This window comes from Solea solea, chromosome 20 (assembly GCF_958295425.1).
Source record: "Solea solea chromosome 20, fSolSol10.1, whole genome shotgun sequence".
NCBI classification, from domain to species: domain Eukaryota; kingdom Metazoa; phylum Chordata; class Actinopteri; order Pleuronectiformes; family Soleidae; genus Solea; species Solea solea.
The window spans coordinates 14523913-14583306 of NC_081153.1; the positions used below are offsets into that span (position 1 = coordinate 14523913).

The 59394-nt window shown below is 42.1% G+C and overlaps 2 protein-coding genes across 6 annotated transcripts; one reads left to right on the plus strand and one right to left on the minus strand.

Annotated features, from left to right (window-relative positions):
- The first annotated feature begins 632 nt into the window (after window positions 1–632).
- On the plus strand, window positions 633–41611 carry LOC131447727 (potassium voltage-gated channel subfamily KQT member 4). Of its 5 annotated transcripts, XM_058619714.1 has the most exons (15): window positions 633–1738; window positions 26535–26625; window positions 27977–28103; window positions 28397–28572; window positions 29013–29138; window positions 29717–29827; window positions 29924–30019; window positions 30118–30206; window positions 31831–31851; window positions 32428–32484; window positions 33923–34152; window positions 34240–34336; window positions 39841–39972; window positions 40274–40412; window positions 40667–41611. In XM_058619714.1, exons 1-15 carry the CDS (start codon window positions 1437–1439, stop codon window positions 40874–40876), a joined length of 2004 nt encoding a protein of 667 aa, XP_058475697.1. In that variant the 5' UTR covers window positions 633–1436; the 3' UTR covers window positions 40877–41611. The 5 variants fall into 5 exon arrangements, with proteins under 5 accessions (XP_058475697.1, XP_058475696.1, XP_058475699.1 ...); XM_058619713.1 differs by lacking the exons at window positions 31831–31851; window positions 32428–32484 and adding an exon at window positions 31304–31429; XM_058619716.1 differs by lacking the exon at window positions 32428–32484.
- A 3272-nt stretch (window positions 41612–44883) lies between these two features.
- cfap300 (cilia and flagella associated protein 300) lies at window positions 44884–47705 on the minus strand. The gene is made up of 7 exons (XM_058619551.1): window positions 47416–47705; window positions 47233–47314; window positions 46712–46781; window positions 46435–46592; window positions 46193–46365; window positions 45997–46063; window positions 44884–45141 (listed from the first exon to the last, which is right to left on the minus strand). The coding sequence occupies exons 1-7, from the start codon at window positions 47523–47525 to the stop codon at window positions 45010–45012; spliced, it is 792 nt and encodes a 263-aa protein (XP_058475534.1). The 5' UTR covers window positions 47526–47705; the 3' UTR covers window positions 44884–45009.
- Between the last annotated feature and the right edge of the window lie 11689 nt (window positions 47706–59394).

Here is a 59394-nt window from a genome sequence, read left to right on the forward strand (position 1 = left end):
TTAGAAAGTTCTGTTCACTGAGGAGGAGGCAGTGGTGGTCGTGTTGCTGGGTCCTCCTGACCGGTGTTGGGCAAGTTGTTCTGGAAAGTGTCTCATTGATTTATTATGTGGCATCGAAAAGTAACGAGTGATATCACTTTTTACTTTAGTAAATTCCCTTTATTGAAATAAACATCAGTAAAACTGGAGAGCAAACAAACGTAGCAGCATCTCAAAATTTAATTTTCTGTATATTCCTTATTTGGTTTGCCATGACCTGCTGTGCCTAACTGTCATCATAATATAACATCTAAAGCATAAAAAACATGCAAAACGCAGTAACTCAGCATTACTTTGCTTAATAATTGAAAGATATTTTTTTAATTGCAATTCCTTACACTACTTCTGGGTAAAGTAGTGATATTAGACTTTTTGATATTAGATTGAGTAAGACAGTACTGACCAACTCGCCCCAAACACACTATAGTGACACTATTGTCACACATAAAATATCTAAAACTTTCCAATCGAACTGCAATCATCACTTCTGTCAGATTGCTCCGAATACAGTGCACAACACAAACTACCCGGTGCGCATCTCCCTGTCCCTGCGTGCCTCCCATGTTCACACTCACCCAGAGTCCTCGCCTCAGCTCAGCACGTTCTTCAGCTGACCGGACAGAGAGCGAGGGAGAGAGAGGAAGGAGGTTTCCGTCTTGGTGAGCGTGTATAGACCAGATGCAGACAACGGAACGAGTTTTTCCTTCCCCTGTGCCCTTTCCACACACTTTTGGAAGACTGCGATTCTTGACATCACAGCGCTGCTGATGGTGCGCACTTGTGCGCGCTCCGCTCCGCTGCTGCTGCTGCTGCTACTGCACCCTCGCCTGTCCACAGACACACGCACGCACGAAGAGAGGAGAGAGCAGAAGCTGGTGTTAGCGGCTGTGGGGGTTAAAGCTGAAGAAGAAACTGCCAGGAGGAACTTAGACCCACGCCGCGTATCGTGATTTATAACGCGCGCGGCGCATCCAGCACTGGATGGTTGACTTGATTGGGGCTGTCATCTGTGCAGAGTGATGGCAGCTTCTCAGCAGCTCATGTGAACGCGAGTGCACGTGTACATGACTTCTCTAGTCTCTTATCTGACTCTTAACAATGATCGCCCAAGGTCATGTTTCTGCGCGGCTCACTTGTCCAACTATTGTGCATCTTTTCTTCTGCGACCGTGACCTGATTTACAGATAACTTTCGTCTGTGAACGGCACACTCAAGCTGGCGGACTGACCGTCAGAGAGCCGGAATGACACTCGTGCGTTTTGTTGATCGTCATTAACAACTTTAAAGCCGAGACAAACCCTGGATTATGACTTGGAGTAAACTTTGCTCTGCGCTCCCGCCGAAGACCCAGTGAAGTGTCAGGTCTGAATGCAGCGAAGTCGCGTCAGCGCACCAAGATGTTAGGAAGTCCGTCCAACAACGGCGGCATCAGAATGCTGTCGCCCTCGGCTCCGAACGACGACCGGCGGGTCGAGTTCGTGGCTCTCACCGCTGTCCACACGGAGAGGAGCGAGCCGTCCACTCCGGAGCGCGGACACCCGTCTCACCGCACAGGTCTGCTGGGCACCCCGCTGCCGGGGCCACCGGGACCCCGGACCAACTCCTCCACGTCCAGCAAGAGAGCGAGAAAGTTGCAAAACTGCTTGTACAACGTGCTGGAGAGGCCAAGAGGATGGGCCTTCATCTACCATGCGTTCATGTAAGTTTATTTATTATCATCACCATTCTTCAAAAAGAGTTCGTGTGACCAAATGAAAAGTTTCATGCAGTTAGTGAAAGATGCCACATGCTTCTACATAGACTTTCACCATGTGTTTGCATCACCATACAGCAGCAGTCGTTTAATCCGTTTTCCAATTAACCCAGCAGAGATGCTTATGCTGCAATTAGCACGGTCATATGCCGTACATCATCTCAACACGGGGTATACTGTTCAATTTCCCCCTTGTCTCTGTCTGATTAAATCATGAGAAGATCCTTGAATGTTGAATTTCATTTATCCAAATCCACAGGGGGTCATTTTTTTTATATAAACCAAATCATCAAATCATGGAACCTGCTGGTTGTCCTTAAGAAAAATAAAAAAATAAAAAAATAAAAAAAATGTGTGAGTTTTTATGGTCATACGTGTAGTTCAGAAGTGGGCTGCACTTGTTTGATACGGCTTTTAAGATAAAAAAAAAAAGGACTTCAACCCATTCTGACTCCATGAGGGAGAATCTCACCAATTAAACACACAACAGCACCAAACATAGATCTCAACGTAAGGCAATTCCCTGACTGTGGAGAGTGTTCTGTCAAGATTATTAACTACCTCTGTCCCATACGCTCTGTAATGTATACAACATGTAAACACTGGAAAAGTATGAGGTCACTGACGGTGCCTGCTTCCCACTGAGAGACCAACGACCCTGGACTCGCATGTAACGCATCAGAACGTTAACTCGCACTGTTGAGTGAGGTCATCTACTGGATTTTTAGATGAATCTCAGAGTCACATCGAAGTCTTTTAACGGCTTATTAGAAAACGTGGCGTGGACGACGGATCTCATTGAAAGTCAAAGTTCAATTGGTGCACATGTACTGTTGCATGTGTGTGTGTTTTTTTTTGTCTCCTTTCAAAGTGAAGGCCAGGGCAGTTGTGGAGCAGCAGCTGTCTTCCAGCAGTGTCTGCTGCGTCTGGCACAGGGTGGACAGAGCTGTATGTGTGGGAGCTCCTTAGACCATGCTGTGCTTTCCATGTCATTGTTTAGACAAGTACAGCTGTCCCTCTGCCAATGCCATCATATGTTTATAACGGAGGGAAATCCCTTCTCGGGGACATGACTCTCGCGTGTTCTCTTCTTACACCAGTGACACATTATTACTAAGTGCAGGTTGACAAACTCTTGCCACCGCTTCTTTCACTTCTTACTTTCTCTCCCCCGCCCCCCCACCCCCGTGCTTCCACAGCATGTTGCTGGTGACATTCTCACTGACATTACTGGGTGGATGGCAGCTCTGCCATTGTTGTTATTGCTTATGGCTCTGAGTGAGAGGCAGTGCAGGCACTTGGGGGGTGCCCAGATCATGTTTCAGATGCCATGGCCTCATAGATGGAGCTGGACTGACTTTAGACGTGAGCTGCTGCCTCCGTGTTGTGAAACGTCGCCTTCTTAGCGGGTTACAAACTTTCTACCCGAGACTTAAACTTATTCGGTTGCTCCTTGACATGAAAAACTGTACCTCGGGTGCACAAATTGCTAACTGAGTACACTATTCCCATGATTCAGTGTCACTCTGTGCTGTGCATTTGTTTTGATTAATTACACGTGGGCTGCTTACCGTGCTGAGAGCTGTAAACCACGTGTGAGCCAAATTCATTGTAAAACGAAGCTCCATTAAGGCACCGTTGATCTATTGTAATTAAATTGAGCCGTACGCCGCTGTGTAGCATGCCGTGTTAACTTCCCTAGATCCTTTAATTATTCCTAAATTGTAACAAGGGATGCTGGAACAGATGCATCGCTTTAAAGAGCCTCTCTCTCACAGGTGCATGCTGGAGAAGCGGTGAGGTAGCGCTCCACAATAATGTCTCTCCATGGGCACGCACTTAAGTCCCACCGCACTCCTCAAACTTCTATATCGCTGTCACGGCTGTGCATAAGAAGCACAGACAGACTCCTCTTCTGGATGAAGGTGTTGGAGAGCTTTGTCAGTTGTCTCCTTTTGGATGCAACGCCTCTTCAGACACTCACATGCTTTGCAAGTTTAACAGTTGCATGGCAGTAAAGCAGTCCGCCTCTTCTGGGAACTTGTCATCTGTTAGGTGAACAAAGTGAAAAGCCTTGTTATTTAGACTTTACCAAGAAAACAAGGACACTCATTCACTCACTTACTCACTCACTCACTCACCCACTCACCTCTTTGTCTTCCGCTTGAGGGTTGCGGGGGCGCTGGTGCCCATCCCAGCTGACCTAGGGCAAAAGGTGGGGGAAACTCTGGACAGATCGCCAGTCCATCACAGGGACACATAGAGACAAACAACCATCCACTCTCATGCAAACTCCATGCAGAAAGTCCCTTGTTCCGACCGGGTCACAAACCCCAAGTCTTCTTGCTGCAAAGGCAAGACAAGTACAGCGTCTGTGTGGCCCCGAAAAACAGGCACAGCACTCGTTTAAAAGATACAATAGAGTTCCCAGAAACCCTATGACCATGAAGAATTCCTTTGCTCACCATCTCGATCAGTTGCTTGGACACACAGCGGGTTTTTGGACATGCCAAAAGCTCTGGTTCACATGACTCATGGACCATTGAGAAGTGTGTTTGTGCCTCTTGTAACAGTCCATTCAGTTATTCGGTGGAAAAGCTTGATCCTTCTTTGTCACGTCTGAGTCCCTCCTTTTGTTGTAGCTGCTGTAAATGCTGTAAATGTGACTGCGAGGGTCGGTTTTGTCGAGATTTACAAGCAACTGCAGCCCAGCAAGAAAGTCTGTGTGGTTTCTAAGAGTCTTGTTTTCTACATGTGTTAATGGTGTGGGTAAACTAGCTATCAGTTTGGGTTGTAAATGCTGATCGTTTTTTATTTAAATCTTTTTGAAAAGTTTGATAATAACAATAATTTTTTTAATAAAAATATTTGTAATATTAGTCCCACTCATAGTTTGAAACGTCTAATGAACATGTAGCACATCATTTCCTTGCAGGTATCAAAAATGATTGCAGATTCATTTTTGGTCTGTGTTTGTGTGTAAATGCACGCTCAGTGTATATATGTGTGTGTGTGTCTGCGTGTGACTGTAAACTTGCTGTCTAAGCTCTGCAGACGATTGCCGACAGTCAGAGGGATTGGTTTCAGTGTTTGCCTTCACCTTTGACCCCTCCTCCCTTTTTGCCATTGGCAGTACCACATATAGACGATCATATGTGGCTGCAGGTTGTGCCTGTGGTAATTTGTCTGAGCAGGAGGTCTTGTGGGACTCCTCCAGTCTCTCACTGGACATACCGACACAGTTAAATTCATGAAGGCATTCGATGGCACGATTACCTGCTAACCATCTTACCATCTCAGTACTCCATCTTAGCTTGACGTGGCGTTCGTCTGGACCCCAGTAACACAACAGTAGAACATGTGCATGGAGAGGGTAAAGAGTCAAGACTGAGTGATTGATTGCTTCTAAAGAGGGTGGGAATATAGTGGTCATATATTATTAAACTCTATTAGAGGTGGAGCGTGGACATGTGGGCCAAAATTATACATGGCACTAACATGGAGCTTATAGACCTGAGCTTGAGCAGCATCATCTGCATGTGTAGGGTTGAGGAATGTTGTTGTTTATAAGAAGCAGTGCGTTAACTAGGGCTGGTTGCTGATTAGTGTTCAATAAAGTGTCTATCTGGACTTCACTTCTGATTACTGAACGAAATCTGAAACGTTTCAAGCTTGCAGTCAAACGCAGAGCAGTTCTTCTTATTTCAAAAACGAAATAATAGAAACAAAGCGATTATTAATGGTGTTTGACGTCCTGTCCCGCTCATCATCTGTAAAGAATTTCAGTTGAATCCCTGGGTTAAACACGCAGCATGAGTAGATATATAGATATACATTTCATGTTTAAAGACACTTTTTCTTACGTGCAAGAAATTCCGTGAGTTTCAAATTCAAGTCAATGAGTGTGAAATAATCGTGATTTCAATTTTGACCCAAATAATCATAATTGTTATTATTATTATTATTTCTATAATGAAGCAGCCCAAATTTACATAAGGCAAAGTGACAAGAGAAAAATCTACTAGAATTCAGAATTCAGCAAGAATACAGAATTCATCCATCCATCCATGCATACATACATACATGCAATCATACATTCAGAAAGCCCATGTTACAAACTGCTGGTGTGGAGTTTACATTGAGGGAGGATCTGACAAAAGGAAAAGGTCGAGTCGCTCTATGAAAAGTGCCGGATCAAGTGTTTGCGGCGTCTTACCCATAATAGAAACTTAAACTCAGGATATCTCGGCACGTGCTGCTTCAACACTGACAGTTCCATTTTAAACGTATCTCTTCCTTTATCTCTTGTAACCTACTGGCTCTTGTAATCCAACCCATTGCAAGAGCAACACAGTAAATCACTGTAGATTCTCTTTAGGATGTCTTCCTTACAAACTACTATTTGGGGTGTCAACATAAACAAACGGCAATAATTGAATGCATCAGAGAAGACTTTAGTGCTTGCAAATCTGTTTAATTATGCATTATTTATGCTTTAAGGGGAATTAGCATTTGTCCGACTGCCCTGGACACTCTCACTAACCCTTTACTTATTTCCAAAGTGCACTAGTCTTTCACTGGATGAATTTTTCCAAAACAAAACCGTTAAACCCTTACCTCAACCTTTAATGGCGCACTGAGCAGTGATGGTGACTGTTTATGAAAGCCTGAGCCTAAAGCTGCCTTATTTATAAATGTGGAGGGAGTCTTGACGTACGGTTGTGGTTCATTGATCTTTTGTGCTGCACACGTGCCGCATCGTGCTCGCTTTTCATTGAAGTTCAATTGCTTTTCTGACATTATTAAAGTCACTTATTTCCAGCTGTTTGTTGATTGAACGTTTTGCTGCTGTCTAGTATTTTCTCTCTCCCTCTGGTAGGTTTTCAACACGCAATGCAAAAAAAAATGCATTCAGCATCTTCCAAAAACAACAACAACCCCTTTTTATTATTAATGGTTCGAGCCAAATCAGAAAACAGCTTTTTTTTTCTTTTGTAGTTTGCTGTTTTAGCGAGCACATGAATGTGTTGTTTTTTGTTGAATGAAGGATGGAGTGGGGGAAGTGGCACCATAAAATGATGATGGGTTAAGGCCACTCGACACTTTGCGTGGGGTTTTAACTGGCTCGGGACTCTAGATTGGACGGTTGTTGCCCCATTTACCGCTGCTGTTTCCTTTTATCTGTTCACCTCAGCAGGTTGTGTAAATTCTGCTCCATTAACAATCATTTACGGTCCAAATGCCTTCGCCTTTTCTTCACCCTTTCTCTCTCCTATCATTCCCTCCTTTTCTTTCCTCTTGAGTGGAAATAATCTCTTATTTGCTGTACGACCCTCTCTAATTGACTTGCCCTCCCCCACTTCATCTCACTCTCTTCTCCTGTCTTTCACCCAAACCCGATTGGCTTTTTAATATTTTCCATAAAACGGGCTATTTTTATGTAAACGAAAGAATATACAAGATATTGATCATCAGGACATCAAAACTTATACAGATATGTATAAATATGTAATTGTTATTGATATTAATCGATTACTAAATGAATAATTCATTGATTAATCAGTTTGAGTCTTTTCAGCTTCTTAACTGTGAATATTTTCAACACTTTCTGACATTTTATGACCAAACGATTACTCGATTCATATATTCATTCATATCATTACCGCCAAAGATTTTGATCAATAAAGTCGGCATTTCAACTGGTAGAACTTGTTTAGCACAGTCATTAAAATGGAAACTAGATAAGGACTTCAAATGTGAAGAATCTTGAGTAGTTAGAGTTTGATGCCGCCTGAGTGATCTGTCTCTGATTGAGCATCTTTGGCATTTCCTGTGATTTCACGGCAAAGACAAACTAACATGCACCTGAGCTGCTAATAAGATTAAGTCCAGATTAACTGGATTGGTTTTGAGATTACAAAAACACATTATCTCCATAGTATCACAGTATCTTTAAGACCTTTATGGGAGAACGTCGTTACATTAAATTCTTCAAATGTGCTACTTTGATTTTCTTATAATATGTTTGACTTCTACATTTACATGACTAAATGATGCTCATGACACTCAGATGTTTTTTCCCACCCTGCACCTGGTCTGCGTGTGTGTCACCTCCTCGCCTGTGTTGCCCTGTACAAAGCCATATTACCTGCGAACACAGACATGTGACACAGAGGACAAACAGAACGAGGGAGCGCGAAGGATGAATGATAATAATGATAACGTGATACTCTATGGATTCCAGTAGAAATTTTCTATTTTTGCTTGTCCTCTAGTACAACAGCAGCAGCTCAGCAGCTAGTAGGTATCTCGTGTCTTGCTCAAGGACACTCAAGCAAGGCAAAAATCTTCTATCTCGTCTATGAGGTAAAGGCCGTCTCTTAGAAGCCTAATGGGAGAATAAAAACAGGCGCGAGGACGTGTCAGGAACTCACAGAGAGGCGAATTACAAACAAAAACGTGTCAGTTTCCTGGTGTTTATCATCTTATCATCCTTCAAAGGAAAGAAGGACTTGTAACAGGATGAGTGATGTTGTGTGTGTGTGTGTGTGGAGGGAAAGGTCTAGAAAGGAGCACAGCCGTGAGTTGGAGAGAGGGGAGAGTCGAGGTTAGTTGCTGTATTAATTTCTCCTTTCGGGGCAAAATGTGTCTCCCTGAAGAGGGGACTGTCTGTCCTGGGACGGCTGACCAAGAATCAGGTTTCTCACCAGTATCCAGCCGTGCTCATTGTCCTCACTTACTCCCAAGAACAAAACACACAAACATTTTCACATAAATACTGCTGTTTTTTTTGGTTAGTGGGCAAGGCAGAATATGATTGAATGACTTTATTCCTCCCCCAGGGGGGGGAAACACACATTCACAACAGCTCAGTTAAGAAATGAGAATAGAATAAAAAGAATATAAAATATATAAAATAAAAACAAATATGTAAAAAGGCTGAAGCTGTAATGCAGAATACATGTAAACACACACACACAGTGGCCCTGTTTCATTCTCCTGCACAGAGGTGACCAGTAGGAGTGTTGACATCACTTAATCTGAGGCAGTCTGTGTTTATGTAATGTCATTGTTGCTAAAGCAGAACGAGAATACAAGTGACTTTTGGCTGAGGGGGGGTCGCAGGCAAATTCAAGCGTTTATTTTGACGAGTCCAGGCCCTTTTTAAATACTCCAGATCTGTTTTCACAGAAGCGGCGGACTCCCTTCAACTTTATATCTTATTATTACGTCTCTCTGTATCTGCAATATATGGCACGGGCGAGTTCTGCAGTGGTGGCAAGTCTGCTCAAGTAGACCTACTACAGGAGCAGTAAATGCTAACAAATTATTGCACCATTTTCTTGTGGCGGTCATTCATTCTGAACATAACGCTGCAGAAGACGAAGGGACGTGCTAATTTTCTTGTACTTGTGTTCTCGGGATATTGTCTATGTTTGGCAAAATGGGTCAAAAAAAAAAGAAGAAAGAAGACGATTTTGCAGCATTTGTTCAGTCCTGTATTGATTTTATAACTTAACCTTGCCCCTCTCTCGCTGTAAAATTTCACCTTTCAGCTTCGCTGTTCTGGAAGCTTCTTCTTGAAAGTTAGTCGAGTGCTGCTGCTGCTTTTGTTCCCTTATTCTTATACTTTAAATCAATCTTACAGTGGACTGTCAAAACCAAAAAACACGACAATTAGGACTTTAGCGCCAACACAAGACCCTTTTAAGACTGAAATTGTAATGTGTCATGGAGAACCTTTGTTTTACTTGTATCTTTTATAAATGTAGTACAGTTTCAGCTGTGATATCCTTGTTTTCGAAAGTAACCAACACTTTCTTTTCCCCATTTTGGACCCATACAACCCCTGTGGGTGGCTCACTTCACTTTAGTATTCTCCTTCTATTGAAGAATTAGGTGTGTACAGAAAACTTAACACCAACCCACAGTGTGACGTAGCAAAACGAGGAGCTAAATGAAGCAGAGCATACAAAATAAACTGGGCAGAACAAGCAGAAAACAAATGAAAACAAACATAAATAGTGGAGTTTGTAGGGAGTTTGGAGAAGTTTGGTTTGGGTTTGTTTCAGTTGGGTTAGGATTTTGAGTCAACTTTGAGGATTGACTTTCAGAAAGAGATTCAAAATAAACAGTTAAACTGGCCCAACTCTGATACATACTACAATGAAAACCAAAAACCAACAACACAAACACAATACAGACACTACAGTGAAGAGGACTCAGCTGTGGTCTTTCAACAAATAGCTGTGAAAATAGCTGTGAAATAGAGGTAGTTGCTGTAATTTGGTAAGGGAAGTGGTTGTAGTTGTTAGTGTGTGTGTATGTTTAAAAAAAGAACATCTCTGACTGTAGTTCTGTTTGTAGGAAGTGGACGTGGTTACAGTCCTGACATACATCATTCCCTCGCCTGTTCACTGACGACACGTATCAGCCAGCGTGCCGCGTGTTCATCAAAGGTGTTCAGTGTGAGAGATAGCGTTGGAAGAGTGCTTAGAAAGCAGGGCCTGTGTGTCGCCAGCGTCTGTGAAGACCATAACGCAGACAGAAAATAAATCAATAGCTTCAGCTCTGCCATTATCTCTCAGCAGCAGCACACTTAAGGCCGGACCCTAATGGGTGGCTGCAACCGAACATGCCGAAGACCAGCGGATCCCGAATAATGTGGAAACCCTGTATTTACCCTCTGACCAGGAATTCACATGTTCCTTTATACAAACATGGGGGGGAAGCCCGGTCCCTCTTATCTAATTCAGCGGTCATGACAATGGCTGAAATTATAAGTGATGGATTTTAAAAAGGCGAAAGGTTTAGCTACTTGTGCGGAACTCAGATAGAAATCGAAGTAAAACAGGAAATTCTGTTTTTAAAAAAGGGGACTGATGAGAATAAATGATCCTCCTGTTCTCTCACAAAAACCCTTACGTTCATATTAATGTGTCAACATCCATCGTGATGTTGTTAGTTGAACGGAAAATCAATTACACTCTTTATAACGAGTTCATACAGTCCTGCTGCTGTTCTCTCTTCACTCTTCAAAGATGTGCCATCATATTGTTCAACCCATTGTTGTTCACTGGTTGTTTGGCTGTAACCGGGGCAAAATAAAATGTTAAATGGATTTGGTGTCAGTAAATGCAGGATTCACATCCCTGCAAACGGTGGGCCGGTCTCATTGATGTTTCGTTTCAAGGCTGTGTACAGTAAATCTCTTATCTTTTCTCTGCTCTGCCTATTTTACTGGTATTAGATTTTATTCTGCCCATGTGTTGGTAATTCGAACCCCATCAGGCACGTGAGCGCTGTGGATATAGTTTTCAGGATGAGGAGGCTGCATGACTGTGCAGGCGTACTCAACATGCATATTTGTAAAGACACACACACACACACACACACACGGACGACTATCACTAAAGCGTTTCTCACTTTGTCAAGAGCTGCTTAACATCTTACGTGCCGTGTGAAGCAAACCATGCTCGTTCTTTCTCTCAGTCTCTGTCTCTCGTCCCTATCCCGGGATAGCCCGGGTTAGGTCTCTCTCTGTCTTTCTGCTGTTGTCCCCTGCCTAGCTGCGGCCTCATGCACAGCCTAGCTTAAGTTTTGTTAAGATAATTTTAATTTATAAGGGCCGTCACTATAAACATGTGAGGAAGGAGCGCCATGGAGACGGGGCTCAAACAAAATCACAATGTAGGACAGTATTTATAAGGGCTGCCTCGCCTGCCGCGCGTGTGTATGCGACGGACGGTTTGTGTGTGTGTGACACCGCTGATGTGGCTGAGTGTGCATGAAGTCAGAAAAGGTCTTGATTGGCGTGTGCACATTTGGAAAATGAGTGCATGTGCATTCATGCAGGTTTATGGAGATAGTATGTGTGTGTGTGTGTGTGTGTGTGTAAGTGCCTGGCCAATGGCACTGCGGGCAGAGCATAAACAATAATCAAATGTTAACGATGGAGCTATAATTACAAAAGCCGCCTGCTACTCCTGTGAGATTGTTTTTCATGCCTTCCGCCCCCTCCTTCTCTGAAACGTCCTATTTGCACAATTGCAAATAAGTGTTATTTCCTCTATTCTTGTGTGTCTGTGTCTCTGTCTAATATCTGCTCTGATAGCTCTTATACTAGATCCATCGATGCCCTCCTCATGTTCTTACTTACTTTTACTCACTTTGTCTTTACTGTTTTTGCTTTTTCCTTAAGTCATGTTGCACGTGTAAGTGTACTATATATATTATATAAAAGTTTGTCCAGTACGTCGACCACTCAGAGTACTTCATGAAGTACGTCTGTACGCACTCAAGGACACTTCAGCCCAACAAAGAACCCTCCGATCACTAAAAGAAGCGCTCTACCTCTGCACGTCTGTTGCTGCCTGTGTTGCAGCTCCGGGCCCCACATCACACTAATTCACCATTATTATTAACGTGAGCGTGGTTGAAGTGTTATTGGTGCTAAAAAGCGTTTCCGTGTCAGACATGTTTTGGTGTAGAATGTGCAGAAATGTATCCCAATAAAAATGGATTGAAGTGTGATCTACAAACAAACACAACAAAACATAAAGCTGTCACATTAAACTGTCCTCATTTTTGTGTGTTATGATGTCATACAGGAGTCCTGTCGGACTTTTATGTTTTTTTTTTCTTCCACTTGTTACTCTGCGAACACGCTCGTGCTCCACACACACACACACACACAAACACTCAGTAAATCTGTCCGTGTGTGTGTGTGTGTGTGTCGGTGGACCCTCTGGTCTCCCTTTGGCCCTGAGATTAAAGCGATGTCAGCGAGTGTGTGATGAGACCTCACAGACGATACCTTAACTCTCGCTTCTCTTTCTTTTTTTTTTTTTCCATTCTGGCTCTCTTCGTCTCGCTGTCCCCTCATCTGTCCAATCCATTATTCAGACACCTTCCTCATTATCTTCCTCATTTTTCCCCATTATCTATCCGTCCGAGACTCTTCATGACTGTGGCTACTTTTTTGTCGGTTCTCCCTCCCGTGTCTGTTTTTATGTCTTCATATTGCCGTCTTTTCTCAGCGCTCGTCTTTGCTACTTATCGTTGCTCGATCAAGCATTTTGACCCCCAGCTGCCAGACCACATGGTTTCCTGTGATATCAGAGCAGTGTCCTCTGTCCCACAGTGCACACACTTAGCCATAAACTTAGGGCATTTAGTCGTGCTCAAAAAAATGTGCTTGCTATATAATCAAATATATATATATAAATCAATGACTCTTGGTAAACGTAAAGGCATGAGTTTGGCTAGTGCACAGTGTTGTTTTTTGAGGCTGAAAAAACAAACATGCCACTTCACACAGTCATAAGCCAAGCATGTGGAAGTGAGAAAGTGAGCTGGGTTTCAAACTTCTCATTTCATTCCTCAGAGAGTTGCATCAGCCACAGATGGACGTCTCTGCGGAGAAAATAACTGATGTATCTGTCCAACATTTTTTTAAATCTGACACGCCTACTCTCTCCCCTAATAGCATGTATTTTTTTGTCCTGCAGTTAAAGCTGCAGTACGTCACTTTTAGTGAGTTTTGTTGTTGTTGTTGTTGTTGACGTTATTATTCTGCCTCTGTTTGGTCTTCATGAACCGAAACTGTATAACGTTATTTGTGTGCTGCGTACTTCATCTGAAAACGGCAAAACTATCAGACCTGACTGAGGGAGCGCTTGTGTGTATACAGTAGCGGCTCAGGGGCGAGTGAAGTGGTTATCGCGTCAAACTGCTGAATGACCGTGATTTTTTGAGCTATAGTCTTCACCTCTGAATCGTTTTGTGTGCTTCATTGCATTTTTTACAAAAAAATGTTGGGCTAATCCAAAATACTGAAAACAAGGAGGGTGTTCTCTGAAGACACGCTGTTACCTGTGGAACAGGGGTGCTCTGAAAACTCCCCCATTAGTACTTGGTACATTCCTCCAGATGAAACCAAATTAACCATAGACTGTATGAAATTAACACGGAAAAAAGTCGACTTATCAGAATCTGAGTCGAACCAGAACGTATCGACTCATAAATCGACCAGTCGACCGGGACTTTACAGCCCTAAATTCCAGAGAAGTATGCACATTGTGAAACGGCCCATGATTGAGAAACCCTGATCTAAACACTGCTATTCTGAGAAACACAGTCATGCGGAGCTGACACCATCAGTTCATACGACAATGGTTTGTGCCCTTTTGAAAAAGTTGCCAACACTTTTAGCGCACTTTGTTCAAGCTATTTTTTTAAAGGAGGACTGTCACCCTGGCCTTTACGGGTGAAAATAGCAACAATAGGAAAATCAGAGCGCAGGACAGTCATGGATGTAGGGAGAAGTCCGGTAGAAGGATGAATAATTCAGACGAGTATTATCTCTGTGTGCTCATCTGCCAGTGCCTTCCCTGGAACTGTCAACTAATTGGCTATAATTAGGTAAAAAGGGAGGCAGGCCGTGTCAAGGAGGCCTACGAGCACTCTGGCACTGGCTCTGCTTTAGCTGCTCTATTCAATTCAATTTTATTTGTATAGTGCCAGATCACATCATGCATTATCTCAAGGCAGTGAACATTGACAGGCAGAAACCTTTTCAATATTATAGAGAGAAGCGAAACACAACAGTTTACACAATGAGCACTCCTTTTAGCGGCCATCTGCCTCGACCGGTGGGGGTGAAAGGAAAAATGAGAGAAATGAAAAGAGGGAGGTGAGTTAGAGACAGAAGAGAGAGACCAGGAGCAGATATATAACAGTTGAATCAAGTAATAGGTTTAGAAAAGACAGTTCTGAAGTCGGAGTGGTGTAAAGAGAGAGTGTAAGTTAGGTTGAGGGTGGAAAAGAGGCTAAATGAGAGGCACAAGGCCAAAATGTTATGTAAATGTAGGAGAGTGTGTGAGCAGGATGTGGGTACATGTAGAAAAATGATTTTCTGTCGCGATTCTGATCACTGGAAAGCAAATCTTGACCTCCGTGGGAGTTTTGTTTGAGTAAAACCCTGTAACGTTGAGGAGGAACTTGGTATCTGGACAGAGAGGATAAACGTGGATGAATGAATGCTCTTTGTCCCGATTCATGTTTTTGTTTGTCCACAGGGGGATGTGTGTCAGAGGGAAAAATAACACTCCACTGTACAAGCATGAGATATTTATGACCCAAAATTTAGGCAAACAGAAGGCTAAGTCCACGCGTTGAGAAACACTTCCTTTGCTGTACTGAGTCAGTGAACACGGGTCAACAGTTTGTACTGAGTGATAAAGCGAAACAGCTCATTTCTTTCTTTTTTTTTGTGTGTTGTTGAAATGAGTCAGCATGGTGCAATGTTTTTTTTCAGTGCTCCTTACTATAAAAAGACACAGCAGCGTGTGAGGAGTATCGTAGTATAGCCTTCGTCCTACAAAACAAAACAAGACAAAATCAGCAGAACATACAGAGAAAACATGCGTCATTTAATTATATGTAATTATATTTACTTTAAACTATGATACCCCACCACAAGGTCAAGACCAACTGTCATGACAATTCATACACGTCATTACAAAATGAAACTGACAGTTATTTAGTGTCTTAACTGACTGTGAACTTTGTCCAATTGCTCAACATTCATCAAACTCATGTCTGAAAGTTCTGAGTGAAAGTGAGATCCGCCACCCCCCCTTTAAAAGACCAGTACTTTACCAATACTTGAAAACTGTAATGTATTAAAGTATGGTTTTGTGCTGTCAAGTAATCCACACCAAACTGAGAAACAGAGAAAACAAAGTGTAATATTGTTATTTCAAATACTTTTGAGTGAATTTCAATGTAAAGGTGACTGGCAAACTTAATAGTACAGATAATCAATAACTCTAAGTGCTATGAATTTAATTGAAATGATCTTTATTTAAAAGAAAGTGCTAGTTAAAGGAAGAGTTAGTTTGCTTGACAAGATAAATTAACTTTCAACAGCAAATGATAACGTCAAACAACTTGGCCTTCCATACTGGAAAAAAAGACATGTTTTTAAAGCAGCAGGTGAACTTTCGTTCCTACGTTCAACCATCTATAAATATGTTACATGGACGCAACTTATGGGTTTAGGTCAGAAAGTGCTTTTGGAAACTGTCACAGCCCCTGCAAGTGTAGTATACTCGTGTGGGAGGGCGATACAAAATCTTTCTCATGGCTCTGGACTCTGAATTTAAAAATGACACATAACTCATCCAGATTGACAGATATACAAACACACAGAGAAACACAGACAGGCAGGGATAGCGGCTCTGTCACTGGTCTGAGCGGTTACACAGCTTCTCCCTCTAATAACAGCTAAGATAACGATAGCACACAGATAGCAAGGCGGACTCTAGGTCCTCGGCACAAAACTAGCTGCTGCCTATCAGTGGCTACCACCTGAGGGGTCATCGTCAAAGAAGAAACCGCCATCTCAGGGCCATGGGGTCCAAAAGGAGAGCTGACATAGAGGTAGTGCTGCGGAGCCTATGAACACGTTTTCTACGGAAAAAAAAGGTAGAGTTTATGGCATACAACAGATTAAATATTTTGTACAAATAAATCCCCCAATGCCATTTGTGGAGGTGGGCGTGGTTTGGGCACACATCTGTAGGAGAGAGGCGGGGCAGAGCTGGCTCAGCAGGGGCAGCAGCAGGTGTGTTGATTAGCTCAGCTGGGGTGAGTTCACTAATCAACCTCTCTTTGTCTGTGCAGTAGTGGACCCGGTGAAGGAAACATTGAAGTTTGTGTTCTGTGTTTTAAGTTTAAAATTGAAAATGACTCTTGCCTTTCTTTGGTTCCTGCTGAAAACCCTCCTGTGTGGCATTCAGTGTGCTTACATGCGTGTTAAAAGTCCGATCTTATTTTATATTTTCGATTTTAGATTCTAAGACAATAATGTGGTTTTCTTAATATCATGTAAACATGTTAGTCTGACCAAAATTGAGCTAGTCTTATTCGGACTAACATACCTGGATAATGTGATTCACAGTCTGATTACTCCTGCATGTATACACGTAGTCGGACTGGCGTTAGTCGGACGGGAGTCGGTCTTGGAGTTCTGCACATGCACCAAAATGTCTTACCCGGTCTTTGACCTGGAAGTAGAAGGAGCCGGTGTACAAACTCCAGTACTGTTGCCGGAATAGAACAAACAACACGATGGCGTCGGCTTGAGCGAAAGCTACGAGGTAGAGCCACTTTTGGACTGATGAGGAGATGAGATTTATGCTTTACAACCACAGCACGATCCATCTCTACGTCCATCTCGCCAGTCGCATTTATCTGTGACGTAAAAGGTCAACAGGAAACTGTATCAATACGCACTAGCTTATACAGAGATACAGCGCCGCATGTAGACTCGCACTCGGCAAGTTGTGCCACTGCTACACAATTCTGCACCTATGAATAATGAGAAACACAAAAAAATCATTTTTTATTTCAAAAGAATTTATACGCATACACTTTGTATCCTGTTTGTGGTGTTTTATAAAGTAAATATTTAACTAAATATAACCACATATTTTTCAAAAACAAAGCTACTAATTTAGAAGCTGTGTGTCACTGTTGATTATCCCCCCTGAAATATCGTCTGACAGTTACAGTAATACTGTAGATCTGCACAAAGTGTGGCAATACCCAACTCAGATGGGAACGTAGATCATTTTCCCACAGTGCTTTAAATGACCTCAACCCTCGCTATTAGTAACACTAGTCTTAACATTACACTGACCATTGTGTCATATATATTAGGTCCTTTTCAAGATCTGCTGACCACCGGGGTTGTGTGTGACCCCTGCTCACATTCTCACACCCCTTGCCTCAAATTCGGGGGCAATCCTATTACCCCAAGTTCAAATGTTACAGTCACTGTGCTATTTTGTTGTTTCTTAATCGCGGAGAGCTGCCTCTGACCCCCTGTAATCCATCACCAGAGATCCCCGCTGCCATGGTAACAGGATTAGACCTGTCACAGAGTAATGATGATTGGCCGGAAATCCAGTCGTAGCCCCTCGTCAAGGAGGGGGGTAAAATAGTGCAAGCTGTTTGTGTGTTTTGGGTCTTGGGGCGTTTCACCTCCAATAAACCTCTGAGAAGTCACATGACTGCGACCTGACTTTCACTGGGACATTTTTTGGTTTAAGTTTCAAAGCTCTTCAGTGCAAACGTGTCACATGGTCTTTTCTGCCTCACGTCTGTTATCCTCACTATCAGCTGTGACTCTTCTCCAACTGACTGATATTATACAAGCACACGGCCGTATGAAATAGCAGCTGATACACCGAGTAAAGGATTTGCAGACTCTGTGCTAATAGGCTTGCCACAGCTAAATGTCAGCGCTATCTCAGCATTTTGCCTTCACCCCGGTCTCCCTGCTCTGTATAGTACTCTTCACTCCATAAGTCCATAAGCAGCAAAGAGCAGCAATGAGAGACAATGGAGCGCATCCTCTGGATGGGTGTGTGTTGGGCTGCAGTGTGAGGCTGTGTGTGTGTGTGTGTGTGTGTGTGTGTGTCCATGTGCCTGTCTGTGATAGGCTGTGAGGACACACACGTTTTAATTTGTCTTTGTGAGCACATTTTGACCTTGTGAGGTCATTTCGGTTGGTCCTCACAACTTTAAAGGGCTTGTAGTGAGGGAAGTTTGGGTTTAGGGTTAGGTGAAGGTGCAGCACTCTAATGAGTGCTCTGAAGGCACAAAACACTTGGTGTTAGGGAATGCATTATGTCTATGTGTGCCTATTGTCTCGCCTTGTCTCCGACTCAAGCACTGATGACTTGCACTTAGACTCGGACTCAAGCATTGACTTCATTCACACTTGGAAGTTGGAAAGAAAGAAAGAAAGAAAGAAAGACTCTTTCTGACTGTTTTTCGTTTTTTTGTCTTTTACTATGCCCAAATAATTTGCCATAGTAAATGTATAGCTAAATTACCACCATAATGTTTATTTTTGTGCAACGGGAATTCACATGTGTAAGTGCGATGGGCATGCAGTTCTTGGCAGGCAACAACTCGGCATAGCGGCATAGTGTCTATTTTTGCATCTAATGGCGCTTTTCTACTATACAGTTCTAGCACTACTCGGCTCGACTCTACTCGGTTTGGTATCAGGCACGTCGTTTTCCATTGCTATAGTACCTCCTCAACGTAGGCCGGTTTGCCATAGCAGGACTGCACGAAACTGCAGAGATGCTGTTTTATACGTGACAGAAGCTATAGTGACGAGCAAGGCTGTTACTTTCAGTGTACTGAATCATTAGACTCAGTTCATTCCAAATATTGGCTCACAATCTGTGTGTCACAGTCGGTGTGTCGTACGTTGTGTTCATGACTCTTCCGGTGACGACGCTCTCTGACGGCTCCGTTTGCTTGGAACCTCGACAGAGCAGGTGCTAAAAAAGCACCGGGTACTATCGCTAATGGAAAAGCAAAAAAAAACCCAGTAGAGTCAAGCCGTGCTGCAACTTTATCGTGGAAAAGCACAATAATAATAAAGTCATTGGGGATGATGATGATGACGTGAAAAAGATGTATTTTGTCTATAAGTCACACATGATGTAGTTTTTGAAGCCTCTCCTTGATTGACTTTGTACATTTACTAAAAATAACGAGAACAATTTTGCAACGCGCTGTCCTTATGTTGTGAAAAACATATTCCCACCAGGTCGAATCACCGCCAACAAGGTCACTTTCACGGTCTCGCCCAGGCATTTATCCTTTCCAATATGTGGTGCAACTTTAATTTCACTCCATTATGTGACCACACATATTTCTCTAGTCACTAACCGACCACACCACATATCTGTAAAGACATGTGTCAGTGAGGCTCCAGAAAAACAAGTGGAAGTTTATTTCTCTAGGTCGGAATTGACATTTTCCTGATATTTGTGGACTAATGTGTCGCTCGTTTCAAGAAGATTCTTACAGACCTTGCGCTCTGTATTTTCTCTGATACTTTGTTAGTATTAACATAAATTTAGAGCCTCCAGTTAGTCATTGCTTAAAGTTTCCGGCCAAACCAATGCCGCTTAGAGTCCAATCTGTGACTTACTGTTCCAAGGTCCATTGTGATAGATCGTCAAGGTGGACCCTTCCGTTCAAGAAATGCATGCTGGGATAGGCCATAGATAGATATATGAATGTCGTTTTTACATCTCTGATAGTTAAGTTGGTGTATTGTTTGGATAGTTTATACAGTGGGACCAGGATTAAGAATATAAGTTTGCTCTAGAGTGTTTTCTCTCCCTCTTGTGGTCTAATTACTCCCAACATTTGGGATAATGCCTTGGAACTATGAGCTCTTGGAGACAGCCAGATCCGAAAGAAAACTATCAATAAAAGTGTCATTTGGAATCCAAAGATTTTTCCCACATTTTAAAGCCCCTCGCTGAGATCTTTATTACCGATAAATCCCCAAAATCATGACATCTGTTTCAAAATAATTTAGTAGATTGATTTTCGCATCACTTTTGCATCACTTTTTGTGTGATTCTGCAGTGACTGAGTGCTCAGAGGTCAGGACATTGCTACTCTGTTATTTAGGTCCAGGGAAAGGAAAGACGTCCTAAGTGGTGACGCAACAAAAGAGACTGTTTCAATGAATCAAATACTTGGAACAAAGCACTCAATTATGATGTGATATAACACTGGCTGTGTGTGTATCTAAGAGAGCGTGTGTGTATTTGTTACCTCTTGAGGATAATCACTGACCTTGTCAGGATCAGTAGTTGAAAACCAGGTCGTTATGAGACACAACCTTATTTCTGAGCCTTTCCGTGGTTATGGTTATGGTTATGGTTAAGGTTAAGGTTAAGGCTAAGGCGTTCAAAATGAATGGAAGTCATGTATTGTCCTAAAAAGAATAGCTGCACAAACCTGTGTGTGTGTGTGTGGTTGTGACATTCACCAGCTTGGAAAATGTATCAGTGCAAACCGTCACTCTGTTTGAAATGCATCATCTGACGACAGACATTGGAACAGTGTAGCAATCTGTGGCTCTTTGTCGAGCGTGTGTGTGTGTGTTTGTTTTGCTGAGCAGTGGACGTGTCTCGGTGGTGGTGGTGGTGTGTGTGTGAGCTACGGTGGTGTTAGGAAGAACTCTGTATATGTTTATAAAGAACATTATTTGTGCTGAAGCGTCACTTGTGATGCAAACTGCCAAGGTTGCACCTTTTCTGAGCAGTGTGACCGACACTCATTACACGAGTGTGTCTCTCTCCGTTATGTTAATAATTTATCCTGTCACGTCACTTTTTTTTTTCCTGGAGGTTGTGGCATTCGTTGGAAAACAAACACATTCCTCTTGTTGTTCCACAACACTCCGATGTGTCCCCCCTCGCTCCCCTCTCCCCTCTCCCTCCCCCCCGGGCGTTACTAGAGCTTCTGAAATGCTCACTCAGCTTCTTTCCTTGTGAAAAAGCACTTTTCATCCCTTGTTTGTTTGTGTGTGTGTTGTTTCTATATTTTTGTCCCTGCCTTGAAAGTTCTGCTGTCCCAGAAGAAGAAGAAGAAGAAGAAGTGGGAGTGGCTAACTAACGGGTCGTAAGATTGGCCAGCTTGAGTTGTGCTGCGTTAGCTGTGCTCTGCACACTACCTGCACACATTTTGTCTGCAGTCGCTATTTAAGGAGAGGGAAACACTATTAATATCTTTCTCCTGTTTCCACCTTTCCTCTCTTCCTCCTCTCCCTCCCTCCTCTTTCTCAGCTGACGATACTCTCACTCCTCTTTCTCGCTCTGCTACCTCACCTTTCTCCTGTCTTTACTCCTCTCTGAATGGGACGCAGTCGTTTTCTTTTCTTCATCTTTCGTTTCTTAGCTGCTTTGCTGTGGCCTGCATGTTGTGGTTACACCTCTGTAGACACAGCAAAGGTGTGAAGTTCTTCGTTACCAAGGTGACATTTGACATCACATGACACGCGTGTGTCCGTCAGACTCTCTGCTATAAATACATTTCATGTGCTAAACTCCTGTGTGCATTTGTTTAAGCACATCCGCGTGTTTACCCGTGCATGTCGCTGTAAGTGAGCGTTCAATAATTGGACTGTGCATGTGCTCTCTTTTTTTGTTTGTGTATTTGTGCACCTGCAGCATGTGCACAGATTGCAGGTCAATGCCTGAAAGTTGTTGTTAGGTCACGATTGATCTAGGTTGACGCCGCGCACACACACACACACATACACCTGCAAATCTACACATACGGGTAGAGGTAACATGACATGACTTATGGCTCTTTCCCTTAATGTCTAACATCATCTGTTACCTGTTCTTCTCCCTTTCCTTTTCTAGATTTTCACTCATTTACCAGTATCATTTGAAATCTATAAATCTTGACACCTTTTATGTGACTTTCCTCTGTTTCTGTACATCTTTCCTCCCTGTTGTCTTCATCATGGTGACAAAGCCTCTCTCCCCCCCCCCCCCTCCTCGCCTCCTCTGTTATGTGAAACTGATAGCTGCTTTATCATCCAGCGAAGATTGAATAAAATGTGCATTCTCCCACATTCCTGCTCTGCCTCTCTCTGTCCGACTGAGTGCTGACCTCACACGGTGTAATGTAGCCTCTACACAGTGTCATATATGTTTATTAGCACTGGTAATAGCTGTTTATCTCACTTCAGTATTTTCAGTAATGTGAGATCTTCCTTTTCACTTATAAGTTTACAGGAAAACAGCAGTAAGAGCACCCAGTTCAACGTACATTACAAGCAGTCAGCTCGCCCTGCAGCCTGCTGTGCATTTGTTTGTTGTCTGCCTCACCAGCAGCCCAATAGCCCTCTGGAGCTTTACATGCCTTCAGCCAGAGTATATGTGCACTTTATACAGTATAAACAAAGGCATGTGGTTTGTAACAGTGATCAGTTATTGTTTTAAAGGAGAGGTACTCTACTTTACTGTACTGTACTTCTTTCTTTCTTGCTTGCATCTTTCTTGATTCTCTTGCGTCCGTGAGACAAATGACTCTCGGTCAGATCTTGAAGAAAACTTTGTGTATATAGCAGAGCATGCATTATCCTTTCTAAAGAAGTTCTGCAGCCATTATTAACACAGACAGCCTTGCAGTAAACCTCCAGCGGGCCTGACTTTTATCAACCAATGTCTGTCTTTTTACAAGTGCTGCATCTACACTATCTTGTGATGACGCCTCCGATTATGATGTTCACTTTGTCTCCTCTCTACATCCCAAATAATGAATGTTCGACTTGATGTTTTTCCAATTGATGCAGAACTGTAAACCGCACAAGTCTGAGCTTCTTTTGATGTCCTCTTGAGAACTATTTGGTGGATTTTTCTCTTTAAACATTGATGTATAAATCTCTAGATCGGATATCGGAAAGATAAAAATGCAAAATCCGATAGAAAAAAATACAAAAATCCTTTGTATCTCATGTTTCACTCGGCACACACTGTAAAAAATGTAAATAAAACAACAACATTTGTTATACAGTTGGGGAATTATGTCTTTGAAATGGTTGTTAACAGCTTCATAGTTCATAAATGGTCTAAATTGACTGTATTGGACAAATTATCTGTATCGGTAGATAGAGTTTTTTTATATCAGTATTGGTATTGGACACAAAAAAGTGGTACCTTCCCATCCCTAGTTGGCATACATGATGTCATACTGCTGCCTTCTTCTCTCTGAGCTGTCCTCTGATTGGTCAAAGTCTAAGTCAAAGACATATTGGAGGTACAGAGGTCTGGTCTAAAAGGTTGTTATGGAATAATTGATCGATAGCGCCCAAAATATCCTGCCTCCTGTACCTTTAAAAGCACTGGTCATACTGTATACATATATTCAGTGTCGCTTGATTATTAAAGCCTACAGAGCAGCATTTACTTGAGTGGAGGACTTGAACATAGATGGGGGTGAGTGGTATTTTACAGCCGTGTGTCATGTGTGATTTGAGGTCTGTTTGTAGTTTGTGGTCTGGATGAGCTGAGCTTTCGTTACGTGACACCCTACAAAAATCTACTCTTTGTTTATGCACACTGGCTGCACACAGGCACGGCGAGCCGCGTTGGCGGCATTTTTTTGTTTTTTACTGTATATCGGGGATTGTTTCCAGGTAAATGCAGAGTTGCTCTGAAAACTCACTTCTGTGCGGGAATGTTGTGTCGGCATTTTGTGAAAACTGCCAAGCTGTCGATCCGGCTATCTGTGCTGTAACGTGTTTCCTGTCATAAAGCACCTGAGATGCTGCCCCAGTGCATCTCCTTCTTATTGAAAGCCATACAGTGGTTTCAGTCAGTTGAGGGGAAAAAGACAGCCGCGTTAGTCAGCATATTGCTCTGTTGACGAACGACTGAAATGCATTGTTTGTGGAAAGCCATCCAAAGTGCGTTTTTCCGAGCGACTCCACTGTGGTGTGATCACAAACTCTCCTCCTTGCACACATCACTGCGCTGAGGAAGCGTACAGTAGTAATTAAGACTGTTCACACTTTTCACACTCGTCACACTTGGTGTCCAGTGTCTATCTGGCCATCTTAAGTCGACTCTGTTGTCTATTCCTGATTATTGACACCATGCACTCTATGAAGTGACAACAGATACCAGACTTTTCAGAACAGCCGTCTCTAAGTTGCAGGAAACATCCACAGCGTCCTGGACACCCCTCACGTCCTTCCTTCCTGTTGTCCTCTGTCATTAGTGGTGTAAAGCTGATGCAAGGTTACATATAGTATATCATTTCACTTGGTTACTCAACTGATTGGACCCTGAGGGTGCAGGTCTTTCTTATTGTTTCCTCCTCTGTTCAATCAATACTGATGAATGTGGTCTTCTGTTTGTGTATTCCACATTTCCTCTCTTTCTTTCAGTCCGATATTTCCAGTGTTTGCTTCATTATTCACAATTTCAAGCAGCTTTTTCCAGTGAGATGCTTTTGGTTTTACTTATCGTGTTGAAAGGGGACGTCTGTGCGAGGCCACAAGAATCAGTTTAGTGTCCAACAAGTGCTCTCTAACTTTGGTCTCTGACATGTGGACCAGCTGGACATGCAGCTGCCACCTGGCTTATCCCATCTCACTGGATTCACATGGCACAGAGAACAGGCAGCGTCACTGTGCGTCTGCGTGCAACTCTTTTCTGCCTCATGTCTCTCGGCTCTAATTTTATGTTTTGTACAGTCTGTCCTCTTGCAATTGATCTGCGGTCGTAGATCCTTTGTTCGGGTGCTTTGGTTCTTTTCGCTGAGCCGCTTTAAAGGTGTCGTACGTGAGGAATAATGGCAAATTAATAAGTTTAGTCGTTTTACTGGGATACTTTACATTAAGATATGAGACAAATATGAGAAATTTAAAAAATGTAGATCAGAACTTGTACAGTTTTAGAGTAATTATACTTTTTGACATTTTGTTACATCAAATGTGTTCACCGTTACTCTTTATCACCACTCTCTATTCTCCTGTTTCTGACCAATAGCTACTAAATAAAAAGAGATAAGTTAATACGTATAATCTCTTCTGCTGTCTCCTGAACACTAAAGCTCTTTTTAACCTTGCCATAGACACATCCACTGAAACAACATCTAACAATAACTTTTTCCACAGATGAAGAGGGACATGGCGGGGTGGTTACCTCATTAGTGGGAACATAGTTCTTTTTAGTTGCGTGTCTTACCTAACGTGATTGTTTTTACTGTACGCGTCGTCTTTAGTCTTTCAGAGAGAACTGCACTCTCACAGAACTGCTTTCAAGTGCTTTGCTGAGCAGAAAGTGTAAATTATGCTCACGTCCGTCTTGTCCTGCACCTGATTATCGAGGGCGACAGTGCGGAGACTTCTCGTCACGTCTCCGTTTGGCTGAAGAGAAGTGTTTATATGAACTTGAGAGCGCCGAGAACATACGACAACTTAGGAAAATTTATGTTGCTTTTTATTCTGGAGTAGTTCTCAAACTGAAGTGGCTATCATGTCTGCGGCGCGGTCATTGCTGTCACGGCAGAGATTCACTGTCGTCTGTTCCACAGGTGAAAAGTGTGTGTTTATAGAGCACATTTAAAAACATCACAGTTGCCCAACATGCTGCACAGTGACAGTAAAATGACATAAAACATAATAAGTAAATAAATAAATAAATAGAAACGCATAAAAACCCCAGCAACATCTCACATTCACAGGTCTATAAAAACGTAGAAAACCGCAAAGGCCAAGGAGAAGAAGACAAAACTCAAACATAGACAACAGATCATATTAAATAATTCTAATAAAAAAAACCAAAACATTTGTTTTAGCTACATTTAAGATAGATTTTAAAGTCTCACTTGCAGTTTTTATGTTTATCACAATGTTAAGTGTCTGTCTATTATATCTAAGTAGTAAAACAAAAAGATATTATGATATGTAAATATTATGTAAACATAAATAAGGTATATAAATAACAACACAATGTTTATACATTGATGCTTCGAATGTTTTACTTCCACTGTGTTTGGCTTTATGTCAGTTTACTTGCATACAGATACAGACACAACTGAATTTGGTTCCATTCTTGTGATTCTTATGCCAACTAAGAATATTAGTGAGCGTGCTGAGTTTTCGTTTGGTCATGGATCAACACATTTCTTCCTGTTTATTTATAATTGACTTTTTCTCAGTTGGTTAATCATTCAGAGCGTGAACAAGGCATATTGTAATGACTTTTATTTTGTTCATTTGCGCCCTTCTCTTAAGGGATTAATGTAAGGCTTCTTATTTCTATTGTGTGTATTTTGTAATGTGTTTATTGACTCTATATATGTGTGTGTGTGTGTGTGTGTGTTTCAGATTTCTGCTGGTTTTCAGCTGCTTGGTGTTGTCTGTGTTCTCCACCATCCCTGAACACCAGAAGTTTGCCAATCAAGGCCTCTTCATACTGGTAAAACCTCGCCTCTCTCTCTCTCACACACACACACACACACACACACACACACACACAACCGCTCACGTAGTGCATCTGCATGTGCTCACGTGCTATTGTTATGTTTGCCACGGGAGGCACTGACAGCGAGGAGCGCAGGTGCGAGGATTCAGGTGTTGTTGACTGCGCAGGAAGTCTCAGCCACAATCCACTCACCTTAATAGCTATCCCATAATCTCTCCTCCTCCTCCTCCTCCTCCTACTGTACTTTAGGTAATGGACACTTGCTCTCTCTCTTCCTTAACCTGACTTGTCATCTCTAAATTGCCCGTTCTCCCCGCTCTTCCCACCTTGCTCTTCTTTGCATGTTATTTAATGGTCTGCTTTCACTCTGTTCACTATTTCCATCAATCAGCCGACCATTAGCAGGCAGTCACCCATTAGTGGACTTAACTTACACGGTCATTTACTCTAATGACATTCAGTGCACCTTAACCTGCCCGTAATAAGGACGAGACTGACTGAGTGTTGTGTTAATGGCCTTTGACTGTTATGGTATAAGCTTTAGGATGTTTTGATGTAGGGATGCGCCATATTAGACTTTTACCCGATATACCACAAGTGCCTGGGCCGATAACTGATACCGATATCGATATATATATATACATATTTCATTGTCGCCCAACTGCAGAGGTTGTTTAGTCTCTTCTGTCGTCAAATGAACACAATATTCTTCATCCAAATGTCGCAGCAGATGTGGATATAAAATATCTCTATTGTGCAAAATTAAATAAGCAACAAAAATATTACAGCTGTCGGAGGCGCTAGCATAGAAGTCAAGGAGGTAGCAGCTTTTTCAGCCTACTATTTTAGTCATTAGTTATTCATCGGTGTGTTTATCGTTAATAATACTATTTTAAAGCCAATATCTGCCGATACCGATATCGTGCCGGTAATATCGTGCATCCCTATTTTGATCTTTTAATGAAATCTTATGTATGAAATAAATCGTTGTTACTTTTAAACTTTTCTTGTGTGTTAAAATGGAGGCGTGGTAGTGTAGGGCCACATGTCAATCATGTGAAGAATATACACATGAGTAGATATTTGTGTGAAATTAAGAGCATTTACTCACTTAAATAAATAAAAAATCTGATATTTGATGCCTCAATTTTGACAAAGCAGTAGATAATGAATGAATGAATGAAGTTTAATCTTCATTGCCTGTGACATACTTCATATAAATGTATGCTCCCACATTCACATGATCCTCCACAACATTAATGTTTGATCTGCCTGTAAATGCTGCACTCACTTGTCACATGACCTGTCCTCTTTTGCCTATGTGTGTGTGTGTGTGTGTTGGTAGGAGTTTGTCATGATTGTCGTGTTCGGTTTCGAGTACTTCATCAGGATCTGGGCGGCGGGCTGCTGCTGCCGATACCGAGGATGGAAGGGGCGGCTGAGATTTGCTAGAAAGCCCTTCTGTGTCATAGGTTAGTATTTGTGTGTGTGTGTGTGTGTGTGTGAATGTCGCACAGTCCTGTGGACGACAACAAGACTGACACATAATAATAATAACTGATTATCTGAATATCTGATCTGTCTAACTATTATTATATTATAAGGTATGTTCATTTGTTCAGTGGAGTAAAGCGCCCATGTGTGGGTTTTTATTCATATGCAGTGCACTATGCCGGCTCTGTGTGTGTGTGTGAATGTGTTCCTTTATGTTTATTCACTAAACTGTGAAACCACCTCATCATCAGTCCTCTCTCCGTCCCCGCAGACTTCATAGTATTTGTGGTGTCACTGGCGGTGATCGCTGCAGGAACGCAGGGCAACATCTTTGCCACCTCAGCTTTGCGAAGCATGCGCTTCCTGCAGATTTTACGCATGGTTCGTATGGACCGGCGGGGAGGCACGTGGAAACTACTGGGCTCGGTTGTTTACGCTCACAGCAAGGTGGGAACTCACACCGAGCCTCACACCGTTGTCTGGGTTATATCTGAGCAGGATTTACATCTATTGACGACTCGCACAGACATTGATTGTGTTGTTTGTGTTTGTGGTGTGTTTGTGTGTGTTGTGTGTATTTGCAGTGCATGCTGTCAAACTTGTTTGTAGTGTTTCCTCTCAGTGAGGACATAATTCGGACACTGTGCTCATGTTTGACAGTCAGGTGTTGGTGTACAGCATGTGCTGCAGATCACAGTGCAAATGTGATGATGAACTCATGCGTCAGCTGTTTAAGCAGAACTGTGCAGTCCAGATGTGATGATGATGATGATGATGATGATGATGGGAATTGAATCATTAATGATAATCAGTGTTAACAACAGAGGGTATGATGATGTAAAGATGCTGTTCAGCTGTAATTGATACCTCCTCTCATGTTCTCTCAGGAGTTGATTACAGCTTGGTACATCGGTTTCCTGGTCCTGATCTTTGCCTCCTTCCTCGTCTACCTGGCAGAGAAAGACTACAACACAGACTTCAATACCTATGCAGACTCCCTCTGGTGGGGGACTGTGAGTACTGCATAATGGGCACACAGTCTCTCACACATAGGCACACACACACACACCGTTCTGTCGCTTGGACTTTAGAGGAAATTACATTATTTCCTTTTATATATTTTTTCATTTCCTGCAGTCTTCCTTATTACCTACAGTAAAGGAAACCTTTCAAACCTGAACCCAGTGAACCACGGAGTTCATCCACATCACATTTGAAATCCCCGACTCTTACCCAAACCTCAATCTTACCTTAACTTAAATCTTACCTTCTTAAAGATGCAGTGTGTAACTGCTGAATGTCTGAGCTTTTTGAGCGAGCAGTAGAATTCACTTCCCAAACTTTCTGTGGATGCCTTTTTTGTGTTTTTATTCATACCAACTCAATTCTGCTCAATTTGTCTCGTCGTAACACTGAGATACTTATCAGCATTGTGTGAATCTTATTGACATAAGTTTATATTTAAAAGCTCTGCTTTATGGTTTACATTTTAGGGACACTTGCTCTGGACACCGTCTCCGTATTGACACAATGTGAACAAATATAGGTGACATTACATTGTGTGTGTGTGTGTGTGTATCTTCTCTTCTAGATCACTCTCACGACTATTGGCTATGGTGATAAAACCCCTCGTACGTGGCAGGGACGACTCCTCGCTGCAGGCTTTGCTCTTCTTGGAGTCTCTTTCTTTGCTCTCCCTGCTGTACGTCCCCCAAGATCTTATTTATTTATTCTTTATTCATGGGTGTGCCCTGTTTGCTTGGTCAGTGTTGACTTAAAGTTTGCCTCTAACCCACAGGGAATTCTAGGGTCAGGTTTTGCCCTGAAGGTTCAAGAGCAGCACCGGCAGAAGCATTTTGAGAAAAGGAGGATGCCTGCTGCCAACCTGATACAGGTGATGACCACAATGAGATTCCTTCATATCTTTATTAGATGTGGAGTTGTTCCGGGCGGGTTGTTTCTGAACGTCTTCTGTTTTGTGGCTTTGTTCAGGCTGCGTGGCGTCTCTACTCCACAGATGCCAAACACTCCTATCTCACGGCTACATGGTACTTCTACGACAGCATGCTGCCCTCGTTCAGGTAGGTGCTCACATCTCGGATTTGACCGAGTCTAAAACTTGTCGTTGTGTTTCTCGGTGTAATAAATGAAGACAGAGATGATTTGTTTTGCTCTGGAAAATAGTCAACCGCCAAAAACTCATCTGCTCATACATTTATTATGTTATTATGTTATTTTCATTTGTGGGCAGTGGTGGTTTTGACAGAAAGCAGTACTGTCCATTTCCCTAAAATTATTATTTCGGAATTAAATGGTAGCACTTTACGGTACAGTCACAAGAGTATGATGATTATTTTGTAACATGGGAAACAATATTATGGTCATTTCTTCTTATTTCTATACAGTAGTAATCACTTTAGTAAGTAACATATTGGCAATAACAATGGGAAATGTAAATGAGGCTTAAGGGAGTATGAATTTCAACTTAATTATACAGTCATTTGATTCCCAAACGTTTTTATTTGTCACGTCTGTGTGCAGCACTTTGGCCAACTCTGTTTTTTTCTTTAAAGTGCTTTATAAATAAAGTTGGATTGGAATGGATTGGAAGGCATAACACTCATGACATGTAGCCTATGGTAATTCTCATCACCATGTTATTACGTAGATATTACTTTGGAAATACCATGGTATCATTGTGATATTATCTCCTTTTTTACACTATTTCAATTGTTATTGCAAAATGGAAATTGCATCATTAATAAGATGGTATTGCCATAATATTACCTCCCTCTGTTACCATGTCATAACTCCACTGTGATGTAAAGTGTTAGCATTTTAAGTCTATTGTCATTACTTTTGTTCTACGCAGTGGTTTCTCATATTTTGCATTCATTTTTTTATATTAATTTGACTAATTTTTTTGTTTACTTAAAAGGAGAGGAACATGAGAGAATGCGTTTCACATTAAAGTCAAGTCACCTTTCAATAACTTAGACTCAAAGTTTAGCATTCTCTTATTTTTCTCACGTATCCCTCTTCTTTTGAGTTTGTGGACCATTGATTTGGCCTTTTTGTGAGGTGTTCATTATTTATTGTTTTTTTTTTGTTGATTTGTCATGTTTTTTTTGTTGTTTTTTTGTTTGTTTTTGGTTTATTTGTGCACGTGGGGTGTCAGAGAACTGACTCTACTGTTCAGTCACCTCCAGCGACAGCGCAATACCAAGAAGGTTCTCCCCAACTCCTACCACACGCTGCTGTCTGGGCTGCGGCCCTACAGCTCCCCCTATCTGTCGGGGGACAGGTATGCACACCGCCACCACCACCACCACCACCACCTGCAGCCTCGCAGTACATCCAGGTGGCCAAAAACAAACTCATGCTCACACACGGCAAGGACATACAGGAGGACATATTCAACACATGCACTCTTAGCAAAACCTCAAGGCTGACTGCTTCCGGAGCTTTCTGCATGGTCGTGTTTCGTGTGTAACAGTATTTCACTAACATCTAATCTGAGACCACTGTGTTGCAGGACCCCCTGCTTTCTGCATTTCTGTCTGCTTCGCTCATACCCTCACCATCTCCACCACCTCCCATTGTTCACTCACCAATTTCCTCTTCCTGTCTTCCTCCCTTCTTCCCCTTTACATCCATTGTGTCTTTTTCTATGCCATCCATCCTCCATCCTCCACCTGTTCTCAGGAAGGCAGAAGTTCCATGCAGGTTTGTTCTTCATGAGCTGTGCTTGTTGTTGCCAGGATGTCTATAACAAGTGTGAATTTCCTGTATTTGTTAAGTGACTGGTAATGTAAAATGGACTTGTGCATGCATTAGACATGAGAAGTGCAGTGGTGTTTATTGATAATATGCTGCTACTGGTAGAATATCCTTGAATTGAGGAGCTGCTCTCAAACCATGCCGTTAAATGGGATGTCCTGATGAATATACTCGGGTAACGACCTTGGCATGATCCCCCCCCCCCCACCAATGATGAAAACCTTCTTCCTCATTCGTCACTAAGTGTGTCTCCATAATCCAAAATGCCTCTTGGAAGCACAGTATCTCTTTTTGTTAAGTTGAAGAAACAAGACAGGGCTATTTGGACTATGGAGATGTTCCACTTCACCCTTCCACCTGACCTCACTCTCATTCCCTGGTTCTTCCCCCCTCTACCTTTACTTCTCATTGGTTCACCATGTACCCAGGTTGAGTCTGAGAACTTCTCGTCCTTCTTCACCCACTCCTTCCATTCCTCGCTTCCCCTCACCCTCTCTCCCTCTGCCTTGTGTGTGTCCCCAGTCAACTGCTCTCTAAAAAGCGGGGTTTCTTCCGGATTCACGCCGGTCGCAAGCAGAGGTATCCACGGCAACAAGCCTGTGCACGGGGCACGCTAAAACGTCACAGATCAATAACACCACTCCCCCCCCAACCCCCTTCCTACACGTTCTTATCTCTTTGCCTGAAACCCTCAAACCTTTGTGGGCCTGTGCTGTGACAGTTGGCTTATTTGCAGTGATGGATTAATCCAAAACCTTTAATAGGCACAAAGCTCAAGTCCACAAATGCTTGAGTGAGGTTGTTTTTTTTTTTGAGTGCTGAAGATACGGCTGAATTTAATTGCTTTGGCTTGAAGTTACAATGAAACCATGTGTTTAAAACATGACAGCAATCGTTACGACTGTGACTTATAGTCTTTTACTTCCATCGGACATCAAAAAAAAAAAAAAGTGAGCGTCGACCTTTCAGAAACTGAATGATTCAGCATGTTGTTCTGTTTCATATGAATCACATGGGCCTTTTCTATCCAATCAGTCGATTTGTGCTTTAAAAGGTTTTTAAAGGGCAACAAAGCCTCCGTTGCATGCGATAGTCTTTCAATGATTTGGAACGACTGAGCCGAGTTACGGTGCCGAATGCACCCAAATCATTTATTTGCATGCAAAGGTGTTTTTGCTCGAGCACCCCACCCCCCCCCCTCCATTCCACCTGAAACATTTCAGCCTGCTCGTATGTTATGGTGTTTCTATTAACATCCTCTCACACTATTTAAATTTTTAATTTAAATGGCCTGCTATAACACACGCACAACAAAGAGTATATCATCGTAAAAAAAAGAACGACTGCGTCTGGAATTGCTCTGTGGTGCATGACATTTGCATTTCCTTACAGATCTGTGACAGTGAGTAACATGTAAGTGGCTGCAGAGAGGTTAGTGGTCCTCGGACCGTGCTTTGACAGCAGAGCATGTCGGAGAGAGCTTTACTGAGCCACGGTTGTAGAGAGTCGCTAAAGTGCTCAATGAGGTGCTTTATGTACGGCTGCTCGTTGAAGCCGATATTTTAAAGCTTATCCACATGGTTGGAAGGATAAAGGAAGTGTATCTGGGTCTGATGGTGGGTGGAATGCGTTCCCAGCAGTACTGCAGGTCTTGAATCAGGTCTGATTTTGCTGAATTAAGTGTAATGTCAGAAGTAGAACCTCACTTCCTCCTCGATAAGTCAGCTAGTGAAGACAAAAACCATGTCTGTTTGGTTCGTGTGATGTTTTTTTGTCTCAGTAAAGACGTTTTTGTAAAAATCGGGGGCCATGTTTGTTGTGTCACATCACCTTTACTAACAACTTCTTTTCTAACAAGCTCAGGCTGGCCCTCTGCTGCTTCCCTTAACCCCCCTCCCAGGATTACACAGTTTAGTTTTCACATGAAGGTCAAAGGCACGGACATTGTGATTATTCAGAAAAAAAAAACTGCCATCGCCTCACAGATGTTTGACTGTTTTATGTTTTCACCTGCCAGCGGTAAAATGGGCTTCCGCGATCGTATCCGGATGAGCAATTCCCGATCGTCCCAAACCATTCGAAACAAGGCGTCGCCACAGCCTCCGGGCTCCGGGGTCCGACTCTCTCCCAGCCAGGAGAACGTTCCAGAAGTCACCAGTCCAGGGAAGGTCCAGAAGAGCTGGAGCTTTAATGACCGCACACGCTTTCGCACGTCGCTTCGCCTCAAGCCACGGCCCCCGGCTGATGGTAGGCAACACTTTTCATCAACACTCACAAGACTCTTTGCTGTGTACCAGTATCTTTGAATGACTTCCATATACCTTGGTCTCGTAGAGGGGCTTGGCGAGGACAGCGTGGAAGACAAACCATATTGTGATGTGGCCATGGAGGAGGTGATCCCAGCTGTGAAGACACTTATACGAGCTGTCAGGTGAGTTTGACCATTTTTCACATTTTGAACATGAAAGAAAGCAAAAATGAAAGAAAGAAAGAAAAGCAGAAATTGTCAAACATTTCCTTTCAATCTTTGGGGCCCCAAAAAAGGAGAAGGCAGAAGAGGCCTTCCCCCCTTTTACTTTTTGAACGTTTATATTATAAACTGTTCTAATATTACTGAGTATATCCTGCAATCTATATCCAAATGAAATTGAAGAAAATAATATATGCACCCATATAGGAAAAAAACAACGGTCTGACATTCATGTTACTCCTACAACAAAACGAAAAGAAACCAAAACAGTACAGGTGGGAAGTCTACATCATCATATTTCCATCCTGTATTTCTTCAGTATATTTTTTCTAAGTAGTCTTTTAAATTTGATTATTGTTCCACATGATCTTGAGGAAAGAAAAAACTGTACACATGCTGTACACCTGTCATTCTATAAACCATCAATGTTCCCACCACGTAATCTGTATTTAATCCAAATGCGAAAAAAACAAAAATTCTCTGATAAGCACCACTTTATGTTACAATAATGTAAAACATGGTAATAGTGTGGTATTTATTTTGTAATATTAAAGTAATCATTTTATTTTCAATTCAAGTTCCAGCTTGCTAATAACTAAATAACTAAATATAATAGTAATAGTGTAGTAATAAGGTGATAATATAACAGTAATACTGTGGTATTTTCAAAGGTATATTCAGCTAATAGAGAATTACTATTACTACTATTGATTATTACCATATTATAAATGAAATTCCTTCATGTCCCACACACAAATTGCCCACTGTAATTACCAAACCATTATGTGGTCATTCGTATAGAAATAAGATTAACATAATATTACATTTTTACAAAATCCTTACCATACTATCAGCGTTATAGCAATTCTATATTACAATTGTAATAAAAATAAATACATATCATTTAAAAAGAGAGGTAACAGTTGTTGACAATTCAAATTGCCTGTATCGATTGGTATAATAAATGTATGTAATGTGTCTAAAGGTCTAAACAATGCGGTTTAAATCTTGATTTAAATATCATTTTGATCTCTTCTCATAGGCAGAGTATGATCTACAGGCTCTTACCAAATAATAAGATATCATTAAAGAGAAAAAAAACAAAAGAATCTTTTCGTCTTTACATTGAGCAGGAAATACAAATGTCTCCAGCTGTCACATCACATCTCCACCTCTTAGTGCAAACCGGAGATGATGATGAGCAAAACAAGCGCACTTTGGCCTCACAAACATCCCCCTGCGTGTGTATTCAGACAATGGGCACTTCTCCTGGTATTTACAGCCTGCAATAATAGGCGAACATGCTGCTCCTCCATTTGGAAGCTGCCGTGTGCAGATTTAGCTGACAGCGTGGAAATGTCCACTTAGGAGAGGTAACTGAGCCCTCGTGCAGAGGAAGGGTTAGTTTTCCCATGTGACCTTGTCCCTCAGAAAGCCCAGCTCATTCAGGCCAGTGATGTGAAAGGTAGCTATGATGGGATTGCCTCTGAGAGAGCACACACACACACACACACATGCTCAGAAATATGTAACATATGATCACAGTTCAGTACGACTATGTGTAGAGACATACGATACACGGTGTGGACAGAGACGACGGTAATAACAGCAGATGTGGTGTCAGCTTTGGCTTCTTTTTCTGTTATTCAGCAACTGTGAGCGGTCACATTTCTGACTGTACACATCATTATTCACAGAGACGCTTAAGGGCAGGTTCTTGTTTTACGTGAAAACAATGCACTTATATTCACAATCATGTAGAGTGGGTTTGTGTGTACTTGTGTCTGTTACCTCTTTCTGACCTTTTTCAGGACCAGTCGTCCTCATCGGGACCAAAACCTGGTCCTTATGAGGCTCAAGGTTAGGGATAATCTGGTCCTAATAAAGTCCTGGACTTTATTAGGTTGAGGACTACTGGTCCTATCTAGGTCAGTGTTTATGCCAGAAAAAGGGTCCTAAAGTGGATAATAAAGTGGATTTTTAAACTGGCCCTTTAAAGTATATCATTAAAAGATCTCGAGCAGTGGTTCTTAAAATTCACAGTCCTGTACCCCTTCAGACAATTGACCTCCAGCCATGTACCCGCCACTCACACATACTTCTTCTTGCATCACAGGAAATGTTTCTTTTATTTGGTTGCAGTGACTCTACTTGATCTACTTACATTCTTGTGTTGTGTTGTGTTATTTATTTATTTATTAATTCTTTTTTTTTAGTGTTTGAATGATACCATATGATAACTTGTTTCATGTGACATCTTTAGGATTGTTTTAGCATTTTATTCATTCCTCACATAGTTGTGGGTCTGAGCTGAGACTCCCACTGGCTGCATGTCCACGTAGCCCTGAGCGAAACCTAAAGGTGAAGCAAATGCCTTTCATACCCTGGAGTTTCTGCTGCTTTTAGTTTGTGCTTGGGGCGGTTTAGTAGGAATGCTGTTTTGGGTAAAAGCTAAAAGATTAAGGCGACACTTAAGGGCGGTTTCAGCAATTTTTTCCCACTGAGTCAAATGAAGAATAAAGTTAAAATCATTATGATGCTGCTGCTGTTTTAATTCACATTATATCCATTCTAATATTTTACTATTAAAACTTGACAGAAACAAAGTACAGAGCAGTGTAGGGCTTTTATTTTCTTTGAAGGAAGTGACTGTGACATTGACTTTTTGTCAATGTTATTGTTGTTGTGGGAATGAGACTTAATTAGTATCCAGCCATTGATGGATGCTACTTTATTTCATTGTCAAAGACTCATACAGTTTATGCCAGTGAAGATTTTCAGCTGGAATTGTGCATCAAGTTTTCACTTGTGTGATTTAGGTGTTCCCTTAATTTGTGTGAGCCGAACATATAAACACCATCCATTCACATCACGTGGACTTACTGTCAAGTAACCAGGTGTGTTTGAACATGAAAAACCGGCTTCTTCCTCAATGGACAAACAGCCGGAGTATATTTTCCCTTCCACTGTTGTGCCGCTGATAGGATATTATATGATCCTCCCTCAGCTTTGCACTTGACTCAGCAGCTCGGTCTGACCTCAGCTGCTCTGTGCCGCAGACAATAGAAGAGAGGGAGTTCCTATAGATAGTGCAGGTGTGTAAACAGCAGGTGCTTCACTGTACTAACTCACACACACACACACACATGCACATACTCGTGTGGCAAAACTTCTCCAACTGATGTCTGTGAAACACAGGATTGCGCCGCAGCCTTTAGTGCTGAGACTTCACTTTGGAGAGATGAATGCAGTTTCTCAGCTGTCTGGATCCGTGCACACGGCGTTCTGTTTATGAATGCACGTTTAGGGCAGGTATTGGGAAGCAAGAGGAGAAGAGGAAGAAGAAGAAGAGGAGGAGGAGGACGGGAAAACAAGCCTCTTTCTACTGTGAAAATCCAATACTGCACAAAAACAACATTTTTGCTCGTTTGCAGTCGTGCATGGAGTCTCCTTTATTAAATAGATAGTTTGAACATGCTTACTATTAATAACCGTTTGATCTTTGGTCAGCGTCATCACTTTTTCTCGCGTTTCAGCTGTAATATTTTTGAAAACGCGGCGATTACGCAGTGCATTTCTCTGCAGGAATGATTGAATACACAAACTGGAGCTTGTTCATTAACTTCTCCTCACTTAGCTGGTAGCTATAGCCCCTGTAATGGTTCACTGTACTTGGCCCAACTAGCATATGTGTCAGCATTAAAGTCATTTTTAAGTCTCAGATAAACCGTTGCCGTTGGAAACTCTCAGGGATTCACGTTTGCTGAACTGCAAAAAAAGACTGTATTGGCCCCAGTTCTGCGAGCATCTTGACACTTCCTGTCTCTCCGTTGGCCCGGTGCGTTTCTACATCTCAACCTTTGAACATCAGGAAGGAACAGTATCTTTCAGTGAGCAGAGCCAGCTGTGCTCAGCCACTGCCAGTGACTGTGGCCCAGTCGCTGGAAGTTCTCTGGGTGGAGATGGGGCCACACTCAGGTCGCGTATAATAAAAGACACTTCGTCGACTAAGAAGGAATCAGCGTTTTATAGAAACCCGTGGAGGATTGGAAACAAACCACTAGCCCCAGCCTTTTGCTTTACCTGCACCTGAGACCCACCCTGGCAAAAGAAATCTGCATCTACCTGCAGAATAAAAAAGATCGCCTACAAAATACCTCAAATGCAGGAGTCATCAAGAAACGCAGAGTGCTGTGTTAGGGGAACGCGGGCGCTGACAGCTGCTACAGCACCAGCTGTAGAAAGCTACTCCTCCTCCTCCTCCTCCTCCTCTCGTCCCTCTTCTCCTTTACCTGCTCCTTCTCCTATTCTATCCTCCGTTGCGGTGCCAGTCGTATGTGGCTTTGGTAAATGCAAGCGCTGCAGGGACTGTGGACAAAGGTTACAGTGGTTATTTCAGAAAATGACCCCTCTTACGGGTTCAGGTTTCACTTGCTCGTGTGTTTGTGTTACATATTAGCGTGTGTGTGTGTGTGTGTGTGTGTGTGTACTGAGATTTGCATTTGTGGCATTCTGTTTTTTTTTTTTTTGCGCATGTGTGCAGTTGTGTATATTTGATGATGTGAGTACATGATACCTTCTCACTCTTTCACTTCCTAGACCTTTGACGTGATTCCTTTTCTTCCCCCCTGTGAATGCGAGTGGGAGTATTACAGTGGACTTAGTCATCTGGGAGAGAGAGATAGGATTTCCTCGTTAAAGAAAAGAAAAATACTCCCCTCCCTTCCGCTAACTCCTTCAGCTCTGCCAGCTTGATTTTTTTTCATGCAATCAAACAAATGTTGAGACGACAACTCAACTGTGCGCAGTACATTTCGTCTACGTCACGGACGATTTGAAAGGAAACAAATGATCCACCCAACACGGACACGTCCCTCCTTCCCTCCCTCCACTCCCGTTTCTTACTATATTTGGTACATCCTTCACTCTCTCCAGCCTAACGTGTGACCGGAGAGGAGGATGTTTTCAGATATGTGTTGGGCGGATACAGTAGTGCTGGTTCAACATTCTTTCCCAGTGGGATGAGGGGAGTGATGATGAGCTGTGCACACTGGGAGCAGGCGCAGCTGTGGTCCACCAGTGGCTCCAACATGGCTGTCACACTGACAAAAGAGCAGAAACAGGGGCGACGCGCTGACAGCGTGTGTGTGTGTGTGTGTGTGTGTGTGTGTACACGCTGTGTCTTCACTGTGGGTTTATGCTAATTGCTGAAACAGCAAGAACTGATAAGCAAATGTTTCTGGAAGATGTTGTCACCATCACAATGTATACGCACGGTTAAATAAGGGGGTTGCTCTTCTCTCTTTATGGGGCTGTTTGTGAATGATAAGGTCCCCCTGACTGTAATTAATCTTATTATCACATTACTGTCCTGCATTATACGTCCATATGAGGGGGTGTGAGGCTCCACGACGTCCACCGCGGGAGCAATAAGGTTGTTTTTTTTCTCATGCGTGTGTGTGCAGGATCTTGAAGTTCCTTGTGGCCAAGAGGAAGTTTAAAGAGACGCTGCGTCCCTATGATGTGAAGGACGTCATCGAGCAGTACTCTGCGGGACACCTGGACATGCTGGGCCGCATCAAGAGTCTACAGATGCGGTGGGTTTTACAAATGTGATTTTTTTATTGTTCATTCATCAAAATTCAAAAAAATTGAATTCTGTGTTTGTTTGTGGCATCGTTGACACAGCATTGTGTGAACTCCATCCATCCATCTTCTACCGCTCTATCCTCTCCATGAGGGTCTTATCACCCTATATCAACTGAGGTTGGCACAGCTCCCGCCCGTGACCCTCATGTGGAGGATAAAGCGGTAGAAGATGGATGGATGGATGGACACACTACAGTTTTATGTGTCATTGCAAAATCATATGGTGAGAGGTGGTGCTTTGTGTAAAAGGGTGGACCAGATAATCGGACGAGGAGCTGTTCAGTCCGATAAGAAGACTCGCCCTGAAAAAGGAGAGAAGACTCCACCAGAACTGGATCCACTAGATGAGCTAAGCATGATGGGACGTGTAGTAAAGGTGGAGAAACAGGTAACACAAGTTTAATCATATACAATCTGTCAAAAGTAAATCTCTTTTGCACGCTCACAAGAAAAAGCTCTTTATAGCTCCCAGTAGGCTTTAATAGTAAATGACTGGGACACATCGGATGTTTTTGTAGAATAATAAGAAAAAACAAGACGCTTAAATCAATACATTGAGGCCCAGTGTCTCCACACATCAAACAGCTCCAGCACAAATAAAATAAAAAGGTCATTGTTGTGTGTGTGTGTGTGCTTTCTTAGGTACAGTCCATAGAGAACAAGTTGGACCTTCTGCTCAATTTCTACTCCCAGTGCCTAAAGAAAGGCTCCTCCCAGTTTACCCTGTCCTCCCTCCTGGACCCCGACCTCACGTCCGACTACCACAGCCCCACGGACCAAAGAGACCTGTTCCCCTCTGCAAACACACTCAACATCTCCCAGTCCGACACCGGCAACCTGGACTGTCTGTGAGCTGAGAGGTCTGTGGGGTCTGTCTGAACAAAAAACAAACAAAAACAAACACAGTTCCCCCAACAGTTCATCTTCCTTTGGCTGAGTCCTCTCTCTGAGCAGCCACTCCCCTCACTCCCATCTCAAATCTACATCCTCATCCATTTTTCTGAATGAGTTTCCATAGCTGATACAGACTTGAGCTGACAGAGCCTCAGCCGAAGCTGCTCACCTGCCTCAGACCACTACATGAGCATGGAGATGGAGAGGACACTTGATTACTTGACTACTGAACCACATTCACCCACTCACCTCATGCTTAATGTCTATACTTGCATTGAAGCTGCGACTGTAGATAATCTGACTTTGAGTTTTAAAGTTTTGTAAACTTTTGGAGAAAAGTTTTCTCGTCATTATGTCGACTCTTTTTTTTTTTTTAAAGTGGCGAGCTTGAATCAACTGACTGAACTGACGGTGACATACCAGCCATAGGATATATCATCACAACTCTTGATACTGTGGTGAATGCGCTGAGAACAACATTGTACATTCACACCTCGAGAGAAAATTAAGAAAAAAAAAAAACTCTACACAATAGGGTCCTCACACTGTGTGTGTTTGTTCCCTGACCTGAGGAGCCGTCGACTCAGAAATAATCTGCAGACTTGGACTCGGACACGCGGCCCGGGCTGAGAGCCAAATCTCACCAAAGCACCGAATGTCCATGGCACCCAAACAAAAGGAGTTTTTGAAATGTGCAAAGCGTCTAAACTCGGCACATGAAAACAGCTCGGTGAGTGCGTTGGACTGACTGATGTCTACTGTACATTGTTGTTTGTTTGGACCTTCAAGCCCTTCCCTCAGATGAAGTGTCTCCAACAAGCCCACAAGCAAAAAAAAAAAAAAAAGAATGTTAGGATTTAATAGAGACAAAAGGTCTGAAAGGCGTTTGTTTTTTTTTTGTCATGCAGCTCCCTCTCAACTCTGCGTGTGATGCCTCCTGTAGATAAACCATGTTTTCTGCACTGCTCCTTGCAGCTCACATCAGGTGTCAGATCAGGTCTGGACAGTCAGTAACAACTTTTCCTCTCACGTGTTACATGCACTGCAGAAAACAAGAACAAGTTTGAGCCTTAACTGTTTCACGACAGACGAGTCGAGCTCCGGCCTTCACCGACTGTTGTTGCCAGTTTAATGTACAGTCAACGCTCTGTGCTCATGGACAAAACTGGAGAGTGCAAACACACACACACACACACACACAGATCAGTTTCTTTCACTTAAATACTTCAGCACTTGACAATAATACTTTTTTTTTCTCTATATCAAATTATTATTTTTCTGATTTATTTTTTTAATAAACTGTAATTATGTTCATACACTTGATTTTGATAATAGCAAAAAAAAAAGAATGATTTCTATGTTTTTAACTCTGTTGTTAAAGTGAATTGTAGGATTTAAGTTAATGCATTATACGTAGATGAGATTATGATCTTTTAAACTAATGTAGCACTCGTGTCGCGTCAAACCCGCCGACGCCGCAAAATGCAACTACACGCAGCAGATCAGGTTCACACACACACACACACATACCCGCTCACGACAAAGCATCATATTTGTATCTGGCTCGTCATTTTCTATATAACTCATCATTTTTTAACGATTGCTGCCAGCTTCAGCGAAGGAAACCATACGGTGTTTGTCCAGTGGAAACAGTGATTCATTTTGATTTGGTTCAGAAAAGCCAGTTGACCTCAGGTGCTCCACTTCTCCATCAAACCAAGCCTCGACTTCACACAGTGAATGTACTGCATCGCTCCATCTAGTGACTGTAGACTGTAGATTTATGAACATTGTCCGCGTTCGTTTCAAAGAGAAAATACTAGGTACGTAGCTGTATTCTTTTGGCCTAAATGAAAAGTTGTTGTTTAGTTTTTTTTGTCCTTACATTGAACAGTACTGTCATTATTTCATCGTCACCTGGAATGTTAAGCTCTATGAAAATGTATGTGAGACCCTTGTACTGCATGTTGTTGTTAGTGGCGGCCCCACAGTATTAGAAGAATGACTGTAAAGTCTTGAGTCAAGACATGAGAGGAAATGACTTGTGCCTTCTGTGTCCTCGTTCTGTGACTGACATGGTGCGGCTTTCCGTCTCAAACGTTAAAGTGTTTCATAGAGACGTCATAGCCATGCTCTTTTCTTTATTCTTTTTTTCTTTTTTTCTGCAAAATCTGACGAGCGAAACACACTCAGAGTTGTTATGAACGCACAGTTAGAGTCTTCCGTGACAACTGTAATATTTTCAAGAGAATTTTAGCCGTATGTGAACACCTGTCAGATCTGCAGGCTGGAGGCATGGACATTTCTTTGTATCAGCACAGGAAACTCTGCAGGCATGTCTCCTTTCCTTAACGCATGTCACATTAGATCAGAATGGCTTCCACACAACTACCTCTGAGGCCACTAGGGGGCACTAGTCTAGGAAACCAAGTATGAGAAACAGTAACTTGATTGTCTGAAATGACCGAAATCTATGCATGACTCAATCTGCACGTTCTCTCTCTCTTTTCACCCCGTTCTTCCTCATGATGACGTCGTTGCCGTCCATTGTTGACTGACTTGCTGCCATTTGACATTCCAGCTCGTTTGCCCTTTAACTGCTCTCTTAGGTTTTCGGAGCTGTTGTTGAAAACGAATGAAACACAAAGTGATCAAAGCAATAAGCAAAAAGATACTGACCTTCACAAAGTCTTCCGATTCCAAATGATGTAGCTACTGGTTGCTGATGACACATGGCTCTTATCGTATTTTCTAATATAATTCACATCTCTATTTGATCTTTTTGAAAGAGACACAGAAATAATGTGTATCTGCTGAGGATAAAACTAATTCACGTGACTAACTTATTAATTTATTTGTTTCAATAAAGCTCTTTGACTGTATATTCTCTCTTTGCTTTAATGGGACTTTTTTTTCAGGCACTGTAATTAGACGATACATCAAATTAGGACGTCTTTCTGGAACGGATGTTTTAAGAATATGATAAAGATTGAACAGGAACAGGATTTGGCATTATTTAAAGGGCCACTTCACCCAAACATAAATAAAGTTTATATAAAGTTTTTCTTACTAATTTCCAGGGATAAATGTGTTATTTGATCATCAGACAGTGGATCTGAGATACATGTCTCATTCCCACAACAGCAGAGGAAGTTGGGATTGAAAAGCATGAATAACACTGACGAAGTGACTTCCTTCAAAGAAAATAAAAGATAAAATCTCTCCATTAACATGTTTTTATAAGTGAAGAATCTGAAAAAATAAAATTAATTGGACACATTTAGTCCAACTCCGTAATAGAATGTGAGTCAAACAAACACAGCAGCATCATAAGGATTTTAAGTTTAAGTGGAAAAAAAATGGCCTTTAAAGGCGACATAGAATGCTTGTATCACACATATATGTTAGTTATGGAGGTCTACTTACATATATTAACTTGTTTTCATGATTAAAATCCTCCTAATCGCTGCAAACGAGCCAATCAAAATATCTCCTCACTGACGCTCTCGTCAGCCGCGCTGTTTCAGACCAAACAGTTGCTGTGATTGGCCAGCCAACGAGAGCTTTCCTACTGTCCTGTGATTGGCCAGGTACCTGGAAGTGACGTAATAGATAGGCCAGCTCTCAGATACACAGCTCCCCCTCTGGCATGGTGGATGCTCTGCATCTCAGCAGCTACAACGAGACTAGTTCTTCTTCTTCTGCGGTTGAATGTACGCAACCGGGTGTGCCCTGACTAGTGCCCGCACCGGGAGGCGCTACGGTGGTGAGGATTTCTGATGACGACATCAAATTAAGGAAGTGTCGATCCGCTTCGCAGAGCCCAGGAAAACAATACAACACTATTTTCTCAGCAGTGGCTGAACTGTTTGTTCTGAAACTTTAGGGTTTCATAAACGAGGTAATGACACAGATACACACACAAACGCAGCGTTAATTGGAGCTTCCGGTCTATGTCACCTTCAAGTGGACTCAAAAACCTTTTATTGACATTTGTACATTTTTTGCTCTGCATTTGACAAACAGTTGCTCATATTTGTAGTTTGTCTTGACAGCATCAGCTGCTGTGTTTGGATCATATGATTCACACGTCAGTATGGGACATTTCCAACGCCGTAGAAGTGGCAGAACAGAGTCACGTGTCGTTTGAAGGGATCGATAATCAAATAAGCAAACGTCTGCTCCTCCTCTTTTACCCCAGGGAAACATCGTCCAGATTCGTCCTGCGAGGAAGAAAACAAACCTGCAGATTATTGTTAAGCACTAGACTTAAAGCTGCAAGCCGTAACTTATCGATGTTAATATATTTAGGCATTATGAACAAAAATGATGGAGATCCTCATTCGATACGCAAATACACTGAAGTAATGACCACGTAGTCCAGCAGAGGGCGCCAGGGGCACAGCTTGACCTTACGTCCACTTTGAATCCATCAGAAAAATAAGAGTGACCTCATGTTGTTCTCATGTTGAGCTGGAGTTCACTTCTGAACCCAAAGAGGTGTAGCTGTGAAAATGGAGGACACAAGGAGACTAAACTGTCGTCCTGACGACCACGACATCAAAGCATCTGAAAAGTATTTTTGGGTTCTTCACCAAAGATGAGGAAGTAAGGAGCCAATCTGTGGACTCACCTGTTTGCTCCAGCACAACAAGTGATCGACTATTAGTGAGTAATATTAAATAATGTCTGCATGTTTGTGTGTGTGGGCAGGAGGCGGGGACTATCTGAATATCTTCAGATGTCACATGACATTTGTTTGAACTAGATTTTCTTTTAGAAAATGTTACAGGAAGCAGTTTTCCTGTCAAATATGTTGGGTTTCTTGAGCAGTAGATTTTTCACATCTGAAACTTTTCATAGACACTTTGACGCTGTGTCTTCAGACGTGAAACAAATCACTTCCTGTGTGCAGCGCGCGCGTGGCGCTGATCAGGCCTGATCGGCATCCATTTGTATATATTTAAAAATAATGCACTACACTTTTAAACGGCTGAAAAATGACAAAATGCCAAACATATCAGAGGTAAGATTCAATTCACTGATGTTTACATCACACATCACACACAGTAACTTACACTGGCACGGACTCTGAGCACTGTGGAGACAGTACTGATCTTCTTTGTGTCTGGATCCTTCTGAACACTGCACACAACACACAAGAAACAATCCAAAATATATTCAACGTTAGTTTTATGTGGCATGTAGGGATGATACGTGATATGAGGGGATTTTTGGGGAGTGTGGTGTCAAGCACGTCCAGATTCTTCTCACCTGATCAGGTCTTTGTACACGTGCTTCGTGGTGTTGACGTAAGACTCGATAGTGTCTTCGTACTGGCAGAGCTCTCCTCCGAGACAGAGGTGCTTGAAGACACGAAACAGGAACTCCCCGCGCGTCTCCCTCCCAAACACGTGGAAGTTCTCCGAGTCTTCTTCCTGCAACATCTAGAGGAACAGGAGGACGTCATGTCATGCACTGACAGGAAGACGGGTGAAGAAGGGAGCGAGTGTCACCTGTCTGAGCTCATCGTAGTCGGGGTGGACGTCATGGAAGCACTTGATTATTTGCCCTGAGGGCCTCACGACTCCGCAAGAGTAGATCGGGTCAAAAAGCTCCATGGAGACTTGAGTGCATGGCACCACCTCCACGTCTACAGACACCACTGACTTGTCTACAACACACACACACACACAGACACACACACACACAAATGTCAGAAACATTCCACAGAGATCTGACCTCCATTTCCTATGATGAGCAATGAAAGGCTTTCTGTGGGATGTTACATACCAAGAGGCACCCAGTCCCTGGACTCCAACCTTTTCAGACAGGATACCACTTCAGGGTCTGTGAAGAAACACTGCACACACACACACACACACACACACACACACAACACAACACACACACACACACACACACACACACACACAACACAACACACACACAAGAGACTGACATCAAATATGATGAAACATGTGGAGGACATTTTTATTAAGACAGACGTCCTTATTGTTTTCATTCTTCCAGACACAGACAGGCTCGCTGTATGAGCTTTGTTGTACCGCACGGTTTTTCAGGGACGGAAATGATCACGTTTGTCTGTAAGCAGCATTATTTAAAAAAGTAAAGGATGGATTGTGATGACAAGCATTACATGAGGTGTACTGACTAAGCAGCCTCAGAGATTAAGTTACAAATACATGATGTTACATGAATTTCAGCACAAAATACTCAGTTAAGGTTTAGTTTTCAGTTCTCCAGGTTGGTCAGAACTTAGTAGTGGAGTCATTTATGACAGCAGCTCTTACCAGTGCGAACTTCTCGCAGTCGTACGAGTAAAAGCTCTGGTCAAAGCTGAAGGACTGAGCTGAAATCCTTCCCAACATGGACCTGAAATGAACACACAGACCCAGTAACTGTTCCTGTGCAGAAGGAGACAACCTATGCAATGAATGAATGAATGAATTACTTGGTTAAATAAATGTAAATACCATTTCATAAACAGCGCTAAGGCATCTTTGTCCTGCAGGAAAGAGAATGTCTTGGTGGGAAGAGACCTAAAAGAATAGGATTGTTCAAACTTGATGTTGTCTCCTGCCATTTCTGTCCTTTTCTTTTGTTTTCTTCTTCTTCTTCTTCTTCTTCTTCTTCTTCTTTGGCCTTACCCAGATCAAAGGCAGATGAAACTCCCTTCCACGGTTGCCTAGGGAACCGATGCACAGATCAAGTCCATCGACTTCTCTGGGTCATGAGTGATATCTAAATGATACTGAACAAAACCACTTTTGTTCCAAACCTGGGTCTGACTGTGTTGTGTTGCCTTGACAACGGACGCTTCCAGCGTGTCAGTGTCCCCCACTCGACGAAGCGCTGTATTACTTCACCAATCAATGGCAGTGAGCATTTCAGCCACCAGAGGGCAGCCGTGCACTGCTTTTTATAAACGGTGGGCTGTTTTCCTCATCCTAATGCTGATTTTCCTCATTCTTATATTTCATACAGGGTTTAGCAGGATAATATAGGATTTCCTGTCAGTCTTTAATGACAGAAAATTATATTTGAAGAAAATCTATTTGGGAATTCATGGCATTTATGAACCAGCCTTAATTTGTGAGAGAAAAACACTTTAAATGAATAATTTCTATCTCTCTCTTCTCTTCTGCATCTTCTCAGCCAATGGCCTCTCATCCATCTCTTTTTTGCTCCATAGTTTAACCTCTTGAAACTGGTCTTTCACATTATTGTGTACTGTTATACGTACGTATATATTATTTCGATTTTGATGATTCAATAACTGGATACTGCATCTTCTGAAGCATCTTGAGTCTTCTGTTTTTTCCCAAACACGTCTTTCCTCCCTGAACTCCCTGAAGATCCCTACAAATATCTTTATTATTTCTGGCTCAAACGCTCATGTCATTCACAACATTCCCCACATTCTTGTCAGGTCGAGGATGTGGGGACTTTTTTGGCCAACATTCCATAATAGGACGTCCAGGCCCTGAAACCATAATAATACACATTTGTTGTGGCATTCCTGTCTTTAACAAAAATATGAATAAAAACAGAACAGAACAGGACATCATTATTATCATATTAATCATATAATTCCTTAAATGTCAGGTTTTTACACTTTTGAAAGGAAGCATGCGTTTAAAATGTATGTATCCTCGGTATGTATACAAAAAGGTTTTAGATTTACATTTAAATACATTCCTAATGATTAAAAATAATTTAATCTTAGCTGATGACATGCTTGATGAAGGTGTGGAGAGACGGGAAGTCATTCAAGAGGACACAGGTTCACTGATGCTGATAAAGACAAGCCTGTCCAAAATGCCCAACAGATAATCTTAAACTATTTTAATTTAAAATGTAATTACACTGTATGTTATAAAACATTTTTGTGCTTGTTTGAATTGACGAAAGATGCCAGTCGATGACCCTCTATTATGTCTATTATATGTTCGATGACGTGTTAGAAGCCATTTTACTTTTTTTACTTTTTTTTAGGTTTTTATTCAGTTGAGAAAAAAACTAAGAATAAAATCCCCCTTACTGATGATATAACTGAGTAAAAACACAAGATAAATACACAGTAAAAGTGGTAAAACAATAAAACATGAGTGTGACCAACCATATCAAATAATACAAACTAAAATCAGGGAACTAGAAGCATAGAACTATGACAGAGGAGACAGAAAATGGACATTTACGAGAGAACAAGGCTGCACGTCCATGCCAGAAACAGGCAGCTACAACATGTCGACTGTAATTTAGCAAATAACGAAAAGAAAAAGATGAGAAAAAAAACAGCTAAAACAGCTGAAAAGCTCTGAGGCAGCAGACCACTCTGACGTCGTCCGTCACTCAAGAAAATGAAGACGCTTCAGACGTGTCTTACTGTGGACCGTTTTGCACACACTGCTGCCATGCAGGATCAAAGCTGTGCCCAGAGAACAATAGACAAAAAAAAAGTCCGAATGATGTCACAGCGGGTGAACTTTGTTTCTGTTGCTCAGGCGGCACAGGATGTGAAGAGAGTTTGGTTATTTTCAGGCCCTCTGCCCTCTGTACTGTGTTTGTATGGCACATTGTTGTAAAGCAACATGGTTCACTCAGTGAAGGGCTCACCTTATAAAAAAATAAGCCTGCTTAAGTCTATGGTATTTTAAGATTAAGTTTGCTTGACATTTGTCACTCTACCACACCAAAGTCCATGCAGAAAATCAGTGGTTTTAACTGCTGCAAACACTGGAGCTGCTGGTCTGCTGCAGCCTCGTTTGGTATGTTTGTGTCGCTGAGGTAAATACGAATCAAGAATTTCAAATACAGAAGTCACAAAATAACATGTTTGGACAAAGTGAAAGCAGTCGTGGATCAATGACTCGTGTGTGTGCTTCGATGTAAAATCACTGATATTCTCTATGGACTTTGGTGTGGGAGACTGAGGGACGTTTTACAAAGCGACAAAAACTTCAGTTTTCAATTGGAACAGACTGTTCAATGTGAGATTAAAAACAAACGAACATGTACGTAAGATATCGTCTTTACTTTTGTAAAGTGGCTAAAATCCTGCTTCAACAACCCTGAATTATAACCATTTTGGGATCTGTTAGTGTGTTAACTTCTAGAGGACCATGAAGTGTCCTTGTAACATGCTGCAAAAACCTCTATAAAAAGAACTCTATTCAGAGTCTGTTTGTTATGTCTTCCTCGGAGCACACTCTCCTTTTATTTTCCCTTGTTGATTAATATCCTCCTGTGCTCTGTGATAGTGTATCTAAGATATTCTGGGAATTCTCGAGCCTTGCATGGACACGCCACGGCAGAGGAATACGGAGGAGGGGGAGATGAGAAAAAGAGGGGCCACAGGTAGACTGACCCTCTTAAGATCAGACCCTCACTGACTCTTGTTTCGTGATACTGTCTGTGACACTGTCTGCGTCGCGTCGCCGTAACGTGTTTTCTCTTTCACGTTGTCTCGTTGGGAAATGAACGTAGTGATGGATAACGTGCGCTGTCAAACACTGATGGTTTTAGGTCATCACTGGTGAGGCTCTAACAGGTTTATAAGTGTTGTGGTTTTACAGATAAAGAGGTTTTAAGTCAAAGAGGTTCAGAGGTCAAGACTATTCGATGTATGTAGTGGTTTCTGCATGGGTCAAAATAGTCTCTTTGGCATATACTAAATGCTCTGTGTTTACATACATGTTTTTAAATCACAGAATGAATAATACTGTGCAAAACTCTTTGCTTTTTGATAGCAGTACTATAATGACCATACAGTGAAATGATTCCTACAGAAAATACAGAAAAATGTTAAACAAAACACAGCTACAGGTTAAAGTGTCATGTATTTAGTGTGACGCGTCCTCACATTTGAACAATATCAACCCTGGCTTTGTTAAACCTGCCGTGAAACCCCTGATTCATGCATAGTAAAGCCTGTGTTTGTCCGACTATTTGACGTTGAAAGATTGATTTGCTTTGCTTGATTACGCCAGGTTTGTTCTAGACCTGCTTGAGCTTGAGTTAGAAACTCACTGATGAGACCAATCACACATCATTCCCATCCAAACGCCAGCGATCACAGACTTTGACAGACGTCAAAACAACAAAGCTGGTGGTGCTTTGTGATGCAGGACCTTTTGCACAGTACTGCGCATAAAAATAGACGTAGTCTTCCAGTTGCAAAACAAGCCCAGAAATCTACTGTTATCACCTGCAACTGGGCACCTATTATAGATGACACCAGCTGTGATGTGCTGTGTTTTATCATCTATATTCTTATAAATGGGAACACAGGTCACAGAATAGACATGGTGTGCTTTTGAAGAAGATTTAGAACCTGTAACTCATTTTAAATAAAGCAAGAAACAGGCCCATTCCCCTATAGAGTTCTTTTCATATATGTTTACACGTGTTATATATATATATACTGTATATATATATATATATATATATATATATATATATATATATATATATATATGTGTGGGGGAGAGTATGTAAAACCAGAAATGTCCTTGTTTTTTTATTTGTAGTGTTTCAGTTATTTTCTTTAAACGGCTTAAACTGAGCTAAAGTAAGGTTACATTTATAAGTTTATTTATTACATTGTCACATGACCTGATACAGTAGAGGGCATATACACTGGTTGGTCATTTGTCAAAAGTTGCCCTGAGCACGAAAGTGTTCCTGATGACAAGCTCCTTGAATTGTTGGGGAAAATGAGTCACAGCGGTCAAAAGCCTCTTCTCAGTCATTACATGTCCTTGTTTCTGGTTTGTGATGAAGAGAAAAGCAGCACAGGATGACAGAGTGTTCCAGTTTGGCAACATGCGTTTGTTCGAGTGATGTGGATCCATTTTACATTAGCAACACTTTCCGAGGATATCACGTGGGCGACTACTGGATGACTGAGCTTCTTCATCTCTTGCCCTCTTGACAGTTATTATCGCCTCTTCATTTGCTTCTCGACACTTGTGTTTGCGCCGCTTCTGTCCTGGTCTCCATCGTAACGGTCCCTTTGCAGCCGTCTGTCATGGAACATGATGCTGGATGTTTCCGCAGTCATCCAGGAATGTAATCTACTGTGTGACAGAAACAAGTCCTGCCCCTGTGATACTGACTGGTATCAACAAGCACACGCAGTCTCTGTTTACCCTCATTAAACCTTGGATATGTGTATTTGTTTGAATGCATCATTTATGAACTCCGCCATGCTCCCTTCACCCATCAACTAACTGTCCTGTTGTCCTTCAGAACGAACCACGGAGACAAATTGGGTGCTGAACTGTGAGTGGGAGAGAGACGAGGAGGGAGGAAGCAGAAATAAAATCAGCGGCCAGAGAATGTCTAGTTTTGGCCTAAACTAACAGTCAAAGAGCCTGTTAAAAAACTTAACTCACCATGAGTAAATAAAGAAACCAAACCTTTGGGACGTGTCCTCAGTCTTTGCTCCCACAGATCAGTGGATTTCTTATGTAACAGCCATATCAGTGAGACGAATGATACATACAGGAGAGGTGAGGAGCGCTCTGTCGCCCCCTGATCTTCACTAGTGACCCTCTGAACTGCAGTCCGCTCCAAAGCAAACATCACCTCACTCATATGTGCCGTACTTTATCTATCTCCCCCTAAATCACATCATTTAGTAAAATGTTGATGTGATGAGACCTTTACAACAGAGCAGACCCCATGAGGAGACAGGAGGACCTTTACAAAATGCATGGGTGACACATAGGGAGTGAGGATGCTGAGACATCACAGCTGGGTCAGTCCCTGTGCTGATGGATGGATGGAGAGCATCAGAGGTTAGAGGGAGGGGTTGACACCACCTGAGGCCAAGTAAGAGGATGACATCACCCACATTGGTTGGTGGGGGGACTTATTTAAAAATAATCATAAAGCAACAAGCTGCTGCATGTCACACACACTTCAACATGTTTTCTGTGTTTAATTAGAACAAAGAGACACCCGCAGGGACTTTATGCGTGTGTGTGTGTGTAATTATGAAGTGATAAAATATTATCTGTATGGATCTATAGCAGCTGTACTTTCTTCACGCTTCATCGCACATAATAATCTCTGAGTATTATTCAGTGAGGTTTCCACGCGTGCATTACGCGTGAGAGTCTCGTGTTTGGAGTTTATTATTTTTTAATTGTGGGATCAATATCTATGACTATAAGTGTTTAAAACAAGGAGGTTCTGGAGGGCAGCATGATAAAATGGACTGTGTGACTGAAGTTTAAATAATTGTTGGAAATGTTCAGAATCATCTGAAGATATAGCACATTGTGGCAAAAATGTGTATTCATTATTTAGTAAAACAGCCGTACACGTTCAGGTATATAGTGAGTGGGTACTGGCACTTACAATATTCACACTCTGTTTTTCCAGAACACGACGCTGTCATCGTCTGCTGAGCTTGTGAATGATGAACGAGTGATTATCGAGCAGAGTTTGCTGACATGAATAATAATCATCATTTTCAGCGACTCAGTTTTCCAGTGACTGAGTGACTCAGTCTGTCACCTTTCAGTCAGCAATAATTCAGTCTGCGAGTCAGTGGTTTCACAATCGATATGAGTCTGATGTGACGGATGTTCAGTCATGTGACCGTGTCAAAGGTCTCAGTGACTTGTATAGAACTTTACATCCTGCACACATGCTGACTCATCACTTTTTTTTTATTGTCAGTAAGATGTGTGCGCTTTGTCTAGGTGTGTATGAAATATCTGCTTGTAGCGACTTGTGCGATGTGATTTGCATGCGTTTCACTTGTTACGGTTGGAGAAAGAGGAGGAAGAATCTAGTAACTGCGACATAATGGATCCAACCGCCGTCAAATGTTACTTTTTGTTTGTTTGTTTTATGTTTTGTTGTCTGGTTATTAGATATTGTGTCTCACTGTCATGCTGCCCACTAGTTCCAGGCTCTCTTGTAAGACAGATCCATTCATCCGTTGTCTTCTGCTTAATCCTCCTTCACATGAGGGTCACAGGGCTGCTGGTGAACCCTTGTCATGAAACTGTTTTTTTTTTTTTTTATTATTATTTCATTGAGACATTAGCCTGTTAAAAATCTTCAAAAGGGCCACACAGCTGGTGTAGTGGTTAGTACACTTTGTGTAGCAAGAAGACCTGGGTTCACAACAAGGGCCTTTCTGCATTCTAAATCAGCGTTTCTCAATCCTGGTCCCGGGGACCCAGTGTACTCCATGTTTTAGAAGTTTCCCTGCTCCAACACACCTGATTCAAATAAACGGCTCGTTATCAGAGCTGACTGTTTGAACCAGGTGTGTGTGAGCGGGGCAGCAGGTGTGAGCGTGAGAGTGAATGGTTGTTTGTCTCTATGTGGCGCTGTGATGAAATGGTGACCTGGGTGTCCAGGCTGTGCCCCGCCTTTCGTCGTCGCCTATGTCAGCTAGGATTGGCACCAGCGCCTCCCTGTGACCCTCATGTGGAGGATAAAGCAGTAGAAGATGGATGGAAATCTTAAAAAGGTACACCTGTGACTCCAGGTCACTTCCTTCTTTTATTTTGGTATTTTTAATTCCTGTTTTGTGTGCTCTTAAGATATCTATGACCTGTGTAACTGCACCTTCACAGACATTGTTTTGTGTTTCATTGCAGAGAGGTGTGGCGGGGTTTCCTGGTTCATGTGGCAGGGCTGCACACCGCATCTTCATTTCCACTCTGCCGTAGCACTTAAAGTGACACAATGTAGGATTTCAACCTTCAAATAATGTCTCCATGACTATTTTGATGGTACATCAATTTACAACAAGGTGAATGGCGGCTCTGTCAAAGCCTGAGCAGGTCTGCATCGCCTGCATGGGCACTTCTGGTTTTGCGTCCATCTCTTTGAGTCTCTTCAAACCTGTGATACATCTGAATCCACTCCAGCCGCTCACAACACCCAACAGTACAAGAAGTGAAAATACGTAAGTAAATAAATAAAAAAGTTAAAGAGAAAAAAAGTGTTAGAAGTAACAAGTGTTTAAAAAAAACATGTGGAAACCGATTTAATCTTTCTCTAAGCTTGAGCATTTATTGATTATACAGCATCTGTAGAAACTGTGAGTGTGTATCCTGTGTTTGTGCTGCATTTTTTTTTGCCCTTTAGCCTACAGCCACTTTTAGGAATTGACCTGATGCTTTTTCCACAGTTTGATTTCATATCTGCAAACTCGAATTTCACAAGCACTTTCCGATCCATGCAGCTTTATTAGGAAGAAAAAGGTTCCTGCTTTTATCACCCTTGTTCTTGCTTCACTGTCTGACTGTGAGACAAGGGTTTTGTGTGGTTCCTCAAACAGGATCAGGACCTTTTTTGACTCAACATGAGACATATTTGAGCATGAAAGTGACTTGAGGATCAGTGGCCTAGCGCAGATCTAGTGTATCTCATATTTCACTCTTCGCCGAGCTGTTTTTGCTGCGGTTGTTTTGAGAGAAGCATCCACTTCTCTCCAAAACAAATATATTGGAAAGCTGCAGCTGCAGAACAGAGAGGACAAACAGTGCAGTGAGGTTCTGATAGTCTCCCAAACGTCTGTGCTTCTCATCAACACAAACTGGTGGCTGTTGTTTCCACACACACCTGCTGCGAAACTTCTAGAAAGATCGCTGACGCGCTCCGTTCACGTGTGCGCTGCCAGCACGCCCGTTCTTGTTGACTGTCCGCAGCACTCGTCCCACATGTTCTTGGAAAAGAAAGTGCTCCAGAGAGATGGAGATGGATACGTGTCCACTCCTCCGTGGGGTCAGGGGAGCTTGACCTCCACCCTGACTCAGTGCAGCTGGGATTCCCGGCCTTGCTGCGTATCATCTCGAGAGGGTTGTGATGCAATGAGCTTAAGAATGAGAGGGATTGTTTTCTAGGATGACTGAGTGTGTGAGTGTGTGAGTGTGTTTGGCCCGAGCTTTGTACTTGTTGGGTCCAATTTCAAAACAAGGTCCTCTCTCTCTCTAAAGGTTCCCTTCTTGAATAAACGTTAAAGCTAGTGTGTAACTTTTAAATATAAACAAATATCTGTTACTTTCAAACCGTTTTCATCTGAGTTCACACGCACGACTCTCTCTGTTTCTCAGTATATTGGTGTTTTTTAGATCTGCGCTGCACATATAGGAAGTGATTAATTTCAAACTGGAGACACAACTACACAACCTTCACGCTTAAAAAGACTTGGAGTTTATACTAACCGACTGGATTCAGCAGTTTTACTTATTGTCAAACCAACTGAAGCCAACTGAACGCCCCAACTAGTGCCGACTGGTGCAGACTCTGCTCAACTGTATCGTATCGTCGGGCAAATCTGGCAAAAAGATATTGTAGTGTGTCCCCAGCTTTAGGTGAAGACAAACCAAGGCAACACTGAGCTTGTACATTGAAACGGCTGCGAACACACACCAAAACCTTTTTAATGCTAAAATTAGCAGATTTTTTAACAACAGCAACAACAAAAATCCCAAATCTGAAAAATCAGTTAGTTCCACAGTGCAGCCACAGTTCCAGAGTGTGTCGTGCACATGCTCCTTGTATATGTATAGGCTCTATTGTTACCATGTGTGTCCTCAGCCTCCACAGTTCAGCCTATTTTTGGGAAATGACCTCACAAACAGAAGCACTGATATCTGTTTCCTTCCCCCCCCCCCCCCCTTTTTTTTTTTTTTTGCTGCGTTGAAGAAATGAGTGTCACAGTCAAACATCTGTAGGACTTGTTGAGGCCTGAGTCACCACAGGCTTGGTCGGGGCCTATGTGAGCTCATATAAAATGTACACAGTGACATGATTCTTTCAACACACCACCTACACGTGTTGCAAAACGTACAGCATTTCTAACAGCCGGTGATTCACTGTCCTCGTCTTCACGGAAAAATGTAGGATGAATCATAAACGCACTCCCTTGTCTTGTGATTTCCTTTAATGATTCAACGGTTAGGGCCAATCTGAGGGTCCTCACACCTTGATAATACGTATTGTTTAACTTATGAGTTGCTGTTTAAACTTACAATATCTACTCAAGCAAGCATGCACTTCCAAATGACTTAATCTAGCAATTGTCTCCACTTAAAGAACTTATGGACTTATTATGCTTATGTGCTCATTTCAAGTTCGCCAGTTGCACTAAATCAACATTTGACTCATTTATTAGGTCTTTGTGGATTATTTGGAATAGGTTTTTTTAGGGGCTGGAGATGGCAACTTCATAATAAGCATCCCCCCGTTGTTTCGTCCAAAGTTACAGAATTTATGGACAAAATTCATAATTAGTCATGACAACCAATAACTGCAAGTTTAACTTTCGAAAACTATTAACTTATGTTTATTATTATCATATTTTGCACACAAACACACACACTTGTTTTCATATTTTTTTGAAGACGCATCATAGACAACGCCTTGCCTAGTCCTTTACTCTAAGCATAACCATCACAATTAAGTGCCTAAGCTCTAACCTTAACCATTACAACTAAGTGCCTCACCTTAACCCTTACCCTAATGCTAACCTAAACCTAATTCTAACAATAACCCTAAAACCAGGTCTTAACCTTGAAAAAAGCCCTTTAAAGTTGCGAGGACCAGACTAAATGTCCCCACAAAGAAAAGGGTTTTACATTTTTTTTTTTTGGACCTCACAAAGATATAAACACAAGCACGCACACACACACGCACATGCACACACACGCACACTCCCTCTACACATGGGGACAATCAAGCTCTTGAGCGTTTACCGTCAACAAAGCATCACAGACGTATACTGATATACGTGAATCATTTGCTGCCAGTATTTGTGAGAAACAACATTCTTTACACATTAGTACAACTGAATCAGTCTTCACTGGAAGGTAAATATCATTCACAGCAAAACTGTTAAAACTGATAGAGTGGGTGGAGACAGTAACAGAGAGTAAACACACTTTACTGTGCTTGTCTTTCTCGAGGGGCTACCGCAGGTTGTGCAAGAAGTGTGGAAGCTGTAATTGCAGTGTTTTTTTTAAAGATCTGTCTCATCTTGGTTCACGTTACTGACAGAAACTGTCTGGGAGCTTTTCATTTCACTCTTCTGAGTCTTGCAGATGACAGATTTAAGTGTCTGGGGATTTCCCCCCACATTAGACTTTAAAGGACAATATAAATTTAGCAGTAGAATATATATTTTTTTTATTGCATATTCAACCCACATTTGTCTTAAATCAAAATATAGTACAGTGCTCTTAAATGCAGAAATATTTTCCTGACGTTTAAGAATTCCGGTCTATAGCATTTCATTCATTGATATGATCACAGGCTTTGAAGAGAAGTCAAATGTTGTTCATAAATCTTTTACAGTGGATTTATTTTTGCCCTAATCTGATCTGACTTTAAGCTGTAGTGTGGAATTCATAAATTTAAACCGTTTCCAATGCTAATTAAGCCCATCAGCTCCACATGACTCTCCTGTGGTGACACACGCCGATGCATTTCACATCACGACGGATGGAATTAAAGCATTAACCCCCAGTTCTCTGAAACATGAGCGTGGCAGTGAAATACCAGAGTGAATGTTGAATGTTTTCCTTTCAGAAAGCTCTGTTTGAGAAGTGTGGTGGGAATGAAGTTTGTTGACGCTTGTTTATTTTGAGTTTTTATTTTCTTCATCTTTATATTTTACAACTGCCTGTATGTTTCAATGCAGCGTCTTTGGCCATTCTTGTTGAGTGTTTTGATGAGATACTCGTCATTGATCAGTTACTGCCGGAAGACGCAGCTTAAGTACATTTTTGTGTTTCTTCAAATTTCTTTTGTCCTTGAAAGCTTTTCCGTCTTCCCTCGCTCCCCAGCCTCGTCTCACACCCTGCTGTGTTACAGTTATTGATTCAGCCTTCAGCTTATTGATCAGCCCTAACAGGGGGGTCTGTGGGGCAGCTGTGTCTTTTTGGGACCACCATATCAGTCCCTTTATGAATCCCTATATTTAGGACCTGAAACGGTTAAACAAATCCTACACACTTTGAGAAACAAGTGTGGATACTAATATTTACAGAATACAAGATAGTTAATTGCTCAATTCATGAATAAATGAAAGAAAAACCTTCGTATCTTCTTGATATTCCTATTCTGTCATTGTTTGCTACAAAACAGAGGCAGATGATGTCATAGAGATCCACACATGGCTCGCGCAGAAAGAAAACATCCGTAATATTTTGTACATACAGTACACAAAACCTCAGCTCCAGAGACTCATTTGTATGTTTCTAGAAACTGGGAGGTCTTCCACAGACTCTGAGAGAATTCCCTGTCTGACGTGACGTTATGCAACCTCATGACCACTAGATGGTGGACAGGAGGTCAGCGGTTCCAAACCACAATGTCCACAACAAGTGGAGTTGACCACGCAGGGGAAACGGATAGATAGAGCAAAGGAAACCCACTGTGAGTTAAAAACAAAAGTGACAGTGGAAAGACAAGAAGCA

Excerpts from the sequence above, each read along its gene's own strand:
- LOC131447727 (XM_058619713.1), top strand. The coding sequence starts at position 1,437 with ATGTTAGGAAGTCCGTCCAACAACGGCGGCATCAGAATGCTGTCGCCC. Across the intron at positions 26,626-27,976 it reads ATCAAGGCCTCTTCATACTG|GAGTTTGTCATGATTGTCGT; the intron begins GTAAAACCTCGC and ends GTGTGTTGGTAG. Across the intron at positions 28,573-29,012 it reads TTGTTTACGCTCACAGCAAG|GAGTTGATTACAGCTTGGTA; the intron begins GTGGGAACTCAC and ends ATGTTCTCTCAG.
- cfap300 (XM_058619551.1), bottom strand. The coding sequence starts at position 47,525 with ATGGCAGGAGACAACATCAAGTTTGAACAATCCTATTCTTTTAGGTCT. Across the intron at positions 46,782-47,232 it reads ACTGCGAGAAGTTCGCACTG|TGTTTCTTCACAGACCCTGA; the intron begins GTAAGAGCTGCT and ends GTGTGTGTGCAG. Across the intron at positions 46,064-46,192 it reads GTGTACAAAGACCTGATCAG|TGTTCAGAAGGATCCAGACA; the intron begins GTGAGAAGAATC and ends TGTTGTGTGCAG.